This window comes from Narcine bancroftii, chromosome 1 (assembly GCF_036971445.1).
Source record: "Narcine bancroftii isolate sNarBan1 chromosome 1, sNarBan1.hap1, whole genome shotgun sequence".
Taxonomy (NCBI): domain Eukaryota; kingdom Metazoa; phylum Chordata; class Chondrichthyes; order Torpediniformes; family Narcinidae; genus Narcine; species Narcine bancroftii.
The window spans coordinates 361,993,520-362,065,608 of NC_091469.1; the positions used below are offsets into that span (position 1 = coordinate 361,993,520).

The 72,089-nt window shown below is 39.6% G+C and overlaps 1 protein-coding gene across 3 annotated transcripts; it reads right to left on the reverse strand.

The window, feature by feature from the left end:
* Positions 1-2,204: 2,204 nt before the first annotated feature.
* Positions 2,205-53,683, reverse strand: LOC138750294 (receptor activity-modifying protein 3-like). 3 transcript variants are annotated; one of them, XM_069912399.1, is made up of 5 exons: positions 53,336-53,683; positions 51,609-51,638; positions 49,301-49,472; positions 6,730-6,814; positions 2,205-4,181 (listed from the first exon to the last, which is right to left on the reverse strand). In XM_069912399.1, exons 1-5 carry the CDS (start codon positions 53,385-53,387, stop codon positions 4,137-4,139), a joined length of 384 nt encoding a protein of 127 aa, XP_069768500.1. In that variant the 5' UTR covers positions 53,388-53,683; the 3' UTR covers positions 2,205-4,136. The 3 variants fall into 3 exon arrangements, with proteins under 3 accessions (XP_069768500.1, XP_069768502.1, XP_069768497.1); XM_069912401.1 differs by having other exon boundaries at positions 2,205-5,248; XM_069912396.1 differs by having other exon boundaries at positions 2,205-6,814.
* Positions 53,684-72,089: the final 18,406 nt, after the last annotated feature.

Sequence of the window (72,089 nt, forward strand, 5' to 3'; positions counted from 1 at the left end):
TTGCAATGATATCAGTATCATAGTATTTATAAGGACATGGAAGTGAGTGTGAAGGATCTACTGGCTTTGGCAGTGAAGCAAAGGAGGTAAATCAGGTTAATTCCAGAGATGAGGGGAGATGGAATTGCCTGGAATAATACTCACTGAATATTTAAAGAACAGTTAGATATATTTTTGCATAATAGGGAATTAAGGGTTATGGGGAAAAGGTAGGTAGGTGGATGACCACCCATGATCTTATTAAGTGGCGGAGTAGGCTCTACAGGCCAGATGGCCTAATCCTGCTCCTATTTCTCGTGTTCTTATAAGAAACTACATCTCAGAACAATGAATTACTTTACTGCTTGAACATGTTTCAACATCAAAACAAACAAAATGTGAACAGTAGGAACGGTATCCTATTTCACAATATACTGATAGCAAGTTGTGCTATGAGGGAAACAAGACAATTGATTACATTGCAGAACTCTTCTCCACGAGAAATGTGGGTACAAGTGCCTATCCTTAGATCCGGAATCATCGGGACCGAACTCCTGCCATTGTTTGGAATCTTCTGGACTTTGGAATCATTTTAAAAGGGCAGTCCCTTTAAGCAAATGCGATGATTCAAAAATCACACAAAACAGGGGACGTGAGGTGTTAAATTAATTTAGATAAATTAACACCATAATATCACCAGCATGTTTTTTTTTAATTTAAAGTAAATACTTCAAAATAAAACTGGCTCAGACATCACAGACATCTCAAACAGTGCAAATGCAGTAAACGCACATTACAGCTCAAGCATTGCATCAGAATGAATTATTTTTAAAGACTTCTTCTAGTGTCGTCTGTTTCATTAAAGAGATTTCTGTCCAAGCAGTCACTCTTTAATTTGATAAACAGCCATGATCTCATGCTCACTGATAAATGAATGTTGTTCTATCCCACCACATTTTAACCAAATCATCAATAGGTATTTTTTCACCTGTCCACGCAATGATTTAGTCCTCATCACGACTCTCTTCAGGCTTATCGGTATGTAACACCATTTCAGCAATTTCCCCATCACTCAAGGAATGCACAACGGGTGCATCATGGTCAATGTTCAGCACTTCTTCGATGCCAGTTGCCTCCAATGTTTTTATATTTTCTGCTGCAACACTTTTGGGATAGACAATGAGATTATCCTCTTCTTGTTACTGACACGAAAATCTTCAAAGTCTTCAACTGTAGGCTCATTTTTAATCGAACATGATCAACGGCCAAAGTCTATGCCAAGCATGTTTTAATGTTGCTTCAGTTCCATCTCTCTATGCATTAGCAAGTGCATAATCTTCAGCTTTTCCACCACAGATTTTAAGGTATTTTATCCCGTAACGCTTCTTAAATTTTTGCAGCCAACCATGTGACCAATATTCACACTTACCCTCAAGGTTCAGTTCTTCGTGGAATTTTTGAGACAGTTTCAGTCAGTGGCATGCGTTCACTTCTTCATTGTCAGACCCACTCAGTAAGCATTCTGCATATTTTGCCCTATGCAAAGTTTTCCTTTTATTCATCAGCTTGTGGTCATCACTCTCTCTGTAAAACTTCAACAATTGTTCTTTCTGTTTCCTCAAATCATAAATGGTGGACAATACCATTCCATAATCTTCCATTAGACAACGCACAGATACACCACTATCAAGCTTCTGTGCAATCGATAATGAAAGACGCTTCCTTTTCTGAATCTCACCGCTACCCATAGGCGATTCTGCAGCTCTCTTTGCTATGTTCATAAACTTCACAGAGGCTTCCGACTGGTAGTGTCAACTGGGAGGGTGGGTGGCGAGGACACTCGACAGGGAGGGCTCTTATAAAGTAACAATCGTGCTAATCAGTGACGGCGCCCGACAGGGAATTGCTCTTATAAAGTGATAATCGCACTAATTATCAATGGCACACGCCATGAAGGGCCACTTATTAGATGATGATACTGCAAATTGTTGACACAGAACACAACGGGATACACGAGAGTTGAGTGAGGGTCACTTTGGGGCATATTTGGAGCCAAACTCCATCCTTGATGAGCAGACGTAATCTACCGGGAAAAAGTGCCAGTGTTTGGAGGTGGCCAGTTTTTGGAATTCTAGATAAAAGGTTAAGCACCTGCATTATTTCTTCTTAAAGACATGAATTACACTTCATAACAGTTTCAAATGAAAAATGCAAAATCTACCACATTTTTCAACAAATCACATTTTATTACAAAATTCCATGTTAAATAATAAAGCTGAATGAAGCCAAAGCTGGATTTTCCCCATTCCATTGATTGACAAATTTAGGCAGTATTTTGAGCTATTGAATATTAAAGATGCACAGCATCTCTTTTTTATCGAACCCAGCTTTTTTGTTAATTGTCAAATGCTGGGCTTATTTTTTTTTTTTTAACCTTTTTTTAAAAACAGAGGGAAATGTGTACATAATTTTCAAGCTTTATTTTTAAACTCTAACATGTTCTTACCTTGAACATGATGTGCACTGATGTACACTCAATCACTAACTAGCAGTTTGTTTTGTGAAATAAGTTGCAATGTGCCTGGAAAATACTGCTTCAATGATAATTGCGAAGAACAGGCATTTTCAAACTCTGCCAGTGATGTTGTTGTGTGCTCATTCTGAGGCAGGGGTAGAATTAAGAGATAAAGCAATGAAATGATCTTCAGCTATTTCATGTTTTCAGGCATATCTGAGCATCCAGTCCACCAGTAATATTTGAGGCTACTACATTCCTTTCCAGTAACTTGTTGGATTCTCATATTTTAATATAATGTAGGCACATAGAATCTACACTGGATCTCTGAGCCATCCTATCAGTACCACTGCCCAACTTATTTCCCTGTAACCTATTCTCTCACACATCTTCATTTACACCCCAGTGATTTGATATATAACCAATATTTCAGGCCTGAGCCCTTCTCTTTCTCCCCAGCCTTTTAATTCAGGTGCCTACCTGCTTTTTACTCAAACCTTGAAGAAGGGCTCATATATTTGGCTATATATTTTTACCTCCCATGGGCACTGTGAGACCTGCTGAGTTCCTCCAGCCTTTCTATGCTTTTATCAAGAAAGTAAGAGCTTGTTGTTGGTAGATTGAACTTGAAATAATTTATCATGTCACAGGAATAAGCTTGTTACAGTATAAACTGATTGAACCAGCAAATAATGAACTCTGATGTAGGTTGTGACCTCAAGTATGTTGTAACTGAATGATTTTTGATGTACCTCATACCTTTCTTCTGGAGGAGGATGACTGAAAATAGTAATCGTCAGTTTGATTACCCATGCCTTTTCATGATCAATGAAAGACCATTTTTTCTGAAAAACATTTTTTTTTTTTTTTAGTTTCCAACCCTCCTGCATCTAGATTGTACACCATTTTGTGTACAATAGACAAGTACCAAAATGGAGAAGCTACAATATTCATCTCTTGCACATTTGGTGAATTATGTCCATTACCACTTGGAAGGATTATGCATATTCTGCCTAATGACCATTTTCACAGCTCTTTTATAGTTAACCAAAAGGAAGGATTGAAATCTTCATGGCCATTCACATCCCAAATGGAACTCCTCTTCCCTTTGGAAATATTGAATCAGATCTGCCTCTGACAATATGTTTTATGTCAAGACCGAAATGTATTTTATCCCATGATGATATTTAGGACTATTGTGATACATTTACACATTCCTGTTTTCAATGAAAAAGAACCTAGAGCACAGCAATGGAGGAACGTATCTCAGCTCCAGCATTCATAGATACATTACAATATTGTTCATGCTGAGGATACAAACTGCTGCCAACAACCATCATCAATTTCTATTGAGCAGGAACTTAATATTGTCATTCAAGAAAAACTGGAAAATTTTCAAGCCTAAGTTCAGCAGTACCGGCAACAAGGTCCAAAAACAGGTGATCTAATTTATGAAGGTGATGAGGTGAGGAGTTAACAAATAAAAGAGAAAGAAGGAATAATTTTGGTCATTGAGAATACACAGAAGCCTCTTTCCAAAGGTGGCTGTTGTCAAAATTTCCTTATCATCGCGAACACAAAACTTTAGCAATAATACCTGCAATATGTTTTACAATTGCCTAGATCAGAAAGTAGCAATGAATTAATATTGTAGTCCAATTTCATTCATCAGCTTGTTCTGTGCAACCTGGATAATTAGATACAGAAGCCAGTCAGTCCATTCTTCATGGTCAGTAAGGATTAAAATCATTATTTCTTTAAAATAAAAAATAAGCTAATTCTGTTCTCAATATTTAAGGATTCCTAATCCAATATGGACTAAAGTATATTTAAATAAAATTATCATGAACATTAAAAATATATTATTCTCAGGTAATATTTTGCTGATCTGATCCGTAAGCATTAATTTTTGAAGGAGAGTGCTTTTTGCCTAATGAAATCATTGGAGTGGAGCAAATAGACTCTGGCCTTTCTTCTTAATAAACCTCTGTGTCCTACTCCAAGTCAGCACAGAAAAGAAATTCAAATAAAACATAAGTAATATATCCTCACAAATGAATGTACAATTTTTCCCCACTATTACAGATACCATTTGTGCTCCAAATTATTTAAAATTTGGGATCAGGACATATGGAACCTCTTAAAAATGCCATTTAAAATTTTGTAAACCAATTCTCTCACTCATTGGGCATGTATTTTTTTGTGACATTAAACTTAGAAGCACCAAAAGTCCTCGTCCAATGTTGAAATCCCGCTGTAATCATGGTGAAAAGTGACGTGCAGCAGAGAATTAAATCAAGTCCTTGATATTTGGAGTTGTGAATATTCCCTGATGTTTCTTGTAGTCTTTATGGAACGGTAGTTCCTCCAGTTGCCCAAACAAGCTCACTGATGAGGTTAGGGTGGGATCAGAGCCAGGCCAAAGTTTTCTTCACTGGGAAAATTCCTACATCCCAGCTGTGTATGAGATCCATCAATGGCAAGTTCTATCCTCTGAATGACACCAGTGCAGCCTGCATTATGAGAAATCTCTCTCTCTTTGGAAAGAATTAATATGCACCTTCCATTCAAAGACAAGTACTCAAGCTGCAGGTACGTCTAATCAGAGCCCAATATATAATGGTGAATTTGACTGCAAAACTTACAAGTGGGTGGAGAAAGAAACATTTTTTTCAGTGGGTGCTAATGACTTCTTATCACAATTGTCTCCAAAGATGTCCACTCTGGCTTGTTCACGGATGTCTTTGTAACTTACTGTAAAGGAGATTTGAGTTAGTCATAAGCCATAAACTAGTAAACATCATCTGCTAGATTGTTGAGTCACATGTTTTTGCATTGTTATTAAATTGTACTCATTAGTCTTTTGGAGTTCAACTTTTTGTTCTTCAGTTATCTAGATCCCATTGATTCCACAGTAGGATCCATTGTTTCATCTCATCTCTGCTGCCACTCAATAATTTTAATAATTGAGATCACTGAACCATGATTTCTGGGCAAAAGTTGATTATAAAATAAAGCCTTTCAAGTTGTGATGGCAATCACTAAACATGTTAACTCAGATGTTTTTCAGACACATGAAGCTTAGGTGTCAGGGACTTGCCAAAAAGACATTTTCACTTTAAGTGGAACACACTAATTTCCGACCATTGTTTGACAAGGTCATCATTTTAAAATATATACAGTGGTATAGGTCATTTAAGACAGAAAATAGGACATCGCTCAGCAACCTTCATTTCTAATTGTATCACAACAATTTTAGCCTGGACAGAAGCTATTGTATTCTAACAGTTGTTCATTTCATGGTAACAGTTATCCAGTTTGTAATGTCTATTTCATAGAAAATTCATAATTGCACCACATTTAATCCTTAATCACTTCTCTTCCACCATGAAATATAACGGCAAGGTTGAGCAGCAATACTTAGTTTTAAGTCCTAATGAAGAGAGCTTCGAAAATGCAGAGTTCTCATCTGTTCCCGGACCACTCCTGTTGAAACTATGGTCGACCCATTTCCTTTCATTCTTCTCCTTTGCAGGAAGCTCTCACAACATCCTTCCTGGTGCTCGTTCCACACCCTGCAACTCCAAGACGTTATCCAAAGGTGGATTTGGAAAGGTTTTCTTCAACAAGTGCTGATATCTTCTTCAGAGAATTGTCTCCAAAAATGTCCCTCCTGTCTTATTGTGATGGGAGTTCTGAGCTTGTTACCAGTGTTGTTCATAACGCTGACTAAACAATGTTGTTGAGTCACTTGAACGTGCAATATGCAAGAAGCATGTACGTTGTCCATGGTGGTTGCAAAAAGCATGTACATTAGTGTACATGGTGGTGGGAGTGTGTTAACCCCTTGTTTTTACAGTAAATCAGACACTATTGATTCCCCAGAAGAATTCATAGTCTTAATATGTATTTGTGCAAGCCAATAATTTTATAGTTCCGTGATCATCACTGGCCCATGTCCTCCTCCAACTACAGTTGATGAATACTGATCTGCACTTTGTCAGTGGAATCGACTTAAATCATATTAACATAAAGTAACTGCAGTGCAATATTTTTCCTGAAATCTACACTAATATATCACTCCTTTTACTGCACCACACCACCACAGCTATCATTATAATTGTTAGACAGGTGGGCACTGTAATGAGGATAAAGAGGATGTCATCAGGGGGGTCCTGAAAAATTTGCATTTCTGAACTACAGTTTGAAAAATATAATTTGTGAATATTAATTACATAGTTTTCCATTTGTGGATTCGGCCAGTAGCAATAAACACTTTCTGCTGAAATCTCAGCGCAGTATGAGAATGAACTGTAATAGCTGGAAAAAAAATAAAAGACAGTTAATTACACACATACTTTGAAAAGTAACATATTGTATGAGTTAACTTCTCTATGTTTGATTATAACTTAATTGAAGCTAAACAACCATGTACACTGAATTGGCAATAATTCGAGTACAGCTAATTATGGGAAGGAATTACAACAGGCAAGATATATATTCCACTCATACAGTAAATGCAATGAACATGTCAATTCAATCTTCTTTAAAAAATTATCATTTATTGTGTTGCTTTCAACTCTCTCTCATTCTCAAAACTTGGGAATTCTTTCTCAACCTTAGAACACTACAGCACAGTGCAGGCCCTTCGGCCCCTGATGTTGTGCTGACACCTAAGCTTCATAAAAAATACTAAACCCTCCCTACCCATAGCTCTTTATTTTTCTTCTATCCATGTGCCTAAGAGTCTCTTAAATGTCCCTAATGTTTCAAGGCATTCCAGGCATCCATGACTCTCTTTGAGCAATAATTACCCCTGATGTCTCCCCTAAATCTCCCTCCCTTAACTTTGTACATGTGTCCTCTAGTGCTTGCTATTCCTGCTCTGAGAAAAAAGGCACCAGCTGTCCATTTCTATAGCCATGATAATATCCCTGACAACTAATGCTACTTCCCCTCACCACCCCCCCCATTCCTTCCCATCCTATTCCTTTTTAAACACCTAAACCACGGTACCTACATCAGCCAATCCTGCCCATCCTCCAGCCAAGTCTCTGTAATAGCCACATCATCATAGTTCTACATACTGATCCATGCTCTAAGTTCATCCCTATTATTCCTAATTCTCCTAGCATTGAATTAGACACATTTCAACCCTCTAATTGACTACATTTATGGTTTGTCCCCTGCCTGTACTTCCTCACTAACTCAGAACACATTGCATCATGCTTTTTACCTTTTACCCTATTCTCTGCAATCATGTTTTATTTCGCACCCCCCTGCCAAACTAGTTTAAACCCTCCCCAATAGCTCTAGTAAACCTACCCGCCAGCATGTTTGTCCCTCTCCAGTTCAGGTGCAGCTCATCATTTTTGTACAGATCAGACCTTCCACAGAAGAGATCCCAATGATCCACCAATCTGAACCCCCACCCACTGCGCCAACTCTTCAGCCACGCATTCATCTGACACAACTTCCTCTACCTACCCTCTCTGGCATATGGCACAAGCATCAATCCCGAGATTACAAACCTTGAGGTCCTACTTCTTAATTTCTTTCCTAACTCCCTATATTAACTCCAGGACCTCATTACTATTCCTATCTATGTCATTGCACCCCACATCAAACACAACATCTGTCTGCTCCCCCTCTCCCTCCAGAATGTTGTGAAGTCGATCAGAATCGTCCCTGACCCTGGCACCTAGGAGGCAACATACCATCAGGGAACCTTGATCTCATTCACAGGAAGACCTATCTGTTTGCCTGTTCATCCTAAAATCTGTAAGTATTTTAGATCTTGGCTTGTCGTTGCCTAACTCCTCTTTACTGGGGCCTAGAAATGTAATTATGTAACATTGTTATTCATCATTAAACAATTAAAAATTTACTTCATCTGTAGCAACATACAATAATGTTTCAGATCATAGCATAATTAGAGAAATTCAGCAAGCACTTCTTGAAATGAGTCATAGTAAATAGGACATTGAACAAAAAACAGTACAACAGGCCCTTCAGCCCACAATGTCTGTGCCAAATATATCAAATTAAACTAAATTGGGCTAAGAATGGTTGATAGTGGTTAGCACAACGTGTTACAGCGACAGTGACCCAGGTTCGAATCCAGAACTATCTGTAAGTTTATATGTTTTCCCCTTGATCTTCTGGGATTCCTCAATTTGCTCCATTTCCCCTACATTCCAAAGACATATGGGTTATCAGGCTAATTGGTCACGTGGATATATTTTGGCAGTGTGGTCTTATGGACCGGAAGGGTCTGTTAGCCTGCTATATCCCCAAATTAATGAGATTATATTTCAGCTGTCTGCATATGATCCATAATCGATCCATTCCTTGCATATTCGTGCCTCTTAAATGCTGTTATCATTCATACAGTCTCCTTCCAATATTCCTTTTTGGAGAGCTGGGGAAGAAATTAGACAAGATGTCTCAAGCCCCTGTCACACTTACATCCCAGTAAATCGGCCGTTCAGTGTCCCGGGATAGGAATGGGGGTTTGGCCTTTCACACTAGACCACTCCTAACTGGGACACTGAATGCTTTCACACTTGCAAAGGTTTATCCCCGGCGTTTGGTCTGTTCTACCTTTAATAGGAAGTGCCTGCAATGCAATTGCCAGTTTCACACTTGCCTGATCTCAACAATGGTGTCTGCAGACGCCAGGGATTGTACTAGGGGTCGAGGTTGGCAATCCCCGGCATGAGATGATGTCATCTGACGCCAGCGTTGAGCAGATTTTGCTTTCATACTTACTACTTTGAAGGCCGATTGCCGTTCAATTCCTGAGATCACTGGCAAGTGTGAAAGGGGCTTCAAGTGCAGACCTGTAACAATTAGTTTTAATACTGCAGATAACATCACTGGCACCTAACCTCACTAGTTTTTTTTTAAATCATTTAACAAACCACAAATTCTGGAAATCTGAAATAACTGAAAATTCTGGAAACACTCAGTAGGTCAGATAGCATCTGAGGAAAAAGAAACAAATGTAACATTTCAGACTACATCAGTTCTGTGGAAGGGATTTTGACCTGAAACATTACCTCTTTCCATTTCCACTGACCCATTGAGTGTTTATAGCACTTTAATTGCATTCACTGTTCCCAACTCCTGATAACCCCACAGGCAACATCATCTACTCCCCAAACCAAATGCTTCCAGTCCCTTCTATTCCTAGAAACTACTTCCTAAATCCTTCCCACTTACTCCCCTCAACACATTATCTACACAGTTTGATTTCCAACCCCTTTAAAACATCACATTATCTCATGATCACTTAATGCATCCAATAACAGTATGCAAACTACATTGAACTGAGTGTTTGAGATTGGATGCAAGACAAGATTTTGTAATGTTTTGTCCAAGAGGATTCTAGGTCTTTGGAAATGTTTTCCTCAATAGGTGATAGGAGGGCATTGAATATTTTTAAAGGAGAGGTAGATCAATTATTGACAAACAGAGTTTGCAAGGTTAGTGGGGTAGGCAGAAATATGAAGTTGAAGTTACAAATCTGATCACCCATGATATTCTTATATGGGTGAGCGGGCTTGAAAGATTGAATGGTCTATTCCTGTTCCTAATTCACATGTGTATGTTTTTGCCACATTGCCATGCAACACTTCAAAGCTTACTTTATCTTCAGAAGAGCTTATTTATTATATATGGCTATCCAAGTAATCAATTCTACACCTCTTCTGACTAAGGTTTCTTCCTTGTTTCCTGCATTTTCCTGGAGCTTTTAATCCAAACATGCTGCTCTGGATACAGACCATAACATTTCTGTTGTGAAGTGCATTCAAAATTAAACTTTATTAAGTTTAAATGCAAATCTCAGTCACTAGTAACACCCTTCCAAAAGATTGTGGGGCATCTATGTATTTGGAATCATCGTTGATTTCTTTTATTTTTGCAGCCTAATACACCAGATAATTAGTATACTCTATAGAGCATGATGTACTCACTGACCCAACTGACCAAATTTGTCCTGCTTCTTGCAGCAGGAGGAGGTGGAGGTGCGGGAATGGTTTCAGTGAAACTTCATAGTGGAGTATGATTTATGCTTGCAAACAGTTTTTCTTAAGTTTCATCAGAAATGAGTTCAAAACAGTCTTTAACTTGAATTTGTAGACGTCTTGCAATCATTATTATGATGAGATGGCATAAAGGAAAATTTTACAAGTATTTTTTTCCTTACTGTATTTCCAGTTTGATTATATAATTAAATAATTCCAGTATATCACTATGTTCAGAATTTCAAATATTCTGCTTCTCAGTACAAAAAACACTCAAGAAATTGGATGATCTGCAGGATTACAACTTAAAAAGATTTAAAACATTATTAACTCAACCTTAGATTTTTATATTATTTAATAAAAATAAAAATGTGATCAATTTCCTTCAAGTCATGTACCCTGGCATATGTTCTGCCAGCTAAATGTTTCCATCTCACTAGAAATGTACAAATGTTATAATAAGCATGAAAGTAAAAAGTTTAAACAGTTGCAGCATTGCTTCAAACTTATACTCCTGTCTCTATTGGGTCTTAGAAGTAATCTCATTCACAGAGAGAGTTCTACCAGCTACAAGATGCAAGCTCAGATGGGAACAATGAAGAGTACAAGTTGAATGAATCTTCTGCTGTGCACATTAAAATCAGCTTCATTCATTATTCTCTGAGCGTGTGTTTTGAATCCAGCCAAAAGGGCTGAATTGTTATCATTTCTCGTTCCTTCAAAAGGATAGCGATAGGTTTAATGAATTTGCACATGTGAGGTAATATAAAATGGTCAATTTTGAAACAAAATGAAGCATTTTAAAACTTTGAATCTTTGCAGAACTCTGAGACGTAGAGAGGATCGGGATGCTCCATATCATAATTGTCAAAAGATACGTATGCAGATTTAATAAATAATTATGAAAGCAAACAGAACATTGTTATTTATTTTTACTTTTAATTTAGACCTACAGCACAATAACAGGCCCTTCTGGCCCATGAGCCCGTGCTACCCAAATACTCCAATTAACCTACAACCCTCCTATGTTTTGAAGGATGGGAGGAAACCAGAACACACAGAGGACACCCACGCAGACCCGGGGTAAACCTACAAGCTCCTCAAAGACAGCGCTGGATTCAAAAGCAAGTCGTTGGTGTTGTAGTAGTGTTGCGCTAAGCACTACGCTAACCATACCACCATGGAACGTGAACAGGCTTCATTTATGTAGGATATTGATTATACCACGTCTGGAATGACTTGTGCAGTATTTAAGGAAGCCTGTTAATATGCTGAAAAAGTTCAGAGAAGGCTTGGAAGATTGGTACCTGGAATGAGTGGTTTGCCTTATGATGAATGATTGAATAGGCTGCATTAAATATGCCCAAGTTCAAAATCGTAAGAAGGGATTATCAAAACATGCAAGATCCTGAGGGGATTTTTCAGGATGGACTTGGAAAGAATATTTCCCCTTGTGGGAGAATCTAAACAAAAGAATCAGTGTTTAAAAATAACGTGTTGCCCATTTAAAACAGGGATGAAGCAAATACTGTTCTTGCATTTATAGACTCATAGAGTTATACAACTGAAAAAACTGAACCTACTTGTCAATGTGAACAAGATGCCTATTTAAGCCAGTCTGATTTGTCTGCATTTGGCACATTACCCTCTAAATGTTTTTTTGTACATATATCTGCCTAGATATCTTGTATTTACATCTGGTTCTATCACTTCACCTGGTAACTTATTCCATATACCCACCAACCTCTGAGTGATAAACCTCCCCTCAGGTCCCCTTTAAATCTTTCCTCTCTCATCTTAAACCTATGCTTTCCAGTTTAACACTCCATTACCCTGGGAAAAAGGCTGTCACCATTAACCTTATCTAGGCTCCTCATTATTTTTGTATGCCTCGATAAGGTCATCCTTCAGCCTTCTATGCTCCAGGGAAAATGTCTCAGACGATCCAGCCTCTTCTTATAACTCAAGCTCTCTAGTCCTGGCAACATGTTGTGAATCCTTCCTGCAACCTATCTCGTTTAATAACATCCCTCCATTAGTGAGGAGATCAAAAGTACACTAAATACTCTGATGTCTGTACAGCTACAATGTGACATCCATGCCTAATGATAAGGCAAGTGTGCCAAATGCCATCCTCACCATCTGTATCACCGCTTTCAGAGAACTACTTACTTGTACCCCTGTTCTACAATACTCTTCATGGACCATGCTGTTTGCTGTGAAAATTCTGCATAGGTTTAACTATGCAACACTTCACAGTTGCCTTAAGTTAAATTATCTTGGCCTTGTTGGCCCACTTTCCCAGTTGACCCAGATCCTGTGGTAATCTTTAATAACTTTTTTCACTGTTCACTCTATGGTAGGATTAATGTAGGGCCGGATTAACATAGTAGTGTTACGGAATAAATAAATAAAAATATGATAAAATATATCTTAACTAAACCTCACAATTGTACCCTTTTATCAGGTCACATTTCACAAACAAACAAGAGCTATGCAAGAGTAGACTTTGTGTCTACAGTTGGCTTTCCAGAGACAATGGGAAGTGCTTGTGAGAGTTTCACAAGTAGGTGCTAATGGACCAGCATGTTTGAACAGTGTCCGGGCTCAAGAACTGAGAAACCTTTTGCTCCTAGACTGGTTGAAGTTTGTGATCCTAAGAGGGGGCCGCGTGGTTTTGCAAACAGAGGGAAAACATCCTTTGTTTGGGAAAGTTTTCTACAGCAGTTTGTGGTGAGGCTGCAAGTTTGCAGACCTACTGCATGACCCCATTTCGAGATGTGTTTTCAGTTCTGAGTTCAGCCTATTCTAAATCTCTGTAGTCAATTGCAGAGGTTGTGGCTGATGGTTGTGTTTCTCCTGGAATAAGGGTAAAAGAAGAACTCCTTGTGGTAACCTGGAAGAAGAGGTTATCTTTTGGAAAAACCCAAGAGAAGGCAAGGTTCTTCAGTTGCTGATTGAAGGAGGTCAGTTTATCTGTCCAACTAATACCTCTCTGAAACCAACAAAGACCTTCCTGAATGGTTACAACTTAAGTTAAAGCACCAGAACCTGATGAAGATTATAAATGTTAAATTCTGTGCACAGTATGGAAAATGTCTGATACCAATGAACTTGGAGAAATGAAAAGTGAATGTTTGGACAGTGAAAAAGAACTTTCCTGAACACCTAAACTTACATACACGTGCACTTAGTGGATTAAGTTAATAGTAAAAGACCCCAACAATGAAGACGCTGTTTACATCCGGTACCGCACGGATGGCAGTCTCTTCAATCTGAGGCGACTGCAAGCTCACACCAAGACACAAGAGAAACTTGTCCGTGAACTACTCTTTGCAGACGATGCCGCTTTAGTTGCCCATTCAGAGCCAGCTCTTCAGCGCTTGACGTCCTGCTTTGCGGAAACTGCCAAAATGTTTGGCCTGGAAGTCAGCCTGAAGAAAACTGAGGTCCTCCATCAGCCAGCTCCCCACCATGACTACCAGCCCCCCCACATCTCCATCGGGCACACAAAACTCAAAACGGTCAACCAGTTTACCTATCTCGGCTGCACCATTTCATCAGATGCAAGGATCGACAATGAGATAGACAACAGACTCGCCAAGGCAAATAGTGCCTTTGGAAGACTACACAAAAGAGTCTGGAAAAACAACCAACTGAAAAACCTCACAAAGATAAGCGTATACAGAGCCGTTGTCATACCCACACTCCTGTTCGGCTCCGAATCATGGGTCCTCTACCGGCATCACCTACGGCTCCTAGAACGCTTCCACCAGCGTTGTCTCCGCTCCATCCTCAACATCCATTGGAGCGCTTTCATCCCTAACGTCGAAGTACTCGAGATGGCAGAGGTCGACAGCATCGAGTCCACGCTGCTTAAGATCCAGCTGCGCTGGATGGGTCACGTCTCCAGAATGGAGGACCATCGCCTTCCCAAGATCGTGTTATATGGCGAGCTCTCCACTGGCCACCGTGACAGAGGTGCACCAAAGAAAAGGTACAAGGACTGCCTAAAGAAATCTCTTGGTGCCTGCCACATTACCACCGCCAGTGGGCTTATATCGCCTCAAACCGTGCATCTTGGCGCCTCACAGTTTGGCGGGCAGCAACCTCCTTTGAAGAAGACCGCAGAGCCCACCTCACTGACAAAAGGCAAAGGAGGAAAAACCCAACACCCAACCCCAACTAACCAATTTTCCCCTGCAGCCGCTGCAACCGTGTCTGCCTGTCCCGCATCGGACTTGTCAGCCACAAACGAGCCTGCAGCTGACGTGGACTTTTACCCCCTCCATAAATCTTCGTCCGCGAAGCCAAGCCAAAGAAGAAAATTAAGTATTGATCTTATTATTGTGCTGTAGCCAGCTGCTATAAGCTATGGGTCTGCACAGAAGAGATTATAACTGTATGTAGGTTAGCTCAAAAAGAAGCTGTTCCCAGAAAGAACGACACGAACCCCAGTTGCACTGAGCTTTATTGGGCTCACAGTCCTGCTTTTATTCTCAAGATGAGGGGCGTGGTCAAAGCCCCCTCAGCGCAGATTGGTGCATTTGTGATCTGCTTTCCTCGATAGGCCAGTTAGGCTTCATTAGTTGTGGCCAATTGGAGGGCAGCACTGTGGGCCTTGTGCAGCCTGCTGGATCATTGCGTTCTTCCTTCATTTTGTGAGGCACCCCGAGGAGGCCGCCACAATGTATTAAGAAAATAAAACCAGCTTTGTTTAAGTAGCCATGGTCTTGATGAATTTCTGTTGCTGCTAGTTTTTGAGTCCTTTGGGCTTATAAACAGTAGGGAAAAGAGCATATGTTACAGGCCCCTGATTTTTCAAGGGCCCCCACATTTATGTACTATGAATTATGAGAAATATTTTCATTTTCATCTTTGTGCAGTGGTTATGAGATACCACACATAGTCTGTTAATAACCCTGATTAAAAGTGATAAATGGGTAAAATCACTAACCTTTAAGAGGGGGGGGGATTGTCCTCGTCTAACCCGACTCCCTTGCTCCTAGCCCCAGCCGTCTGCTCGCCCGTCCTTCACCCCCCCCCCCCCCCCCAAATCTAACTCCTGACACAACAGCAGGGATGCTGTACTGCTGGAGTTTACCAAAACATCGCTCTGGCACCTGATCGAGCCACTTCGAGGCCATCCCGGTAGCTCACACCAACAGCTCAATGAGGGACCAATGGCCATCTTTATTACCCATAATCCCCAAAGCAGCTGGAACTGCTCTGCCAGTGGCAGGAAAACACAGAGCGGATCCAGCTCATGGGGATTATGGGTAACGAAGAAGGCCATTGATTCACATTGAGCCAGCTGTTAGCTGCGACACGCTGCAGTTACATTGTACATGTGCTAGCCAACACTTCATGCGCTGCCATCACACTCTCCCCCCCCACCCCCCACCACTCATGCACCAGGTGGCAATATGTAGTACTGCGCATGCACCAGCCATTACAATTTAGGGCCCCTTTAAAATAAATGTTCCAAGACCTGCAATACCTTAATTTGGCATGGACTCTACCAGTAATTTTGGGGTCACCCCCAAATCTACAACCATGTCACCTACATTTTCATCCCAATTGTTAATCGAAATGACAAATTATGAACTCAGCACAGATCCCGATGGGACACCAGTGCTCACGGGCCTGCAATATGGAAAATAGCACTCTACTACCATCCTCTGTCTCCTATCACCAAGCCAATTTTGTACCCAATTATTCACCTTACCCTTGATCCCATGTGATCTGACCTTGTGGACTTGCCTAACATGTGGGACATTGTCAAAGTCCATTCAGACAAAATCTACTACTCTGATGTGCAGTCCTCTGGGTCATCTCTTCAAAAAACCTCAATCAAATTTGTGAGATGCAACTTCCTATGAGTGCCATGAGCCTTTGGGATACCCTGCAGCAATAGAAGTGGAAGTTGAGTTTAGAATATTTTCAAGGCAAAAGCTAGATAAATTCACAGGAATGGACGTTACTAAATGAAGCAACAAGCACTGGTGGGTGCATGGAATGAACTGCCAGCAATGGTATTGGTGGCAGGTCCAATAGGATCCTTTCAGAGACCATTAGATTGGTATGTGGAACTGAGAAAAAACAGATCATTACAGAGTACTTAAATTTAAGGCAGTTGTTAGAGTAGGTTATCGGGTTGGCACAACTACAGAAGGGTCTGTAGTGTGCTGTAGATTTCAACGTTATGTACTTCATCTGGCACATTTGTAAACAGCCACAGGTTAACATGACCTCAACTCTCCAATACACCCCTGCCAAGATCAATACTTCTTCCTGATGCCAATGCCTGTCATTCAGAATCAAAGTCTGACCCTTCAAAAATCCCCCACCAAAATCATCTCTATGGTCTGTGAGCTCCCACTTTTCTGCTCAACTACTGCCATCACCAAAGCCACTGTGTGCATTTGAGTGCAAGTTAAATTTGCCTTGGGCCTCATGTGTCATACAGTACAACTGTTAGGACACTGTTAGATTCAGATTTCAGTTTTATTGTCAGAGTACATGCATGACATCACATACAACCCTGAGATTCCTTTTTCCTGCAGGCGAGGCAGATTTACCACTAATTGATAGTGCAAAAAAAATTACACAATGTACTCATGTAAACAAATAAAGAATTGTAAATAGATAACAAATGTAATCAAACTGTGCAGTTCAGAAATATTTTTTTTTTAAATCAATAAAGTGCAAAAGTAAGAGCCCTTGAATGAGTCCCTGATTGAGTTTGTTGTTGAGGAGTCTGATGGTGGAGGGGTAGCAGCTTTTCCTGAACCTCCCCATGTTTTGTGGCACTTATACCACTTTCCTGATGGTAGCAGCGAGAACAGAGCATGTGCTGGTTGGTCTTGTTCCTTGATTATTGCTGCTGCTCTCTGACAGTAGTGTTCTCAGTAGTGGGGAGGGTTTTGCCTGTGATGTCTTGGGCTGTGTCCACTACCTTTTTCAGAGCTTTACGCCCAAAGATATTGGTATCCCCATACTAGACTGTGATGCAGCCAATCAGCACACCTTCCACCACACATCTGTAGAAATTTGCCAGTGTTTCTGATGTCATACCAAATCTCTGCATACTCCTGAGGAAATAGAAATGCTGATGTACTTTCTTCATGATGCCATTAGTGTTTTGGGTCCAACAATGATCCTCCAAGATAGTAACTCGCAAGAACTAAATTTGCTCACCCTCTCCACCTTTGATTCCCCCGATGATCACTGGATCAAATGCCCCCAGTTTTCCCTTCATGAAGTCAACAATTGGCTCCTTGGTTTTGGTGACATTGAGTGTGAGTTTTTATTATTTTATTTTATTTTTATGGTCAAACAAGTATCAAGAATTAACCATAATAAATACATAAAATAAAGGGAAAGGAATTACTAATACAGGTTGTCCAAATTTTAAAACAACCCAATCCTTCCTCCCTGCAAAACAAAAACCCCTTGATCCACTATCTAGGTCTAGTAGACAAGGATGTCCACTATCCCCAGTTCTCTTCATATTGGCCTTATAATTTCTGGCACAAACTATTCAACAGGATCCAAATATTAAGGGGTTTAGAGTGGACCAAAATGAACATAACATTAGTCTTTTTTCAGATGATATATCTGACAGAGACTATATTCTCTCCAAAGACTGCACTTGCAATTGGAAGATTATGGGAGGGTCTCTTGGTACAAACTAAATTGGAATCAAAAGTGAGATTATATCTTTAATGGAAGGGGATTATATGAATTGTAAAAGAAATACACAATTTAGATGGCTGATAAATGGGATCAAATATTTGGAGATTAAAGTAGATAATGATTTTTTTTTAAACTTGTATAAATTGAACTACCTGCCCTTGCTTAAGAAAATTAAGTAGATTTAAATAAATGGGTAACTCTTCCAATAACGCAGATGGGAAAAGTGAATTATATCAAAATGAATATATTCTCCCATTTATAATACCCATTTCAGACTTTTCAAATACCATTTCCACGGAAATTCTTTCAAAATTTGAATAAGTTAATTAGGAAGTTTCTTTGGAAAGGTAAGCCAGCTGGAATCTCCATGCAAAAATGAACTTGGAAATATCAAAAGGGAGGTTTACAACTCCAAAATTTTAAATATTACTATTAGGCGTCCCAGATGAAATTTGTCACCTCCTTCTTTTGACAGAAGACACAAGGTTTCTTGGGTGGAAATTGAACTGCACAAAGTCAGAGAGAGAGTAGCAGAAGATCTTATATACAAATGAGATACTAAATTTATTTCTGCTGGAAAGGAGGCACCATTAATAAAGCATATTTTGAATATTTGGCACAAATTGAACAATTTAATTGGATTAAGAAAACAAAAACTCCAAAAATGCTCTTGATTCAAAATAGATTAATTCCTTTAACAATGGATAATTTAATTCAACATGCTTGGTCCCGCAAAGGGACCAGATATGTAGAAGATAGTTTTGTACAAGGGCAATTGATGTAATTTGAGAGCGAGTTTATTATTGGTGCACCATTCAGCCAAGTTTTCAATCTCCCTCATGTATGCTGACTCATCGCCTTCCTTTATATCACCTTCCTTTATACCACCCACTACAGTGGCATTGTCAGCAAATTTTTAGCAGTGTTTTTGTTGTACCAGACCACACAGTCATAAGTGTAAAGTGAGTAGAGCAGGGGGCTAAAGAACACAGCCCTGTGGTGCTCCTGAACTGATGGAGATTATGGAAGAGATATTTTTATCAATCCTCACTGATTGTGGACTGGAGGTGAAGAAATAAAGATCCAATTACACAATGTGGTGTTGACTCCAAGATCTTGGAGTTTGCCGATCAATTTTGAGGGGATGATGGTGTTAAGTGCCAAACTGTATTCAATTGAGCATCCTGATGTATGCATCAGGTGTTCCATGGCTTCATGTAGAGCCAGTGAGATGCCATCTGCCATAGACCTGCTGCTATGATAGGCGAACTGAAACGTATCCATGTCACTGCTTCAACACTAGTCTTTCAAAACACTTCAGTGAGTGCCACTGGTTGATAGTCATTTAGCCAGGTTACAAGAATCTTCTTGAGCACCAGTACAATTGATGCCTATTTGAAACAGGTGGGTACCACACCCTGCCAGATTGAGATGTTGAAGATATCCGTGAATACATTGGAAAGTTGGTCAGCACAGATTTTTAATACTCAGCCAGGCACTTTGTCCGGACTGGATACTTCCTCAGATTCACTCTCCCGAAGGCAGCCTGCAAGTCATCCTCAGATACACAGACAGGAGAGGATCATCAGGGGGCATGGTGGTGTGCATTGGTGGTTCTTACTTGTTCTTGTGGTCAAATCAGGCATCGAAGGTATAGGCATTTAGTTCTTTGGGAGTGAAGTTTTGCCTTCTCCTACTGAATCGGATTTGGTTTTGTGACAGGTTACATCACTTAGGCCCTGCCACAGCTGCTGAATATCCTTTGTTGTTTCCATTTTCATGTGGAAACTCCACCGCTGGGAAATGGATTTCTGTAGGTTATACCTGCTCCTTCTGTAATCATCTCAATCTCCGGATTTAAATGCTTGTGATCTGGCTCTCAGCAGATTCCAGATTTCATTGCTTCGGGTTGGGGAAACCCTGAACAATTTGGAGGGGACACACTCATCCATAGCTGTTTAGATAATGTATATGTAATTATTCAGATCCTCAGCTGACTCCTTGAACACCTCCCAATCTGCTGGCTTGAGGAAGTGCTGTAACCATGTTTCAGCCTCCTGCGACCACCTTCTGCTGTCCTGATCTCTGGAACCTCTCTTTTTAGACACTGTCTGTATGAAGACAGAAGGAGCATAGCAAGATGATCCAGCTTGCCAAGGAAAGAACTGTAGGACTTCCTTGTATTGGAGTAGCAGTGATCTAGTGTGCTGGGACATCTAGTTCCGCAGGCTACATGCTGGTGGTAGTTGGGTAGGGTTTTCTTGAGACAGGCCTAGTTAAAATCTCCAACTAAGATTTGTAGTGCATCAGGGTGGGCAGTTCCTTATTTACTGACCACATTATACAGCTGTGTAAGTGCCTGTTTGTAATTGGCATCAGGAGGTATATAAACTCCAGTGAGGATCACTAATGAGAACTTGTGGTAGATGGAAGAGTCTGCACTTAATCGAGATTTGCAGTAGAGCAGGAATTTGACATAACCACAATGTCCATGCACCAGCCAGTATGAGGAACAAATCAATTTCCAGACCTATATTACTGCAAGCACCCTTTTTAAGCTAATAGTAGAGATGTTACACAAGAAATGCTTCCCTCTATGGAACAGGGCAGTGTCCAAGCCCGGGCCAACAATGAGTAATCCAACTATATGTGCACAAATCCCCCTTTGTCTTGTCAGAATCAGAATCAGGTTCATTGTCAATTACAGGTGTCACAAAGTTTGTTGTTTTGTGGCAGCATTATTCTATGTTACAGGTACAAAAATTGCTATTAATTACATTTCCATAAATATGCTATTAAAGAAATAGATTAGTGCAAAAGAAATTAAGAAGAATGAGGTAGTGTCCGTGGTTCATTGTCCATTTAGAAATCTGATGGTGGAGGGGAAGAAGCTGTTTTTGTTCTGTAGGTGTTTGTCTTCAGGCTCCTCCAACATCTTCCTAATGGTAGCAGTATAAAGAGGACATGGCCTGGGTGGTGATGGTCCTTGAGAATAGAGGCTGCTTTCTTAAAACACCGCCTCTTATAGATATAATGCCCATGATGGTGCTGGCCAAGTTCACAAATCTCTGTAGCTTTTTCCTGTCCTGTGCATTGGCACCTCCATTCCAGGCAGTGTTGCAACCAGTCAGAGTGCTCTGCACGGTACACGTAGAAACTTGCAAGTCTTTGATGACATACCAAATCACCTCGAACTATTAATGAGATACAGCTACTGGTAAGCCTTCTTCATGATTGCATCAACATGAAGGCCCCAGGATAGATCTTCTTTGAAATTTGAAGTTCTTTAGTTTGTCCACTGCTGATCTCTTGATTAAGACTGGTTTGTGTTTTTTCTGGTTTCCTTTTCCTGAAGTCCACAATCAGTTCCTTAGTAAATGATTGTTGTGACACCACTCAACTAGCTGATCCATCTTATTCTGGTACTCTTCCTCATTGCTGTCCATGATTCTGCCAAAAACTATGGTGTCATCTGAAAATTTGTAGATGGCATTTGAGTTGTCCCTAGCCACACAATTAGGGGTGAGAGAGAGTACAGCAGTGGGCTAAGCGCGCATCCTTGAGGTGCACCTGTGTTGATTATCAGTGAGGAGAAGATGGTGTTACCAATCCATTCTGACTGTGGTTTTCCAATGAGGAAGTCAAGGATTAAGCTTCAAAAGGATGTGCAGAGGTTCAGGTTTTGAAACTTACTGACCAGTAATGAGATGATGATGGTGTTGAAAGCTGAACTGTAATCGATGAAAACAAACTGATGTAGGTACTGCTGTTGTTTAAATGATCCAGGGCTGAGTGGAGAGCCAGTGAGATTCCATCAGCAGTGGAACAATTGTGGTGGTAGGCAAATTGCATTGGATCCAGGCATTTATTTTGGTACAAGTTCATTCTGGCCATGACCAACCTCTCGAAGCATTTAATTACAGTAGACGTGAGTGCCACTGGGTGATAGTCGATGCAGCAGCTTACTGCCCTTCTTGATCAATGCCCGCTTTAAAATTTAAATTTAAAACTGGTGGGAACCTCCAACTGCACCGATGAGAGATTGAAAATGTCCATGAATACTTCAGCTAGATGGTTGGCAGAGATTTTCAGTACCCTGCCAAGTACTCCACCAGGGCCTGACATCTTGTGAGTGTTCACGGTCTTGAAAGATGTTCTGACGTTGGCGTCAGAGACAGATATCACAGGGTCACCAGCTTCTGCAGGGATTCTCATCAGTACCATTAAATTCTCCTTTTCAAAGTGAGCATAAAAGGTATTCTGCTCATCATATGTGGACTTCATGTAGAGATTTGGATCACCTGTCTAAAATCCCATCCCTCAGCAACTATGATTTTTCCACAGCTTTTGGATGGGGTGCTCATGTTACAAGCAGGTAGGCACACACTCATCCACACAGGTCTTAATGAAGTCGGTGACAGCCATGATATATTCATTCAAGTTTGAAGACGAGTCCTTGAATATGGTCCAGTCCACCAATTCAAAGCAGTCCTGCAGATGCACCTTTGCCTCCCTCAACTATACCTTCACTGCCTTCACCACTGGTACTGGAGTCCTCAGTCTCTGCTTGTACGCCAGGAGTAGGAGTAAAGCAGATGATCAGACAGAAGTGCGGGCGTGGACTGGCTTGGTAGGCATTCTTGATAGTGATATAGCAGTGGTCGAGTATGTTGGCTCCTCTGGTTGCACAGTTGATGTGTTGGTGATAGTTTAACAAAGACTTCTTCAGGTTGGCCTGGTTGAAATCTCCTACAATGATTGAGAAGGCATCAGGGTGTACTGCATCGTGGTGGCTGATTATAGTGCTCAGCCCATCTAATGCTAGCCTGATGTTAGCCTGGGGTGGAATGTACACTTCTTTGGCTTGGCTTCGCGGACGAAGATTTATGGAGGGGGTAAAAGTCCACGTCAGCTGCAGGCTCGATTGTGGCTGACAAGTCCGATGCGGGACAGATCTTGGGAACACGATCTTGGGAAGGCGATGGTCCTCCATTCTGGAGATGTGACCCACCCAGTGCAGCTGGATCTTCAGCAGCGTGGACTCGATGCTGTCGGCCTCTGCCATCTCGAGTACTTCGATGTTAGGGATGAAGTCGCTCCAATGAATGTTGAGGATGGAGCGGAGACAACGCTGGTGGAAGCGTTCTAGGAGCCGTAGGTGATGCCGGTAGAGGACCCATGATTCGGAGCCGAACAGGAGTGTGGGTATGACAACGGCTCTGTATACGCTTATCTTCTTTCTTCTTTGGCTTGGCTTCGCGGACGAAGATTTATGGAGGGGGTAAATGTCCACATCAGCTGCAGGCTCGTTTGTGGCTGACAAGTCCGATGCGGGACAGGCAGACACGGTTGCAGCGGTTGCAGGGGAAAATTGGTTGGTTGGTGTTGGGTTTTTCCTCCTTTGCCTTTTGTCAGTGAGGTGGGCTCTGCGGTCTTCTTCAAAGGAGGTTGCTGCCCGCCAAACTGTGAGGCGCCAAGATGCACGGTTTGAGGCGATATCAGCCCACTGGCAGCCTGCCACGCTTATCTACAACTAGGATTAATGGCGGAGAACTCTCTCAGCAGATAGAATTGATGATACTTGATCGCCAAATGTTCCAGGTCAGGAGCACAGGACTCAGACATAACACTCATGTTATAAACTGATAATGAAGAAAACACCACTACCTTTGCCTTTACCTGAAGCCAGTGTCTTGCCCGTGTGGTGGAAGATGAAACACTTGTAGTACTGTGTCCAGAATGCTCTTATTCAGCCAAGTGTCAATGAACCACGTAATTCAGCAATTCCTGATGTCCCTCTACTGCTATAATCTGCTGTAATTTTCTAAAGATAGTACTTTTGCCAGGAAGATGATAGGGAGCGGAAACCTGAAGGCCTGCCGCCTTACTTTAACCTGTAGCCCACCCCCCCCAACCCCGAGTCTACATGTTTGTCTCTTCTTTAAGGGGTGTGTGCACCCTAACCCTAACCCAAATCACCCACAGTCCATCAAAGTTTGACAATCCTTATAATCGCTAAGTCTTCCAATACAATGTTAATTACAGGTGTATCAGTTTCTGTGGCTGTGGGTTCAAGCTGTAGTCATTCTCAATGGGAATATCTGATGATTCCCATCTCATAAAGAAGTTCAGATCACCAGCCATGATCGTTGGTGGAAGAAGGAGAAAACAAGAGAAAAAGACAAGTGTGTAAGGGAGATGTGAAATAACAATGAGCAGGGGGAAAATATCTGGATCTCAGGAATTAGATATGGGTGTTAGGATAGCTGAGAGCAAGTTCAGAGCTAGGATGGGATATTTATTGGGTGGGCCCAAGGGAGATCACTAGCAATGGGCATGTGCAGAACTTCAGGAGGTTTTGACTGTAGCCCATTCCATGTGCCAGACCTCTCAGCCTTGGGTCTATTCACATTGCTTCACTCTGAAGAGGTTTTCACTTTGTTGTCCCATGTGAGTGGCTGGATTTAGCTGCTGAGACACCCAAATGTGGATTGTATGCCACTGCATGTTAATAAAATGCATTTATGTGGCAAAATATACTAAAGCATCCAGTTGTTTTCAGTAATTAAAATCTTGGCATATGCAAGCATTATTCAGCATGATGGAATTTATAGGCCAGTTACATTTGAATATCAAAAATGTAATTTCATTATGAAAGATTGCCAAAAATATTGTACATCTTCCATTTCTCAGTCATACAAAATGGTAATTTTAACTACCTCTCTTTATCAGTACTGCTTCATGATAGGCTGATAATAAGCTCATTTGGAGTTCAAAAGCTCAATTGTCAATTGTGGAAAGTTTCACCTCATCAATAACAGAAAAAGCTGTGTATAGATCGGACAATTCTAAATCTTGGTCAAAAAAATTGTTTTGCATTATGTCTGTTTATGGTGGAAAATTAAGTAACTCAGCAGTGGGATGGAAAGTATCCAGTCTACATGCCCTGAGTATGTTGTGGATGACTGGACAGCTATGCAAAACTGGCAATAGTACCTTCAGGACAGTAATGAGAAGCATATTGTCAATCAAAGGATCCTTCGGCAGAATTACTCTGGTCACAATTCGTCCCAGGCTTTCCTCTGTCAGGATTCTTCACTAACTCTCAGTCAAAATTTTTAAAAGCACTCTGAAATCAGAAAAAAGGGGATGTTCCGCTGGATTTCTTTACAGTGATTGGCTCTCCAAATGGCAGCAAAACCTCATTCACGAGTCACCATCAAACTACCAGCACAATGCGAGGGGTATAACATTGACTTTGCTTTTGCATTGATGAAATTGTGGAAGATTTGGCTGGTAATGGCTACTCTTGCCCATTATAATAAATTCTTATGGCTCAAACAATGGTGTGGGGCATAGTGGTGCAATTTGTAACTTTGCTGCCTCACAAGTGCTGAAAACTCAGTTTAAACCTGACCTGCAGTTTATTTGGAGTTTGCATTTCTTCCCAGAAAAGTGAGGGCAGTAGGTCAAATGGCATCATGTGTTGATGAATGGGAGAATCTGGAGGGTGATTGATGGGAATGTGGGGAGAAAAGTTAACAGGAAGTCATTACTGGGAAGGGAATGGGATTGTCTGTGAGCTGGAATGGACTCAGTTAGCTGAAGGTTAACCTTCAATGCCGTAGTTATAATGATTTTATTGTCAAACATATTGTACAATATATATGCCTGAAATTCTTACTGAACAGATACTTATAAATAAAATGTATAAGAGTAATAAACTAATTGAATTAAATTAAAAGAGAGGGTGGAAGAAACTACAGAAGAAGCATTTGACCAAATTTCCTGTCGAAGCATCATAAAGGAAGTCTAAAGCAGTGGTGGCTTTGTTTATAACCAAAAGCAGGTTTGTTATCTACTTCTGGTATTATAACAGCAGCAAACCCATGAAAACCTCCCAAACACAATGTCACCTCTTTGCAAGCAAATAAACATGCCAGATTGTCTATTTTTTAAATTTAATTTTAATGATGCAGCATGGGAGAAGGCCTTTCCAGCCCATGAAACGTGTGCTGGCCAATTATACACAATTAAACTTTCCAACCCATGTGCGTTTGGATGAAACAGGAGCACCCAGAGAAAACCCATACAGGTCATGGAGAGAACGCACAGACTGCTTACAGGTGATGGTGGTTTCAAACTCGAGTCGCTTGCACTGTAATAGCATTGCACTAACTGCCAGGCCGCACACCTAAAACCTACCGTTCCCCTCCCCCTTTGGTTGTTTTGAACCAGGAAAGCCAGTATGAGTAAGACTAAAATTGTAAAAGCATGTGGCCAACGTGCAAGTTTTGTGCAGAAGGAAATCGCTGTTCTATTTTTAGAGAAGACATCCTGGTGCAGGATAAACTAATCAGAACATGAGAAACTCTCCTCCTTTCAGACATTTGTTAATAGGTCACAGAGCAGATCTTTTTTGAGGAGGGCATTGTTTTTACTTGAGCAACATTGAGAGCACGATGTCACTGATGCCTCGTACAAGTGGCTATTCTTTGTTCTCGTCTACTGAGCTAAATGTTGGATGAAAATTTGATTAGGAAGGTGATTATGGGCAAGCTCATTCCTGGCCTTGCTTAAAATTCACTGCCAGAGATTGCTGAGCACAACTTAATGGAAAAACATCAGAAACAGGAACATTATCAAGATTCTAATTTTGTTTCCTTGGAATAAAATTCTGATATTAATAGTTGTAGGCCCACTCCTGTCTGTGCTAAGATGCATCCACTCATCATAACTAATAAATGAACCTGAAAGGTTATGAGCCAATCCAATGTGCATTTCCTCATGCTACCATGAGGAAATTTACAATATACTTCTAATTTCAATATTTCTGTATTTTTGAGGCCACAATTGACACAAGGATTCAGTTTTGTTGATACCACGTCCTCTATTTCATTCCAGGGCTGGATAATAGGCATTCACAGTTTTTGAACTTTGGAAGCAAAGGTCTTAGAATCACAGAAAACAATGGCACAGGCTTTTTTAACAAATAATCCATATAATCTCTTCCTCCTTCCTCCCCCCAACTTTGAACCTTTACACCATCAACTAAAACAAACGTAACTCTTGCCCTTCCCCACTTTAGGTCTTTTGACTTTCAGAGGAGTGGCCTGGTTATACTCAGAGTTGAACTCTTTATAAATTTTAGCATTGAGGAGAAAATCATTGAGCCTTGATTATTCCCTACGGTCAAAGCCTCTTGGAATTCAGCCTGTGAGCACAGAGGAGTATTGTGAATGAATTCTTAGACTCTTGTGAATTCTGCCACAACCAAAAATGACAATGCCCTTCCATGCTCCCCTCCAAATGCCAGAAAAGAAAAAGATGAACATTCTTCAAGGAAGCAATGTATCCACGCGAAGTGGTGGCAGAAAGGTTATATTACCAGAGAAGTAACCTGGAATAACAATATAGGAGAGTTAGTTCAAATCCCAGCATGGCATGGTAGCTGTGGAATTAAAATTCATTTGATGATCTAGAATTTAAAAATAGCATCCTTCTCAGTAACCACGTGCATAAAACCACTGGATTATCATAATATATATATATTTATTAACAAGTCACCAACATCGAAGTACTCGAGATGGCAGAGGCCGACAGCATCGAATCCACGCTGTTGAAGATCCTCCAGAATGGAATACCATCGCCTTCCCAAGATCGTGTTATATGGCGAGCTCTCCACTGGCCACCGAGACAGAGGTGCACCAAAGAAGAGGTACAAGGACTGCCTAAAGAAATCTCTTGGTGCCTGCCACATTGACCACCGCCAGTGGGCTGATATTGCCTCAAACCGTGCATCTTGGCGCCTCACAGTTCAGCGGGCAGCAACCTCCTTTGAAGAAGACCGCAGAGCCCACCTCACTGACAAAAGACAAAGGAGGAAAAACCCAACACCCAACCCCAACCAACCAATTTTCCCTTGCAACCACTGCAACCGTGTCTGCCTGATCCGCATCGGACTGGTCAGCCACAAACGAGCCTGCAGCTGACGTGGACATTACCCCTCCATTAATCTTCGTCTGTGAAGCCAAGCCAAAGAAGAAAGAAGAGAAGAAAGATTTATTAACAAATACCCTTTGGGTTCTGGGGGATAAAACTGTCTTTATGCCTGGTCTGGCCTGTGTATGGCTCCAGAACCACAGCTATGTCATTGACTCTTAATTGTCTCTGAAATAGTCTCGCAAGATTCCCAGTTGCATCATACAGTATCTACTGTGTTGACAAAACAAAAAAAGTTAAATCCAAAAAGACCACTCAGCATCAACCTAAGCACTGAATTCAGCAACTGTCAAGTTGATCCCAGCACACTCAATCTTGCAAAGCGTTCTTCATAGATATTGAGCAATAGTGTCTGAATTGGGAGAGTTGCTCCACATGTTAGTCAAGCAAGTAACCTTACAAGGTCCTTCTCGCAGACTCACAACTTACAGATTCCTCCATCACACTCTCAATGCAAGTCTTGTTCCACCAGCAGGACAAACACACCAGAACTTAGCTTGACTGATAAAAAAAATGATTAAAAAAAAAAGGGTGATTTTTGAGATGCAAAAGTGGCTTATCTTTCTTAGTCTTGGAAGTGATACATGTTGTTTGATCATTGTTGCATGTTGTATAAAATATTAGCTATGCCATACTTAGAGTATTGTGCTCAGTTTATAGAACCATAAAACACTACAGCACAGAAACTGGCCCTTTGGCCCATCTAGTCCATGCCAAACTCTTTATTCTGCTTAGTCCCATTCTTTTGTTCATACGCAGGAAAGATATGATTATGTCAGAAATAGTACAAAATAAATTCATAACAGTCTTCCCTGGATTGGGGAGATGGAGTGTGGCTTGAGTTGTAAGAGGAAGATTGGATCGACTGGGTCTATTTTTTTTGGAGCAAAGGAGCTGGGAGGTGACATGATACAGGCACATAAAATATAAGGCTAGATAAAGTTTGTAGCCAAAGTTTGTTCCCTATGGGGGCTGGAGGTGTATAGTGATTGGATGTCCGTGGTGAAAATCAGGCAGTCAAGTTCATAAAACTGGAAGTTATTGGTCGTGAATGGCTTGTGAAGTATTACAGATGTAGGTGTGGAGGGACTGGACCAGCAGGGACAAAACAGAGTTGAGATAAGCAGGTATCAGTTTGGTGAGGCAGGAGCCCAATGGGTCTACTGGAACAATTAGAGGAGCAATATGTATTCTGTCTGAGCACCCTCCAATCAGATGGCATTAACAATGACTTCTTCAGTTTCTGTTAGCACCCTCCCCCATCTCCCTCTTCCCTATTTCTATTTCTTCTTTCCTCTACCTCTGTGTCTTTCTCTCTCCTATCCTTCACAGTGCCACCACCTTTCCAATCAATCCTCAATTTTCTTCTCCTGTCCTTCTATCCATGTCCAATTATTACCTTTTGTCTGTTGGTCTGTGCTCCTCCCCTGCCATTTCTTCCCTTCTCCTCCAGCCTTTTTATTCAGGTGTCTGTCTACTTTTTGCTCATACCTTAAAGAAGGGCTCAGGCCCGAAACATTTCCTTATCTCCTGTGATCTGCTGAGTTCCTCCAGCAATTTTGTATATTCATTACAATCACAGTGTCTGCAAACTTTTGTATCTCAGTCATAAAGGTCACATGTGAGACAAATGTGTTGTCCTTTTCAAAGTTCAAGGCAATATATCTAAAAGAATTATCTTACCACACATCTACTTCTAAATCAAGTTTAGTCTGAGAACATGAAATTTGCCCATTGCATTGCTATTTAAGGGTTTTTGGAGTCTGTCCATTACTCATTCACAAAATTTCCTTACTAGTTATGGCATAATATGAAAAAAACCAAGTCATGCTGAATAATCATGCTACATCAGAGAAACTAGACACAGACTGGGAAATCATTTTATTGAGCACCTTCACTCTGTCCATAGCAATGGCGGGGATCTTCCAGGGCCAACCATTTTAATTCCATGCCAACATAACTGTCCATGGCTACATACACTGCCAAACTGAGGCCATCTGCAAATTACAGGTGCAACACCTAATATTCTGTCTGGACACTGACAAAACAGATGGCATTAACATCAACTTCTCTGCTATCCATTATGCATTCTTCTATCTCCCCCTCTTCCCCATCCTTCTGACTCCTTTCATCCAGTTCCCCACCTCCTCCCTTCTCCATTCAGAGCTCTCCCCTTCTTCTATCACTTCTCAACTTTTATCTCTTGTGCCCTCCCTCCAAAATCAACCTATACTCTCTTACCAGTTACCCTGTGCAGGCCCAAAAGATATCTTTATATTTCTTTACAGTTGTGTATCTTTACCTTTGCTACATAAAGAATGCTGTGGGGCTTGCCAAGTTTCTCTGGCATTTTTACATAAACTATGATCAGAGCGTCTGCAAACTTTCTTGTTTAACTGAACAATTGTAGTAATTCAACTTTTATCAACAATTCTGTTCTCTCACTCAATGTTTCAATAACTGTGTCCCAACTACTTGTTTTGATCCTCTATAGTTTTATGACCAAAACAATATTAATGACCAATATTTACACAAATATGTAATAAAATACTTGAAAAGATTAATTGTTCCATCAATCCTTCCCAGTCCCAACATGTTAACTTCCACAAATATCACTCCCATTTCCTGGTTTCTATATATTACCCTGGAAATTGTTAGAGACAAAAATGGGCTTCTTGAGACAAATCTGAGAAATACATCTCAAGCCCATTAAAGACAAGTCTGTATGGGAGCAATGACAATTGTGCAGATGCATGAACAGCAAATAAAGGATTCTTGTCCCTTGCAGGAGTGCAATGCAGCCAGAGCTCACCAGAGCTCAGCTCTAGCACCTCACGGGGCTGCTCCAGGCAACTCCTTGTTGCCGTTTTTGGTGAGCTCCAGCACCTAAAAAATTAGCACTGCACCTAAAAAATTAGCACTGAACCCTGGTCCCCTGTGATTCTCAAGGCACTGTAACTCCAGTTCAGCAAATACCTCTGTCACAAACAAAAAGCACCAAATTAGAATATTCCTCAAATATGTTAATGCCAGATTATTATCTTTTTCCCCCATGAGAGGTCCCCAATCTTGACAGGAACTATCACCACTGAATTCCATCAATATGGGTTAGTGAATTTCCTATTTTAGGGGCTTCGTTTCCCTTTGCACTCACTAAATTGAATAAACAAATGACGAAATCCGATAATTAAAAATTCAATACGGATATGTTTTCAATTTTGTAATTTTTTTTTATTTAACAAATTTATCTTGTCAAGTCGTATTCTATCTGATTTTTTTTCTTTCAACCATCTAGAATTGATCAAGCTTTTATTTTATGGAATATGAAGGGAATGCTATAGTATGTTTTTGTGATTTATTTATGGATAACTGTTTCATTCTTCTGAGCAGTTCTCTGATAAATATAATTTGCCTAGATTATATTTTTTCAGATATCTACAGATTAGGAACTTTTTAACTGTAACTTTATATACTTTTCTGATACCACATCAGACTGAAGTTACTGATAAAATTTTATGCTTAAACCCTTCTAAGAGACCTACTTCAAAATTAAAGGAAAATTCCATCTTCCACAATTCTTTCTCACCACCATACACCTCTTGACCCCCAACCATTTTCTCACCATAAATCATGAGGTATCAGGTCCTGACATTGACCTAAACTCCCAATGAATCCACTACCTGCTGGTTTCAGCTTCCATATATCTGATGCTGTGCCAAGTCCTATCTCCTCTTGCTAAAGAGTGTAATCTCACATTAATGATTTTATAATGTTAAGTGCAGTATTCATTCTAAAATGATAATCTTAAATCAGCTAGTTCATAGCAAATATTCAACAGACCTGAACCTCATCTGAGTTTTTGGATTATCAACAGACTTCCATCTCAGGGTTCACCAAAACAACCAAGCATTGAGACCAAAAGTATATTTATACCCATCAAAATTTAATTTGTCTCTAATGATAACAAATTATTCTAAAATGGCAAGAACTGTGAAGAACTCACAATTTTAGTCCATATTAGAAATGTTTGTTCAATGTTCAGAATTTCACAAAATGCTTCTTAAAAATTAGAATCAGTATTATAGCATTTTACCATGAACAATACTTCAAATATTTTTTGCTGTTACCATAGTAAATGTACATTACGTAGTTCCTTATTATCGAATCCAAGATAGATATTGTTTTTAGATATTTACATTCTATATAAGCTGTGTGCTTATTGAAGTGAACTTCTGAAGCTCAGAGGCATTGAAATCAATGGAAACAAAATATCAGATACAGCATTCAATATTTTTCTGAACTCCAGGCAGAGAATTTTCAATTTGTCTTTCTTTGGCTTGGCTTTGCGGACGAAGATTTATGGAGGGGGTAAATGTCCACGTCAGCTGCAGGCTTGTTTGTGGCTGACAAGTCCGATGCGGGACAGGCAGACACGGTTGCAGTGGTTGCAGGGGAAAATTGGTGGGTTGGGGGTTGGGTGTTGGGTTTTTCCTCCTTGGTCTTTTGTCAGTGAGGTGGGCTCTGCGGTCTTCTTCAAAGGAGGTTGCTGCCCACCAAACTGTGAGGCGCCAAGATGCACGGTTTGAGGCGATATAAGCCCACTGGCGGTGGTCAATGTGGCAGGCACCAAGAGATTTCTTTAGGCAGTCCTTGTACCTCTTCTTTGGTGCACCTCTGTCACGGTGGCCAGTGGAGGGCTCGCCATAGAACACGATCTTGGGAAGGCGATGGTCCTCCATTCTGGAGACGTGACCCACCCAGCGCAGCTGGATCTTCAGCAGCGTGGACTCGATGCTGTCGGCCTCTGCCATCTCGAGTACTTCGATGTTAGGGATGAAGTCGCTCCAATGAATGTTGAGGATGGAGCAGAGACAACGCTGGTGGAAGCGTTCTAGGAGCCGTAGGTGATGCCGGTAGAGGACCCATGATTTGGAGCCTTACTAAACAGAAGGCATAAATGAACATAGGGATAGTCATGGATCACCAATTAATTTAGATAGACAGTACGGTAGTAGGCCCTTTCAGCCTACAAGCCAGTGTCACCCAATTACACCTAAATGACCTACATTACCCTTCCCCGTAGGTTTTGGAGAGTTGGAGGAAACCAGAGCCCCCAGGGAAAGCCCACGCAGACATGGGAAAAATGTGCAAACTCCTTACAGGCAGCATGGGATTTGAACTCCAAGTCCTGATCGGTGGCTCTGTAATGGCGTTGCACTAACTGCTACACAAACCGTGCCGCAATCAATCATTCATCACAGCTCATTACACATACTAGTGAATGCTCAGGAGATATCAGCACTGTATTTGGGGTCTGGGAGCATCTGAGCAGAAAGCCCAGGACCTCGCAGGTAAAAACCTTCCCACCATCGAGAATATATACAGGGAATGCTGCTGTCAGAGACCAACAGCTTCATGAAGGAACCACCTTCACAGAGCATATGCTCTGTTCTCACTGCTACCATCAGGAAAGAAGTATAGGTGCCACAAGACTCATTACCACCAGGTTCGAGAACAGCTGCCACCCCTCCACCATTACATTCCTCAACAACAACCTCAATCAGGGACTCGTCTAAGGACTTAACTTTATTGATTTTTTTTCTCTGTATTGCACAGTCAGTATGTTTACATTCCTTTATTTGTTTATGTGTGTATGTTGAATCAGTGTTTTTTTTTTGCACTGCCAATAAGTGGTAGTTCAGCCTCACTCACAGGAAAAAAAATCTCAGTATGTCGTCATGTAGGTACTTTGATAATAATCTGAAATCTGAATCAGAAATAAGTATGAATTTAAAAAAGCACGAGAGAAATCTGCAATTTAAACATTCTAAAAGTTCAGATAAGTTCCTACCTTAATTATTTTTTTCATTGTTTGAAAGATGTAAATATTAAAGGCAGAATTAGTAGCATTAAATATGCTTTGTAGCAATGTCATCACTTTGTGCTCTCCCTCCAAAATTGATACCATTGAAATGACACTCAAATAAATTTTGGCATTACATTGCAATGTGCTGACATAGCAATGTCGCACATTCAGTGCTATCAGTCACAGAAAAATTACTTGACAATTCATATGTTATGAAATACTCTACTTACATTGGTTATAAGCAAACAGCAACAAAAATAATCCAAGATCATCAGGCAACAAATCTAATTGACAGGATTGTATCAAATTTCATGACTTGTTCACGACAATAAATCCTGATTCTGACATGTCCACAATACTAACCAGAACCAGAATTAGAGTTTATTGTCATCAACATGTCACAAAATTAATTGTTTTGTGGTAGCATTACAATGCAAATATTGCTATAAATTACATTTCAAAAATAAATAAATGGTGCAAGAAAAATAGAAGAAAATAAAGTTGTATCTGTGGTTCACTACTCATTCAGAAATTTGATGGGAGAGGAGAAGAGCTGACCATGACCACTAGGTCTTCATCTTCAGGCTCTTGTACCTTTTTTTCTGATGGTAGTAGTGTAAATAAGGCATGAATTGGGTTGTGGTGGTCCTTGAAGATAGAGGCTGTTGTCTTAAGATATTGCCCCTTGTAAATGTCCTCAAAGGAGTGAAGACTGGTGCCTGCGATGTTGCTGCCCAAGTTAACTCTCTGGATAATTTTCCTGTCCTGTGCATTGGCACTCTGTACCAGAGAGTGATGAAACCATGCAGAATGCTCTTCATGGTACACCTGTAGAAATTTTCGAGGGTCTTCGTCAAATAACATGCTAAATCTTCTCAAACTCCTGGTAAGCCTGTTTCGTGATTGCATTGACATGGAGGCCACAGGACAGCTTCTCAGAGATGGTGACACTCAGAAATTTGAAGTTCTTGACCTTCTCTGCTGCCAACCCCTTAATGAAGACTGGTTCGCGTTCTCTTAATTTCATACTGAAGTCCACAATCAACTCCTTGGCTTTGCTAAAGTTGAGTGCAAGGTTGTTATGGTAGTATCACTCAACCAGCTGATCTATCTCCCTCATTGCTATCTGCGAATCTGCCAACAACCGTGATGTCATTCGCAAATTTGTACATGGCACTTTAATTGTGCCTAGCCACACAGTTATGGGTGTAGAGTCAGGAGAGTAGTGAGCTAAGCATGCATCCTTGATGTGCAATTGTGTTGATTATCAGTGAGGAGGATATGTTTTATTCCAGTTCATAATAACTTCCATTTGCAGAGGGATTGCAGAAGCCCAAGTTTTGGACATTGTTGGCCTGCATGAGGGAATGATGGTACTGAAGTCAAAGCATTGGTCAATGAAGAGTAGCAGGATGTATGTGTTGCTATTATTTTGGTGATCCAGGCATAAGTGGAGAGCCACTGATATTACATCAGCTGTGGAGCAATTGTGATGTACGTGAATTCCATTGGGTCCAGATCTTTAATTCGGTGTATGTTAACTCTGGCCATGTCCAACCTTTTAAAACATTTCATCACAGTAGATGTGAGTGCTACTGGGCAGTAGTCACTCTGCTCTTCTTGGGTACCAGGATGATTGATGCGCTTTTTAAAGCAGGTGAGAACCTCTAACTGCCACAATGAGAGGATGAAAACAATACAGTTGATAGACTGCTTGTACAAAGAATGAATACTCATGAAATAAGTCTTCATCTGTGACAGTGGCCAAAGTAAACTACTGTAGAACAATAGTAGGGTTGTTGTGATCTTAAATCCTGACTTTCACAGTCAGTTCTTGACATTTTTGCATTTAGTAGATAAGATGCAAATACCTGTTCTATTCAGTTTTTAAGAAATTGCACACTACAATTTTAATTTACAGAAAGCAATAATGAAATATAGTATGACCACAAGAAAAATAAAATTGCTTTTAGGTACTTTAATTAATAAATTTTGAAACTGAAATAGTATAACCAATAAATATTGCCTGTAATATTTTACTCACACTGACTACATCACAGAATTTTAGTTCAATTTAGGCATCTTGCTTGTTGCAGACATCATGGGCCAAAATGTTTGTTCCTATGTTGCACTGTTCTATGTTCTATTTTTTAATTGCCTTACAAAAGTAAAATTCCAAAAACAGGCTTCTTGAAAATGATCCTGTGAGTTCCTAAAAGGCATTTAAAAAATATATTTAACTGATTTGATAATTGACTTCTAAACGACAGTATTTAAAATCATAGCTTTCTTGGCTGCCACTTGAGGACAATAGGAATGCAGAATAGATGGATTCTCAGAATTCTCTGTGCACCAGAAATTACTGAAGAAGCACATCTCATATTGAGCATCATCTGTTGAAATTTTCTTAATATCACCTCCCTTTTGCTTGTAAGCAGAAAGATGCTCCTAAAGCAAAGGAATAACAATCAGATGCATTTGACACAACATCATGTCTGCTTGATGGAATGGATATAAATGTGTGAAAGCAGAAGCCATCAACCAGTTAAGGGGTGGAACTGAAAGTCAGTGACCTGAAATGTTTCAAATGGACTAACATCAGATGATAAGCATTGCAACTCCCCAATTTTTGATTTACAGTTTGTGACTTTGCCATATTACTTCCTTTAGTTTTGAAAAGTGCTAACAATCTCAACAAGACATTTTTAGAAATACTGTGAAAAACAAAGCCTATGACTATACTTTGTGAAGAAATATTTGAGATATTGTGTGAGGTTTTGTTCTCTTTACCCAAGGAAGTATTTGTCATAGAGGGAGGTTAACAGAGGTTTACAGTCTAATTCCTGGGATGGCCGAACTGTCAAGTGAGATTCGTTAGACTTAGCTTGCTATACTGAAAGGGCCAAATGATCTAATCCAGTTCCTATTTTCCATGTTTCTATATTTTCTAAGCTCCTTACTGAAGAGTTGAATCTTCTGACAATATAATATAAAATAAATCATCCTTAACCTATCGACTCTCTGCAGGGAGGGAAGTAATAATTTATCCCAATCAGCTATTTTTTTCTTTTTAAAATATTAGTTTTGATATAAAACAAATAAAGATAATTTTATAAAATGATATGGATAATTATATAGAATTAGTGAAACATTCAATATAACAAAAACATACATAAGTTGTAAATCATATCCATAATTTGTATTCCAAGCACTGTATAAAAAAAAACTAATAACAGAGAAGAAGAGAAAAAAATAAAAAGTGGAAAAGGAGAATAACTCAAACCCCTGCCTAACAACGTTGCCAGATGCTATATGTGATTAATATTAAAAGAAAAATGAAGGTTAAAAAATGGAAAGATACAAGTCAGACAATTTAATTACCACAAGATGAAATTATAAAGAAAGTGAGTCGACCCCATAACCTCTGAAATCTTATATCTGAATTATTAATTGAATAATGAATCTTTTCCATATTCTTTGTCATGTATCCACTGATTATGAGTTCATGAGACAGCATCCTTCCATTTAAGTAAAATCGCTTGCCTCATCAAATGAGGGGCAAAAGAGATAGCATGACTCTGAACCAAAGACAGAGAAGAATCATTCTCTTCCACTGTGCCAAAGAGGGCCACCAAGGGACTTGTTATTAAATCTATGTTTAAAATTTTTGACAAAGTATGGAAAACCCTCACTCAAGATTTTTCTAGATGAGGACAAGTCCAGAACATATGAATTAATGACACTTCTCTGCTCTTTCATCTGTTACAGCAAGAACTCATATTTGAATAGAAACAAGATAATTTAGCTTTAGATCTGTGAGCTCTGAGTACCACTTTAAATTGTAATAAGAAATGGTGAGCACATAATGAAGAGCTATTAACCAACTTAAGAATTGTATCCCAATCCATATCTGTTATAGTCAAATTTAAATCCCGTTTCGGTCAATCAGCTTCTGGCCATGTTGTCTTAATAGCATGCCTTTTCCCTGCCCTACATTCCCAACTCATCCATCATCAGTGGAAAATGATATATGAGAAAAGGCATTTTTCAAATATTAAATGGGGTCCTTGAGTGTAGCTCCAATAGCATTTGAGATGGTTTTAAGAAAGTAAGTTTTAGAATCTTATCTGAAAGAGAATTGTTTTTCCAGAGAATTTTACAGTCACTTCAACCGGTGGTAAATTCAGAAAGTTAGATATAGAGTCAAGGAGAGATACAGCAGAGAAACAGGCCCTTTGGCCCAATTTGCCCATGCCAACCATCAACAACAAGCATCCATTTTTACACTAATCCTACCCCAACACATTTTATTCTAAACATTCCCATCAACCTTCCCCTTCCCTTCCAGATTCTACCCATCAACTACAAAATAGGGGCAATTTACAGTGATCTATTAATGTTTTAAGGAACATCGCAAGAAACTGAATGTGTGGTCACAAGAAGAATGTACAAACTTCACACAGTACAAGAAATGGACCTAGGTTACTCAAGCTGTGAGGCAACAGTAGTATTAGCAGTGCCATTGTGCCATCCCTGAGTGCTTTCTGTTCAGCTCCAGGCACCAGATCGAAGTGAGAATTGACAACTGTTTATTTGATCTATTCATCACAAAATGAATTACAAGCCCTAAAAGGCAGGATCATTCCTATGACTACAGACAACAAACTTAATATTAAAACAATGGACTTAATTTTAGAACATAAAATAATAATGAAAAATAATCTATAATCAGAATTATTGGTACAATTAGATATTGGGAAGTATTGAAGAATATTAGATTTGCACTGTTTAAGAAGACAACTAAAGCAAGTAAGCTCTCTACATCCTAAATTAATTACTTCTAAAAAGGAAATATAAATTTTAAATATAACAAAGCTGATAAAGATCAAATAATATATTAGCAAAATGCTGTAAAGGCCAGGAAACTTATACTTAGTGAGTCAGGCAGAATCTCTGTGGAGAGAGAAACAGAATAAGCTTTTCAGGTCAATAATAACTATCTCGGTCTTCACAGATGCTGCTTATCCAACTCAGAATTTCCAGAAATATTAGCCAAAAATGATCTCTTCCACTTTGTTGATCATGTTAGCGATTGTAGGTACTTTTTTTTTTAATTAAAAGGCAAAGGAAAGTACAAACTATTTTTAGTCTTTCTAAATGGTGTTCTTTTTTTTGTAAATGTTGAATTTGCAAACAAAAAAGCTCATAATTATCAGCTCTACATGTGGCTACAGCAATAATAATGATTAAATTTGTAACTTTTTTTTAAAAATTAGACATACAGCGCGGTAAAGGGCCATTTCGGTCCACGAGTTCAGGCCGACCAATATACAACCAATTAACCCCCGGTACATTTCGAACGGTGGTAGGAAACTGGGGAAAACCCACACAGACACGAGAGAACATACAAACTCCTTGCAGGCGGTGCGGGACTCGAACCCCGGTCCCGATTGCTGGTGCTGTAAAGGCGTTGCGGTGACCACTACGCCAACTGTGCCTCCCGACTCGGATTTAAACTATCATGGAAAGCAAGCGCTAAATTTAAAATAGTACCAGGTTCTCAAATTAAATCTATTTGAATGCAATTTGCAGAAAATAAACCTTTAAGTTCTGTGTTTGAAATCACACTCTACTAAATTGGCAGGAAAAATAGAAATTCATCTGCGTTAAAATGTCACTGTGCCTGACGAATTTACTTTTTCCTTAAATTTAATTTTTTTTAATGTAACTCTGTTGAGTCAAATTAAAACTTAAATGCTCAACCTGCACATTGATACTTTCCATTTCATGGTTTATTAGAATAATTAGACAAAAAGCTTTAAACCTTCAGAGAAATTCCCTTTCTGATCTGTTAAAATATGACTTCCAATTCCTCTTTCACTTTTTATACAATACACAATTACACTATTTCCCAAAAAAGGCACATAATTGGATTTTTTTTCCTGAGTATGCAAATAGCTTAATTAATTTTTAATCAGGTAGAATCATTTTAAAAATAATTAATATTCATGTGGAAGGAAAAATGCTGAAAACATCAAATTGATCTAAGATGTTGTAAGGGGTGATGGTATTAAGGTGCTTAACACCAATTCTGTCTGCAATTGTGGTTAATGTTAAAGTAAAGCATCCTTATAATATTCTTAGGTTACAAACATAATGCAAACTCCTTCATCAACCACATCAAGGAGATTTACCCTAGTAAGCATGAAGGTGGATACAAATCAAAGCATTTTTGAAGAGTACTGATATTTTAAACCTATCTTTGACTAATTTATATCCTCTCCCCAACATTGCCAAAAATACATGACATAATCCAGTAATTAGAAAAAGTTTGAAAACCACTGTTTTAATCGTACCTAATTGACTCGTTATGTGCCTGGTTTCATAATGAAAAAGAAAATGTCATTTTTCAAGCAAAATATTTCCTTAATAATTGGGTCTAGAGCAGTGGTTCTCAACCGATTTTTCCCCACTCACATACCACCTTAAGTAATCCCTTACTAATCACAGGACAGATTACTTAAAGTGGTACGTGAGTGGAAAGAAAAAGTTTGAAAACCACTGACCTAATATTTTATCACTTTTAGCCAAAGGAAACTACCAGCCAGGGCATCTAATGAAACCTCCAATTTCTTAGCTGAATGCCAAGCCCTAATGAACTGGAAGACAGATACCTACATATCTTATCTTCTGCTCTGCTAATGAACTTAATGATGTAATGACAGAGAGAGGAGTAAGGTGCTCATTGCATCTGATTACTCAGTTTTACTGTAGAACAGATTTGTGTACAAATGGATTGGAGAGGCCACAGGCTCTTTATAACTACTTTATTTTAAAGAATTTTTATATTTGTCAGCATTTTATTGCATTTATGACTTACAGTTTTAACTTTTTTAATTATTTGCAAAGTGTTTAAAAGTCCCAAAATATTAGAACAGTGGATCTCAGCCATTTTCTTTCAACTCACATACCACTTTAAGTATTCCCTATGCCATTAGTGCTCTGTGATTAGTAAGGGATTGCTTAAGGTGGTATGTAAGTGGAAAGAAAAAGTTTGAAAACCACTGCTTTAATCGTACCTAATTGACACATTATGTACAAGGTTTCATAACTCCAAAGGAAATGGGCCAATGGCAATTTTTCTCAAGCAAAATATTTCAGTAACAATTGGGTCTAGAGCAGTGATTCTCAACCTTCCCTTCCCACCCACATATCACCCTAAGCAATCCCTTACTAATCACAGAGCACTTATGGCATAAGGAGTACTTAAAGTGGTATGTGAGTGGAAAGAAAAAGGTTGAGAACCACTGTATTAGAACATTCTGCAGATATGTGACCTGAGGCCAACTTATTGATAACTTTTGCCTGTGGCCCATGACAGTGGAGGATCGGATTGTTTTGCTTTCCAAAAGCTAAATAGCTATGTCTAAGAGGGCCGAGGCGATGGACATTGTGTCCATGCATCAAGCTGGGTCCCATATGATCCAGTTAATTCCTAGATGTTGAACTTTGCTAAAGAGTTATTTAAAATGACTAAAAGAAGAAATAAAATTTATGTTAGAGTAGCAAAGGTTACCCATCTTGGGAAGGAAAATTAAAAAAAAGGGAAGTATAAAACAGGTCAGTTAGTGAGTCATCTGGAGCAGATGGAAATGTCTAATGTTGTTGACGGAAGCAAGGGTGGAGTGGTAGGTGAAGCAGGGAAATCTCGAGCAATCTTCCTGGCATGTTGATTTATTATCACACAAGTAGAGGGTTACAGTTTTATATTCCTACTGGAAAAGGAAAGAAGGATTGGTCCAGTCTAGTGAAATATCAGAGAACTTCATCAAGGGTAATATAATTCTCAATCAGGGCTAGTAACAGACAACCTGGTCTGATGTTTTCAAGGCCATGCCCAATTAATTAATTTAAAATATTTTTGTGAATAAAAGAAATAGGCTTGTAAAAGTACTGCCATAGGTATTTTATATGGACTTTCATCACACAATTGATAAAGCAATACATAACAGATTTAACGATAATTAGAAGCATGTGCTGTTAAAGTAATACTGGTAATTTTTCCAGTCAATTGGCAAAAGAATAGAAAACAGCAATGGATGAATTTGTGTCTGGGAGAAGTTCTAAGGATCTGTATGAAAGCAATCATTTTTCCCATTATATATAAATAAACTCCAATTCAATGCAAAGAGTACAATTTTGAAGTTGGCAAATGAATCAAAACTTGGGTGTGCAATGGGTTGAAAATAACAATTTCTTCTAAGTGCCATTGTATTGCTAATTTTTTTAAAATTTAGCCCATTTGATTGCATTGGCTGCCCTCTTACCTGTGCATTGCATTAGCCTGCACCAGTTTACTTCCAGTACCAACTACATACATAGTAGTAAGTCAGATGACAGCAGACCTCAAGAGGATAAACCAGAATGGTAACATGGTCATATTTATAACATATGTGTTTCAATGCAAATTAGTGTGAACTGATAGAATGTAGGAGGAATACGGAGGAAGAATATGGAAATAATCCGAAGTGTTCTGTGTTCAAGATGAAAAAGCACTACAAATATTGAACTTGGTGAGACAAGTTGATAAAGCAGTTATCAAAGTAAAAACACAGAAATGCTAAAATAACTCAGCAGTTCTCGCAGCATCTATACAAGGTTACTGATGTTTCAGGCCTGAAAATCTATAGCCTGCAGAGTCCATAATATGCCAATTAGCATACTACGGACTCTGCAAGATCTGATGAGTACCTCCAACATTTCTGGTTTTTTTTAACTACAATCAGAGCATCTGCAGGCTTTTGTGATTCACTCAAAGCAGTTAACCTTTTGTAAATCAGTCCATTTTGTAAATTAGGATTCGTTTCCTTTTTTAATAACACTTAAAAATTCTTCAGTTTTGGATTCGGTTTCTCTTGGATTAAAAAAGTTAACATTATAATTTAGCAATTCTTGTTTCTTGCAATACACCAGAGCACACTGGAAAACAAAAATGTGGTCTCCTGCACTGTTATAAAATAATTTGTCCCTTTTAATAAATCCAAGATACCAGAACTAATCTACAGTAATCCAACAAGTTAAATCTTATACTAAAATAAATTAATCATCCATAATCCAAAAGTTCTATTTATTTTACTGCTTTGAAACTGACCACATCACTGTCCTTAAAAGGGATTGGCAACACTATTGTATCCAACTTCCTACTTTTGTTATAGTATTTGAACACTTTCTTGGCACAGAATGTATTGCATTTGAATTGGGAACATTCATTTTGGGGAAAATAAAATGCAAGGATCCAGTTTATAAATAGTTTGCCTATCAATGGTCAAAATATTTTAAAAAATAAAATCAATGAAAGCAAAATCTAAGATGGACAGTGTTACTACACAGAACTACTAAACAGTTTATTCAGAGAGTTCACTTCCGAATATTAATAATTCAGAATCAGATGTCAAAAACTTGATTTCTATGAGGAATTTATGAACCACTGAAAGGGAGGAAATTCACTCATTGTGTGCTATTATGTTGCTTTAGAAGAGATTGGCACAGGTATTAAAATTAGATTTTATTTTCAATGCAATGCTATAATGATATAGCTGCTATTAAATTCCAAAATTGAAAAAAAAGGAAGAATATAACCTGCTCAGGGTCTGCAAATGTGCATCAAAAATGAGGTACCACCGAGTATACAAAATTGTCAGTTACTCATGGAAACAATATGCCATGTAAATGAGGGTGAAATAGAATTCCAATATGCTGATTACATCACAATACTAAGGAACTGTTTTGAAGCAATTTTCTTCTTCTGCCTCAGTGAAATAAAAATTTTGTAATTTTCCTTTGAAATCTCAGGGAGGAAGAGATTATACTTCCGTCTGGATAAACAGACAACTAAGGTGGGAGAAATTTCTTTGCTTAACACTAATTATCAAGGCAAAAATTGGAGGGTACCAAATATACCCATTATTTAGTTCAAGGATATCAGATATATTTAAGATACAAAATAGATTGGGACAAGGGATGTATTTGGGACAATTTGAAACACCTCAGTCATTCTTCACACCACTTTTTTCCTTTGAATCCCATTCCAAAATCTCCCAAATTCCTGACCCCTTCCCACTCAAAATGTAATTGCAGTCCCTGTGCAATGTCATATTTCACCATGGTCGTAACCATAACTTTGGATAAAAGTGTTGTGTTGTTTAATGCTATTTCTGCAATATACTCAATATGGTATAGTTATCATTCAAGACTAAGATGGATGTTAATCATAAAGAGAGCTTTTGGCATGTTGGACTTCATAGGTCAAAGTACTGGAATATTATGGTGAATTTGTACAAGTTATTGATGACGTCAAATTTGGAGTATTATGTGCAATTTTTGGTCACCGAACTACAGAAAAAAATATCAACAAGATTGAAAAAGACCACAGAAGATTTAAAAGAATGTTGCAGGGACTTAAGATGCTGAGTTATGGGGAAAAGTTAAATAGGTTAAGATTTTATTCCCTGGAGCAACAGAGAATGAAGATTTGATAGAGGTGTTCAAAATTATGAGGGGTATAGATAGAGTAAATGCAAGCAGTCTTTTCCCATTAAACTTAAGTGAGACAAGGACTGGAGGACATGAGTTAATGGCAAAAAGAGAAATGTTTCAAGGAAACATGGCAGAACTTCTTCAGGCATAGGGTGGAACAAGCATATGGTGAATGCAGGCTCGATTTCAACATTTATGAAAAACTTGGATAGGTTTATGGATATGGATAGGTTTATGGATAGGTTTATGTATGAAGAGTTATAGTCTGGTGGATGTCACTGTGTCTATGCAGAATAATAGTTTGGCTCAGACTAGATGCTCTATGTTTCTATGGAATCACCATATAATAATGAGAAAATGCTTTAACCCAATACAACTTAACAATACTCCAAACCCATGCATCTACCATCTCAAAAATCAAAGTAGCTGCAACCTGCTCCACTAAATACAGTAACTATATTTAGATTAATTAATTCATTAAAAAATTGCAATCAAATACAATATAACAGAGGGTAGAAAATGAGCAGCACCAAAGAAATGGTGTAAAGTGAAAAATATTCATCAAAAAGATGCCAGAATCAAATGCCTATATTTATCATGTGAATGGCAGTTCTTAATAATAAATATGCCTAAAAATAGAAGCATTTATCTTGAGTTGTTAGCAAAAGAATTCAAATAGTATATATTCTTGCATTGTCTGCAATATTTTTCAACAAGGAGATGACATATGTGCCAATTCAATCATAAAATATATTAAGGATTATTATTTTTCTCACAAGTATCATGAAATAGAATAATAATGGGAACTATAAAAGGCCTAAGTAGATCAAAACATTTTTAAGAGTTTTGATACGAGCTCAAAGAGCAATGATCATCCTCTTTTAGTCATTCGTGGTAATACCTTAAAGTAAACTGGACAACAAAGATTTTGCTTCCTGAATACTTTTGGGTGTATTTTATGGATTTTGGGCTGCTGATCTCAAAATTGTCCTATCATGTAACCTATTTTTGTGATTTCCTGTCATATTTTAATTCTACATAAAGCATGCAAAACTATGAAATGCAACATGTCATTGAAAATTCATCGTCACCACAGAAAAGTGATACAAGGCCAACTGGAATCCATCAATGCTGGCCGACTATTGTTGGACACTATTGTTGGTCACTGACAAGAGAGGTATCAGATGCTGAGTACAAATCAAAATCAGCAACAAAACACTTTTAGGTCAGCTGAACTAACGCAATGTGTCAGGATCATTATATGATTAAACATGATAAATCCAATCAAAGTTAATTTAATGTTTCTCCAACTTTCTACTTGATACAGTAAATCTGAAATTATCTTTGTGTTCAATTTGAATTTGTCTATCATAATCACCTTTTTTTCAGGAAGCAAACCTATTGAAAAAAAATTGTTGTCCAGTGTCAGAGGTATGAATTACTCCTGTATATTTCCTTGATATTATAGAACATAGAACATTACAGCACCATAATGTGCCAACCTATATATACTTATCAAAAAAAAAGCCCTCCGTACCTCATAACCCTCTATTTTTGCATCTATATGCCTGTCTAAGTCTCTGAAATGCCCCTATTGTTGAAGCCTCCACCATCACCCCAACAATGCATTCCAAGCACCCACAACTCTCTGGGTAAAAAAAAACTCCCTGGTATCTCCCTTAAACTTTCTTTTCCTTACCTTGTACAGATGTCCTTTGGTGTTTGTTACTCTCACCAAGGAAAAAAAAAATGCTTCATGTCCACCCTATCTATGCCTCTCATAATCTTGTAGACCTCTATTAAGTCATCTCTCATCCTTCTTTGGTCCAAAGGAAAAAAAAACCTTTAGTTCTGCTAAACTTGCCTCATAAGACTCATTTTCGAATCCAGGCAACATCCTGGTAAATCTCCTCTGCACCCTCTCCATAGCTTCCATATCCTTTCTCCGATGAGATGATCGGAACTGAACACAATATTTTAAGAGTAGTCTCACCAGAAATTTATAGAGCTGCAACATCAGCTCATGTCTTTTGAACTCAATCCCCCAACTAATGAAGCCCAGCATTCCATAGGCTTTCTTAATTATCACATCAACCTGTACAGCAACCTTGAGAGATCTATAGATTTGGACCCCAAGGTCTCTCCCTTAAAGTAGAAAGTTATAATGTTTTTAAAATGTTAACAATGCAGCATGATAGGAAGCCTCTTTGGTCCGTGAAACCCGAGCTGCCCAATTACACCAAATTAAGCTACCAACTCTGTACGTTTTTGGAGGGTGGAAGTAAACCAGAGCATCCAGTGAAAACCCACAGAGTCATGGGGAGAATATACAAACTCCTTACAGACTGTTGCAGATTCGAACCCAGGTTTGTACTAACTGCAATGCTAATTGTCCCTACGAGTAAATCTGGACATAAATGTGCCTCAATAAATTATGTCCAACCACTTATGCCCAAAAATATCAACCATCAATTCCCAAAAGTCATTCTACATACCATAAACAAACTAAATTTAACAAAATAAAGAGCAAATTCTTCATACAGAAAGTGTTTGCAATGAGGGTCACTGCCACATGAAGTGGTTGTATACACTTCTTTATAAGCATTTCCTGAAGTAACTAATGAGTTAATGTGGAAACTGCAGACCATTCCAGAGATAGATTAGGTGGGTCATTTCTGAGGTGGTACACTCCTTTGGCCTCTGTTTTTCTGTGAAAATTTTTGTTCTGAAAGCTTCTTTTCCACCTTAAGTGATCATGGGCCACAGACTCCCAGGTATTAGTGGAGATGCTGGATATTTCTATAGAGGATTTGAATCTTTTCCTAAAGAAGACCCACACAGACACAGAGAGAACGTACTAACTCCTTACAGACTGCACGGGATTCGAACCCAATCCCGGCCCTGATCACTGGCACTGTAAAGGCGTTGCACTAACCGCTATGCCAATCGTGCTGCCCTCATTGCCTTGAGATGCTTATTTTAGGTAGTCCAGGACTTTATATAAATGCTGCATGATCAGGAAGGATGAATTGTATATTTCCATGTTCCATGTTTCCGGTTTTATAAAATTTGCTGATAAAATTGCCAACAAGAACTCCTGTTCAGGAAGCAACGTATGTGATTTGAATTTCATCAAGCTTTCAACTTAGCAAAGCACATCCCACCTAAGCATTTTCTATGGTTATGAGAGTTTTGTACTGAAACCACATGCCCTAAATATACTACTTACAAACATAAATAAATGTACAAGTTCACAATTTAGAAAAACTATGACTTGTGATAGACTCCAGCGCTCCTTGAAAAACATAGCTATGCATTTCATTGGACCTCTTCATGCTAAATATATAGAGTCACATAGTAATACAGCACAGAAGCAGGCCCTTTGGCCCAGGAGATCCACCCTGTCAGCCCAAACTTCCCTCACACTTCTTTACCATAGCTTGCCAAGGACATTTCTTGTTCAGAAAAAGAAAATCAATTACCTACATTGACATAACATCTTTCAAGTTTTCTTGAGATCTCAATTTAAAGGGCGGAACAGTTGGCATAGCGTTTAGCACAATGCTTTTGCAGCGTCAGCGATCAGGACCAGGGTTTGAGTCCTGCGTTCTCTGTAAAGAATTCCTACGTTCTCCCCATGTCTGCATGAGTTTTCCCCAGGCTCAGGTTTTGTCCTTCCATTTAAAATGTACCAGGAGGGTGTAGGTTAATTGGGTGTAAATTGGGCAGCACAGACTCATGGACCGAAATGGCCTGTTATGGTGCTGTATGCCTAAATTTAATTTTAAATTTAAAATAGTTTTGATCTGTTGTCACTGCTGTAATTTAAGAAATTCAGTATAAACTGCATCTGAACTTTAAGCAAAAACAAGATTTCTGTGTGGTTTTCAGTGGATCCTAAATAAGAAATATTTCAGTCCAAATGGCAGAGTTTAAACATTGCAAAATACACAAATCTCTGTTGTATTTTACAGATAGTCTCAGTTTGCAGAACAGATTGTCAAGTTTTACGTTTGTCTCTGCAAGATGCATTTCCTGGATGCCTAAATCTGCTGAAATGTGCAACATTAAAAGAATGATAATAGGACATATCTTCTCAATGAAAAGGCAATAAACAGAGAGAGTAGAGGCCATTGGAGTGAAAGCATCTTTTGAATAAAAAAATCAAAATATATTATTTTAAATGAAAATTGTAATGTATTTTTCAGAGACATTGCAAAAGTAATTCACAAAATACTCCAGCATCCAGGTTGTTAATTAGGATAAAAATCTCTTTAGAATTGCTCACTGGAAAAACCTCTGTCTGGATTACATTTTGCATTAATTATTTCTGAGTTCAGCACTTTCATTTTATCCTGATCTTTTCGTCATTATTTCTTGACTTCGTACAAATGAACTACAAACCAATAGCAGCCTCTTACAAAGTAAATGAAGAGATGCAGTTCCTTTATAAAGCAGTTCAAGTTTCTGAAATCTATTCTCTGTTCTAGAAGTTAATTTCAAGAAAATTATACACCATTTAATTATATCAAAAGACTTGCAAATTGATTAACAGCATTAAAATTATGAAAAAGTCACATCAAATATTAAAAAATCATGTACATGCAACATTTATGAATCTGGCTTTACAAGCTTGAAAATGGCAAATCAGAAAGGTATTTAAAATGATCTTACTTGGCAATGAGTGTGAAGTTGCACCAGTCACTGGAATTCATTTCATTGAGGTGGCTTTCAAACAGATATCCACACCAGTATACTTTTTCAAGCATAGCAGTCTCATTACAGATCCTTTTGTCATCTGACTGGTTTGATTGTAATTGATTATGCAAATTTGCAAAGTCCTCAGCTGATAGAAAACAAGAATTTTTTTCAATTAAAGCATTTAAAATGTTTTATTTAACTTTTTTTTCCAGATAAATGAAATATTTTGAATACAAGAATGTGCATTGTGTTCTAATTACCACTAATAATGTTACATTTCCTGCAACTTCCAACCCTTACACAATCCAATTCCAATCCAAATGACATTGTCTTAATTCTCATTTAATTTTACTTTTAAAATAAATTCAGTGTATTTTAGTAGGAAAAGTTGTAAACCTAGATTTTGTTTCTCTTGGTTCAGCATGCCTTTTTGTATCATTAATAAAGTTATTGAATCTGTGAAAAAGTTCAATTGTTGGGAACTCAACTTCAAAAATAAAGAAGGGTTTTGTAATATTTTCAAACACTTTCCCTTTTTTACATCATGCTCATCAAAATAATTACAGGTGGTCTGGATTTAATTTTAGTAAAGTGAGTACATTTTCTGTCGTGAATTTTCAGCAGGTATTTTGCTCTCCATGTTTAATTTTGCACACAAACAACATGCTTCTGAACATGATCTTACATTGGAATGCAAAGGTGATTGACTGAAGATGTAAATTGTTAAATTTGAAATGTAAGTATTCAACCAGTTGCTGGATAAGATGGTTTCCAGAACTATCCATTAAATTCAGGCTTTGGTGTGTGGGAGTCAATCTTGTGAACACTGAGCAACTCATTATAAATATTAATGTTATATACAGATGTAGTCCTGATGTATGTATATAATGCCAAGCCACAAACAACCTCGAGGAATTAATCAAATTATAACATTTGCATTGTTAAAAAGTCTAAGACTTCTATTAAAAATCATTATTCTTATTATAACATATATCACATATTGAATACAATTCTACTCATGTGATGGAATGTGTCCTTTCTCTAGATGTTGTAAAAGCTTTTAACCAGGTTGAATGGAAATATTTATTTGTTATGTTAAATAAATTTAATTTTGGTCCGATTTTATTAACTGGATCGAAATATATTTATGTCCTATGGCTTCAATCCATTCTAATTTACAACACTCGAAAATGTTTAGGCTATTTAGGGGAACATGGCAAGGATGTCCATTAAGTCCTTTACTATTTGATATAATACTAGATCAATTAGCGGCAGCCCTTCGAAAATCTGTAGAACTTAAAGGATTAATTAGAAATGGAATTGAACATAAAGTATCTCTGTGCAGATGACTTATTTCAAATCTGGAGGTTTCTAAATGAAATATATTAACTATATTCGTTCAGATTGGATAATTTTTAGGATACAAAATAAATTTACCCAAGAGTGAACTTTTGCCTTTAAAAGGATCTCTTTCTATGTATTTTAAATTTCTGTTTAAAATAGTTCATGATCAGTTTCAATATTTAGGAATTACTTTTACAAAAAGTTACAAGATCTAATGAAAGAACATTTTATAGCATTACTTAACTGGATTAAAATATTATTATCGGGACGGTCACCACTTTCAATTACATTGATTGGACACATTAATTTGATTACAATGAATTCAGTTAGTAAAACTCATCTTCAGAAAACTATTAGGAATGGGGGAATGTCACTTCCAAATTTTAGATTTTATTACTGGGTGATTAATATACACAGTTTACTTTTATTTTTTTAATTTGATAAATTAGCAAGTCACCCTTCTTGGGCAGAAATGGGACTGAATTTTTCGAAGAAATCGTCTATGTTGGCAATTTCAGTTTCTGCTTTACCTTTTTCATTTTCTAAATTGACACATCTTTCTATTTTTCTTGTAACCTTAATTAGAGAGTGGGGTAGATTAGTTTTAGTTTTAGTTTTTTTTTCTTGCCAATAAGTGGATTTGTTGCTTTAATTATAATTAACCTGTATAAATCCCTTTTTTAAAGATATTATTAAGATATATTATGATTTGTTGTAATAGTAATTAATTGATTTATATTTATAATTACTTTAATAGATAATTACAATTATTATTAAGTGATGGAATATAATACATTATTTTTTGTCTTACTTTTTAATATTTTGTGTATAAGGATGGTGATATTAAACTCAATAAAAATATTTTTAAAAGAAAGAAAAAAGTCTAAAACTGTGTTAAGTGTTGGACATCAAAATCAACCTTTGTTTTTCCTCTTACCTGCAAGACCAGGTGTCAATAAACCATTACCTACAAAACACAGAATAAAAACATTAGAATATAACAACAATACCACTTTACTAGAGCACAATTATTAAAACAAAACAAACAAATTATATAATTTATGCCATGCAAGCATTATTGGAGGAATCTTTTGGATTGGCATCATGGTTTGTGGTGTTTGCCTCAGTCATGGCGACCATCCTGGCACCCCATCAGCACAAGAAGGAGGGCTGGTTAAAGCCATTGAAACCAAGTCAGGAAGGACATAATAGAAAATTATCATAGGGCAAGGTCCCATATGGGAGGTTAGTTCAGAAGGTTAAGACACTAGGTATCCATGGAGAGGTTGTAAAAACTGGTTTCAAAAATAGCTGTGTGGAAGAAAACAGAGAATGGTAATGGATGGTGGCTTCTTAGACTGGAGGTCTGTGATTAGTGGTGTGCCTCAGGGATCTGTGTTGGAACCACTGTTGTTTGTTGTCTATATCAATGATCTGGATGTTAATGTGGTAAATTGGATCAGCAAATTTGCTGATGGCACAAAGATAAGAGGTGTTGTGACAGCAAGGAAGATTTTCAAAGCTTGTAGAGGGATCTGGACCAACTGGGAAAATGGGTAAAAATGGTGGATAGAGTTTAATGCAGACAAGTGTGAGGTGATGCATTTTGGAAGAGCAAACCAAGATAGGACATATACAGTAAATAGCAGGGCACTGAGGAGCTTGGAGGAGCAAAGAGATCTGGAAATACAGATACTTTGTTCCCTGAAGGTGATGTCGGAGGTGGACAGGATTGTAAAGAAAGCTTTTGGCATCTTAGCCTTTATAAATCAAAGTATTGAGTATAGAAGTTGAGATGTTATGTTGAAATTGCTTAAGACATTGGTGAGGTCAAATTTAGAATAATATGCAGTTCTGGTTGCCTAAGAATATCAATAAAATTGAAAGAGTGCTGAGAAGATTTACTAGTATGTTGTCGGGTCTTCAGGAGATGAGCTACAGGGAAAGATTAAACAAGTTAGAACTTTATTCCTTGGAGTGAAGAAGAATGAAGGGAGATTTGATAGAGGTTTACAAGATTATGAAAGGTTTAGACATGTAAGTATGCTTTTTCCAGTTAGGTTGGGGGAGATAAATATGAAAGGTCATAGTTTTAAGCTGAATGGGGAAAGGTTTGGGGGAAAATAAGGAGTGGTGGGAGTGTGGAATGGGCTGCCAGCTGAATGCAGGCTTGATCTTGTGTTTTAGGAATAGATTGGATAGATCCATGGATGGGAGGGGTTACAGAATGCGAGCAGGTCAGTGGGACTAGCCCTAGAAGGGGCGAATGGCCTGTTTTCCTGTGCTGTAGCGCTCGATGGAATGTTTTATTTTTACAAATGGTCCAAGAAAGAATAAGTGAATTTTATGTTTCTCTCAAAGAGAGTGCGCACATTGGAAAAGGGAGGAATGAACCGCATTTACTGAAGTGAGAGCAAGAAAAAGCCAAACCTGGAATGTCCAAAATTTACTGCTCAACACAATGTTGAGCCTCTTCCTAGTGCGATTGTGTCTTGTTGTGGGACACCACAGGTATTTCAGTCGGTCGGAAGGAAGGGGATGTTGAGGGAGGCAAGGGTTAAGATCGGCGGTGCCCGGTGCTCAGTTGGATGGCAGCCTCCGGGGTGCTGGCACGATGTTTCTCCTGTCAAAATGGGGATATGAATAGAAAGGTCTCCACCTTACCCCAGAACGCGAAAGCCAGGAGCTGCACAAGAAGCACGGCATCTTTGTCCATCACGATGAGGCGGCTGCATTGAGCAGGGAGCTGGTCTGGTGTTCTTTCAATACGCTCTCCCTCTCCTCTCCCCCACCCCTCGGTCCACCTCCCACTCCCGCTTGCGCTCCGGGAAGTTTGCCCCGAGTTCCAACACCCGAGTTTTCGCTCTGCTGCCAGGACGCGGTGACTTCCCCCACACTCGGGCTCTGGGCCGGGAGGTTATTTTTGTTAATTTGAAAATACAGTAAAAAAAAACCCCAAGTCACACTCCGTGGCGTTTCTATTTTGCGCTCGCTGTCAGCCCTCGATGTCTGAGTTTCCTCTCTCTACCCCCCTCCCCCGCGACTCTCTCTTCTCCAATCGATCTGCCTGGCGCATGATCACATGGCCACTGTCAAAATAAAGCGAGCCGTCCAGCCACAGCTCTGCTCCCCCGTTCATCGCCGGTGCAGGGCTCGGATCTTAGCCCGGGCACGAATGCCTTGGCAGGTTGCATCAGCTCAAACGACACTTGGCTCTCCCCAGCATTGGCACAGTAGAAATGGTTTCCACATTAGCTGCTGATTGATTGCAAAAAGTACCCGTGAAGAAGGTGACAAAACGGTGTCTCTCAACTTGCATTGTTACAACCCCAGGTCCCTTTCCATTTCCACCCTCGCAGTGGCTGCGATGGCAACGGGACATCGAGAGCAGAGCAGCAATTCCCTTCTCAGCTTTGAGACGGACGGTTCGCCCCACTGGGTCCCGAGCAGGAAGAGTTGCTGGGATTTGGATTAACCTCGCATCGCCGTGCGCTTTCTCCTTTGTTTCGACGCCAAAGCCACGGAAAACGATCTGAGCTTTGAACGATCTTCCATGGGAGAAGCAGGCGCAGCTCACGAAGCGGCTTCCACCAAATTGGCGGTTATTCTTTTAAAGTATTTGGGAGCCTTTCAATAGCCTTGGGCAAGATTGTGGGTTTGGGAAACGGAAGAGTGACCATCCCATCTGGGACAACATTAACGAAGAGCTGTCCTTAAACCTTGGTTCACGATCAATTCGTTCTTACAGCCCCACATTAAATATCCAAGAACGTCAAAGGGTGCCAGCAAGTCTGCATCGTCCCGTGTTTTCACCCATGTAGGTCCGGCTAAACACAGAAATCTCCGGCGGAGACTCCTCTCCTCTTGCCAGAGGGGTTTGATCCCGTCTGTTTGTCCCTTCATATCAACACAACTTGAATTTTCTGCAATTAATCACCGAACGAATAAATATATATTTTTAAAAAACTATCAATATAACCAAGTAATTAACATCAAGTGCTTTCTTTGAAGCTAGCACGTCGATTTACCAGTACTTTAGGTCAGGTTCGAGCGCTGGAAATCGATTCACGATACTTTTTTTTCTCAGATTTAAAGATCTTGAAGCATATTCTCCTGATGGTGGAGTCTTTGTCTTTAGGATAGTCCCACTACAAACTACGATAGATGTCACCTTTGCGGGTAACCACAACGTTCAGTACGCTGGGAGCTGCAGCCTGATTTTTCACCATCTGCTCCACAGGTTGATAAAGAGGTTAAGTGTGTGCAGTTTTGGACTAATTAACAGTGGGTTCATGTTCAAGGGTCAGCTATATTAGATCTATATTAGACCCCGCGTGGAATGCTGTATTCAGTTCTGATCACCTCGCTACAGGAAAGATGGGAATACAGAAAAGGTTTACAAGGATGAAACCTGGATTGGAAATTGTGCCTTATGCGGATAGGCTGAGAGAATTTGGTCTTTTCTCCTTGGAGTGACAGAGGATGAGGGGTGATCAGATAGAGTTGCACAAGATAACAAGAGGCATTGAGTGTATGGATGGCCAGAGGTTTTTTCCCCCCAGGGCTGAAATGGTTGACATGAAGGAGCATAGCTTTAAGGTGCTTGGATGTAAGGGAATGTAATTCTCCCCATCCCCCCACACACACAGAGTGGTGGGTGCATAGAATGCACTGCTGGCAACGGTGGTGAAGACAGATACAATAGGATCTCTTAAAAGACAATTAAATAGGTACATGGAACTGAGAAAAATGGATGACTATGTTGCTGGGAAATTCTAAGCAGTTGTTTGTGTAGGTTATTAGGCTGGCACAACATTGTGGCCCAAATGGGTGTTGTAGATTTCTATGTTCTAATCTAGTACCTGTACACTTCCAACCCCCATAAAGGCCCCAAGGCTCTCCTGGAAAGTAGACCTAACCCGCCCATCTTCATCACCACCCTCTTTCACCTGGCAGAACTGTACTTAACCTTAATAATTTCTCCTTTGACATCCCACTTTCTCCCAATCAAAGGTGCAGCTATGGGTGATCGTATGGGTCCCAGCTCTTTTTGTCAAATATGTTGGGCAATCTTTGCTGCAATCTCCAGAGGCAAAGTTCCACAGTTCTTTCTCTGTTACAATCACAACTGCATTGGTCTGCTTCCTGTATCCATCATGAGTTTGTCAACTTTGCTGCCAACTTCCACAGCCTTCAAATCTCCCTCTCAGTAACTTTCCCTCTTTCTTGATCTCTCTGCCACCATCTCAGGACTCAAATTATTGACAGACATCTTCCAGTTAATGACTACACCTCTTCCCACCATGTCTTTTGTAAGGATTCTATTCCTTTATTTCAATTCCTGCATCTCCACCACATCTGCTCCATTCCAGGACATCTGAGATGTCCCCCTTCACAAAACATAGCTTCTCCTTCAATGCCATTAACAATCATTAATCCCTTCCCATGATTTGCCCCTCTGGTAACTACCTCTGTGACTGCAAGAAGTGCTACACTTGCACCTCCTCCCTCACCACCATTCAGGGCCTAAATAATCCTTCTAAGTGAAGCAACATTTTACCTGTGAATCTGTTGGGATAATTTATTGCATCCAGTGGTCCCAACATGGCCTTTACTTTTTGTGTACAGCATGTCATAATCTTTCACACTATTAAACTAGTTAATCAACTTTCACCCGGCACAAATAAACGAACTGGAAAAGTACCTCAATGAGAGTAGAATACGTGGGCTGGGAATCATGCATGTTGATAGGATAAAAGACAGGAAGCTTAATTGAGTTTCCAAATATTAAAATAATCTGGAGGGGGAGGGTTTAAAATATTAATGGATGCCTAAAATGAGTTTAATTTTTCCAGGGAAAAAATCTGTACAAGAAATTCTATATATCACATATTTCTTCCATTATCTGAGAAAAGTAAATCAGTGCCACCAGTCCTCAACAAAGTAATTTCTTAGAGAATCATTACGATTTTCTATATAGAACATTATGCATATTATTTGTCCAACAAATCTTCCAACATTGTTTTGTGATAAAAAAATTTAAAATAATACTTTTTATTGTATGAATGTTATTTGAAATTAAATTAAATGTTATTTACTATTTTTTCAAGATCTTGGAGTCACTGGCAATGTCAGCATTTATTGCCCACCCTTAATTGTCCTTGAGAAGGTGATGATGATCTGGTTTAGAACAGGACAGAACTGTTATACCTTCGTAAATCTACTCCACATTGGTTTAACCCTTCCCTCTCTCACAGCCCATAACCCTCCATTTTCCTGATATTCATGTCTCTGTTAGTTTTTTTTTAAGACTCTATTGTGCCAGCCTCCTCCACTAACTCTGATAATGCATACCAGTCACCCAAAAATCTACCTCAAACATCTCTAAACCTTCCTCCACTCACTTTAAACAGATGTCCTTGGTATAGCCCATTAAAGCCCTGGGAAAAAAAGGTGCTGATTGTCTGCCCTATCATGAACTACTATAGTTCAAACAACATCAGAAAAAAAGCACAGCAGACCAGATAACATCAGTAGAGAGAGAAAAACAATTAACAGAGAGTGTTCATTTTAAATCTCCAAAACATATGGGTCATGATATGTTATGGTTCAGTAAGAAATCAACATTTCTATTCAAAATCCAACTTGTCTCATCCCCTCCTGCCCATAATTGTGATGAGAGACTTGTGGGAAGCACATCAGGAGAACAACTTTGTCAGGAGGCCCCATATGTCTGCCTCAACATTTACATTTTCATCTAATTTTAAATGGGTTTTACTGCTTTCAGAGATCCTACAAGTGAAAGGAGATGAGAAGGATAAATAACAGTATCGGACAGCTGAGAGGGGCAAAATAATTTAATTCATGCTTTATAAGCCACCTTGTAAACCATATCTTGCCTTCAATCTTTCCAAATGAACTTACCCCTAAAATTTCCCAATTACCACCCCCACCTCACTCACTGATCACAGGCCCATTACTTTCCTCATGACCTATTGAGTCTCCCTCTATAATCTTCACTTCCACATTCTCTTCTCTCCCACTTCATATCACACAACCCTCACGATCCCTGTTCCAACACAACCTCTCTGCTCACCACAATTTATTTGCTCTTCTCTGCAAACCCCCCCCTCCCCCACCATGATTTTGTCACTCCTGCACAGGATCTCTCTGTTCTACTCAGAAGCTCACCATTTCCCCTTGATCTAAATGCTTAACACAACCCCCACCAAGATATCTTTGCTCTCCCCATAATATCTGCCATCTACCCCTTCCTATCCATCCAGAGAAGTCCTATCTCCTCTGCTTCCCACTACTCCACACTAGATGCATCAATTCCATGACCACAGTCTTTCATGAAATGAAATCTTCCCACTGCACTTTGAGCTGCTCTCCAACTCTTTGATCATATTATACATGATCACCTCTGTGCCCTTCCCAGCTTATTTCCCACTTTATACACTCCTTCCTTCTCATCTTAAAAAAGAATTAAGACCTGAAACTTTGACCTGCTCATGGATGTGTTTTGACCTATTGAATTCCTCCTGCAATTCTTTGCCGACTCAGAATTCCTCCCCAGCTGGATTTTCTCCTGTGTTTAGGAGAACTGAAATCTAAACTTCCACAGGTTTCAGGGAAAGTATTCTGGCTCCTCTGACAATCTCAATTCACACCTGGATAAATATCGCAGCCAATATTTTGCATTGATGATATCTAAAAGTCATCTGCTCTCTCTACTGTTGCCATCTGACTTGTTGCATCATTCCAACATATTGGAGAATGCTGGTGTTAATATCCATAATCTGAAAGAATCCCTAATCCAATATCATGAAGAAAGTGACTCTTCAAGAAATACTAGCATATGTTAACTATCAGATTGAATAAATACATTACTTATTGAAAATTAATATTATAGTGCATCACTTCTGGGATATCTTCTGGCTTTCCATCATGATTGATCTAAAAACTGGAATTTATCCATAATCAGAATATTTCTTGGGCCCAATAAATTCAGCCTGGCGATGTCTTATTGCTTTATGTTTTAATAGTAGAATCTCATTAAATTCACTGTTTCTCTTCAGTTAGGTAGGAAAAAAAGCAAAATGTAAATGAGTTTCCAGCCACACAGAAATAAAATTAATTTGCTGGTGCATTCTTCTTGCTGCATCGTGCAGATGTGTTCATGTGTTTTCTCCAACTGACTAGAAGCTTTGAGGCAGTTAGTGGTCAAAGTTACTTTGGTAGCTGCTAACAGTATTGACTATCTTTGCCAGCATACACCTGTTTGATCTTTTTCTCTTACCTTTGTAAATGGAAAATGGAATAATAATTCAAATGGAAATAGAAGCAAATTACAATTACTTTTCAGATCAGTCACATTTGTTATACACTTAAAGGAAAATAATTCAGTTATAAAGCTCAGAAAATTAGTTGATGCTCCTTAACACAAATAATGTCAATAACCTATTTATCGTTGCTTTGGTAATAAAGAGATCTGGATTACTTTAAAATATTTCTAGATACAAGGATTTCCATTCTCTTACTGTTAATATTTAAACAAACATTTGAAAGTTATTCAATAGAAATAAAACAGGATGTGTCTAGATTATGTGGAAAATGCAAGGTAATGAGTTGATTCATCAAGAGAATTAATGAGTTTATTTTTATTTTTGCTGTTTTCAATGTGTTTTTCGTGCGAGTGCTAATTGTTGATGACTATTTTTAAACACAGTAATTGGGAAACAGACTTTAAATAAGATAATCAGAATGAATTCGGCCAAAAATGTGTTTGTACAGTTAACACAAAGTTTAAAAATAGTGCAGAACAGAAATACTGCCATATGGTCAGAAATCAGGAAGTCATAGAAATTTGGGTTTTCTTTTGATAGAACATCATCTTAACCAAAATAGTTCATTTCTTATTATTTACTCATTAATATTATTTTATGGATTACCATTTATTTTTCTATTTCAACTCTAGAAATCAAATTTGTTATCAAACTAAAATAAAATAAGAGTTAATGTTTAGTATCAATTGTCCTTGTTTCTCTTTATTAAAGATTTCATCTCGTGAGCTGATCTCTAGAGGTAACATTCCTCTTTAATTAATTTGTATTATCATTTCATTTACCATGACTAAATTCCACCTTGAACAAAAACAATTTACTTTTTCATTTTCAGGATATGGGTATTACTGACAAAAATAGCATTCATTACTCTTTTCTAATTTCCCCATGAGAAAATAATAATGAACTAATGCACTCTTTCTGGTGAAGGTACTCTGCTGCTGGGACAGCATTCCAGGAGTGATATCCTGTGGAGAGGAACTTGCAGGTTGTTGTGTCCCCATTTACTGGCTGTCCTTGTTTTCTTGGTGGCAGAGGTCACAAGGTTAGGTGGAGCTGAGGGTTAGCCTTGGCAAGTAAATGAATTATATTTCATAGATCTCATGCTTTGCACCCACTGTGTATCAGTGGTGGGACTGAATATTTAGGAAGTTAAAAGGATGCCAGTCAAGCAGTTTCCTTTATCTTGCATGTTGTTAAGCTTCTTGAGTGTTGTGGGACCAGCATTTATCCTGGTAAGTGGAGAGTATTTCTTCATGCTGCTAACTTATGCCATGCACATCAAAGAATTCCCCACAGAATACCTAGTCCCTGAACTGCTCTTGTCGCCTCAGTATTAATATGGTTGGTCCAAATGAGTTTCTAGTCAGTGGTGACCCCAGAAGATTATTGATTTACCCAGAGCAATGTTATTGAATGTCAAGGCCAGATGGGTTAGGCAAACAGTTTTTGGGAAGGGTCATTGCCTGAAATATTGTGGCATGAATGTTACATGCAATTTATCAGTTTATCCTGGATGTTGTTGAGGTCTTTCTGTATGCAGACATGAGGACTTCATTTGCTGAAGAGCTGTAAATGGAATGCAAATATTAGCAAATATCTCCACGTTTGACTTTAGAGAACATAGATCATATGCTGGAAGAAAGATCATTGATAAAACAACTGAAGATGGTTGGGCTTAGGATACTTTCCAAGGGAACCTCTGCAAAGATAACCCGGAGGAAATACATTGTAAAGGCACTCCCCGACATACATCCATGTTCTGTTCTGGATGACTGATCATATCTCAGAAAGGACGCGTGTTGGAATTGCCTTGATAGTCAGCATCCCGGGGTCTGTAGGCTGGGCACGGCCAACTTGATTCCTGTACACATGTGCAAGTCTTCAGTAGGTGTTTGCGCGGTGGGTTCGCATATTGGAATTCAGTTGGCGCATGTGCAAGAGTTAAGAGCCCTAACAATATTGAATTCGTGTTCTTAACTCTCGCACGTGCACCAAAACTACACAAACCGACTGTGCAAGTGCCACCCAAAGACCTGCACAAGCGCACAGGAATCAAGATGGCCATGCCCAGCCTATAGACTCCAGGATCTGACTAACAAGGTAAGTATGGACATTTTGGCTCTTACATGCCCTATATCCCTGCAATAGTTCGTCAAGTACAACATAATCGGCATAAATTTTGTATTTTTCTTCATTTTAAAAAAATTCAGTCATATGTGCGGATGGACGTAAGTTGCACAGGTTGCAGTGTATTCAAAAATGTTCCATACGGACCTGGAGGAGTCACCACTCACTGACTTGGCATTAGTGGCTGATTAATTCAAGATCTGTGACTGACCACATCATAATGTCTAACAAAACAGCTTAGATTACATGCTTTAAAATGGTTCTCTGTTAAAAAAAATTGTTGCAAAATATTCCCACTTATATCTGTCAGGATATACGCTAATATGGTCTAACTGAACAGGAGAATGAAAAGTTAAGTAAGTATGCACAAGAATCAGTAAGCCTATATATTTCTGTAAGTTTTGAACCCTTTGAAAGCAAAGGAAATAAGAATATAAACAACCACGGGAAACATATATGGAGTAAAGCATAACAATCAAAAACGTTCCATAGATGAGAAATAGTCCATTTTAATTTACATACAGGATTTAGCAACCAGCCAGCACAGGAGATTCCATTTCCTGGTATTGATTCAGGACAAAGGAGAATCTACATAAGGGTTAAATATTTATCTTTGGACTGACCTTGCTCAGTAATTCCATGTATTTGTTTTTTGAAGGGTGCACAAATGGGGCTGAAGTTATTTGACTGGAAGTTGAACTTCTTAATGTTAGAATGCCATCTAGTGATGCTTTTTGATTTAAAAAAAAGTATTGTGGAAGTCTAATTTTCTGATCTCAATGAAAAGAAGATTTTGCACTCACTATTCACAAGAATACTTGTGTCTGCAGTTCAAGTGACGAGATGTGCTGAATTTCTGCTGTAAACCCCCCTCCTCTTGACTTCCCTAGTACGTAGCAATGGGAGATACCACAGTTGAGCTGTAGTGAGAGGAAATTCCATAATAAGGGGGACAAATTAGAGATTTTGTGGAACGGATTGAGAACCCAGATGGTATGTTGCCTCCCTGTTGCCAGGGTCCAAGTTACGTCAGATCAAATACGTGGCATTCACAGGAGGGAGTCTAAGTAGTCGGATGCTATGGTCCATGTAGGGACCAATAACGTGGGTAGGAAGGGTAAGGAGGTCTTGCAAGGAGAGTTCAGTGAGTTAGGTGCTGTAAAAGGACAGGATCTCCAGGGTTGTAATCTCAAGAATGCTGTCCTTGCCATGTGCTAATGATGTTAGAAATAGGAGGACAATGAAGCTTTCTTTCTTTTCTTTGGCTTGGCTTCGCGGACGAAGATTTATGGAGGGGGTAAAAAGTCCACGTCAGCTGCAGGCTCGTTTGTGGCTGACAAGTCCGATGCGGGACAGGCAGACACGATTGCAGCGGTTGCAGGGGAAAATTGGTTGGTTGGGGTTGGGTGTTGGGTTTTTCCTCCTTTGCCTTTTGTCAGTGAGGTGGGCTCTGCGGTCTTCTTCAAAGGAGGTTGCTGCCCGCCAAACTGTGAGGCGCCAAGATGCACGGTTTGAGGCGTTATCAGCCCACTGGCGGTGGTCAATGTGGCAGGCACCAAGAGATTTCTTTAGGCAGTCCTTGTACCTTTTCTTTGGTGCACCTCTGTCACGGTGGCCAGTGGAGAGCTCGCCATATAACACGATCTTGGGAAGGCGATGGTCCTCCATTCTGGAGACGTGACCCATCCAGCGCAGCTGGATCTTCAGCAGCGTGGACTCGATGCTGTCGACCTCTGCCATCTCGAGTACTTCGACGTTAGGGATGTAAGCGCTCCAATGGATGTTGAGGATGGAGCGGAGACAACGCTGGTGGAAGCGTTCTAGGAGCCGTAGTTTGTGCCGGTAGAGGACCCATGATTCGGAGCCGAACAGGAGTGTGGGTATGACAACGGCTCTGTATACGCTTATCTTTGTGAGGTTTTTCAGTTGGTTGTTTTTCCAGACTCTTTTGTGTAGTCTTCCAAAGGCGCTATTTGCCTTGGCGAGTCTGTTGTCTATCTCATTGTCGATCCTTGCATCTGATGAAATGGTGCAGCCGAGATAGGTAAACTGGTTGACCGTTTTGAGTTTTGTGTGCCCGATGGAGATGTGGGGGGGCTGGTAGTCATGGTGGGGAGCTGGCTGATGGAGGACCTCAGTTTTCTTCAGGCTGACTTCCAGGCCAAACATTTTGGCAGTTTCCGCAAAGCAGGACGTCAAGCGCTGAAGAGCTGGCTCTGAATGGGCAACTAAAGCGGCATCGTCTGCAAAGAGTAGTTCACGGACAAGTTTCTCTTGTGTCTTGGTGTGAGCTTGCAGGCGCCTCAGATTGAAGAGACTGCCATCCGTGCGGTACCGGATGTAAACAGCGTCTTCATTGTTGGGGTCTTTCATGGCTTGGTTCAGCATCATGCTGAAGAAGATTGAAAAGAGGGTTGGTGCGAGAACACAGCCTTGCTTCACGCCATTGTTAATGGAGAAGGGTTCAGAGAGCTTAACACATAGCTAAAGACATGGTGCAGGAGGAAGGGCTTAAGATTCTGGATCATTGGGCTCTCTTGCAGGGAAGGTGGGACCTGTTGATCTCTTCTGACAGGACGGTTTGCAACTGAACTAGAAGGGGATTAATATCCTTATGGGAAGGTTTGCTAGTGCTGCTCATGGATGGGGTTTAAACTAAATTTGCTGGGAAATGGGAACCAGAGTGCCAGAGCAGATAGAAGAGTGGAGGAGGAAAATGATGATGTGAAAATTGCATTTAATGTTAGAAGTCAACAGGTTTGTACATAAAGGAAATATTCTCAGGTGCATCTATTTCAATGCATGGAGTATTGTGGGAAAGGCAGACGAGCTTAGACCATGAATTGACTTGTGGAATTATGGCATTCACAATAGATCGGGATTGGGGGGTGGGGGAACGATGAAGATGGAAGGAGTGGCATTCCTCATCAGGAAAAATATCAAAGCTGTGCTCAGGAAGTTGTTTTAGTCAGCAAGAATTGAAGGAGCAAATAAGTAGAGAGAAAGCAGACAGCTGCATGAAACATATGGTTGTGATAGTAGGAGATTTTAACTTTCCATATATTTACTGGGACTCTCATATTGTAAAAGGGCTGGATGGCTTCAAGTTTGTCAAATGTGTTCAGGAAAGTTTTCTAAATCAATATATAGAGGTACCCCTCATCATCTTGTAAACCTCCATCAAATCTCCCCTCATTCTTCTATGCACCAAGGAATAAAGTTCCAACCTGTTTAATCTTTCTCTGTAACTCAACTCTTGACGACCTGACAACATCCTAGTAAATGTTCTCTGCACTTTCAATCTTACTGATATCTTCCTGTAGTTAGGTGACCAGAACTGCATACAATACTCCGAATCTGGGCTCAACAATGTCTTATACAACGTCATCATAACATTCCAACTTGATTTATGAAGACGAAGATGCCACAAGCTTTTACAACCCTGAATACCTGTGACGTGACTTTCAGGGAATTATGTATCTGTATTCCAGATCCCTTTGTTCCTCTGCACTTCTCAGTGTCCTTCCATTTATTATGTATGCCCTATCTTGGTTAGACCTTCCAAAATGCAAAACCTCACACTTGCTTGCATTAAATTCCCTCTGCCATTTTTCTACTTGCTCCAGATCCCTCTGCAAGCTTCAAAAGCCTTCCTCGCTGTCCACAACACCTCCAATCTTAGTGTCATCAGCGAAGCTGCTGATCCAATTTCCCACATTATCATCCTGATCATTGATATAGACAACAAACAACAATGGTCTCAGCCCTGATCCCTGAGGCACACCACTAGTCATAGGCCTCCAGTCTGAGAAGCAACCATCCACAACCACTCTCTGTTTTCTCCCATTCAGTCAATTTTGAATCCAGTTTACAACCTCTCCATACCTAGACACCTATTGTCCGAAACTTCTGAACTAACTTCCCTTGTGGTACCTTGTCAAAGGCCTTACTAAAGTCCATGTAGACAAAATCCACAGCCTCTCCTTCATCTACTTTCTTAGTAACCTCCTCAAAAAACTCTAAGATTTGTTATTGAGGACTACCATGCTCAAAGCCATGCTGACTATCCTTAATCAGCCCTTGGCTGTCCAAATACTTGTATATCCAATCTCTCAGAACACCCTCCAATAATTTTCCCACTACTAACGTCAGGCTCACCTGTCTGTAATTTCCTGGTTTACCTTTGGAGCCTTTTTTAAACAACAGAACAACATGAGCTACCCTCCAATCCTCTGGCAACTCACCCATGGCTATTTTAAATATTTCTGCCAGGGCCCCTGCAATTTTTAAACTAGTCTCCCTCAAGGTCTGAGGGAATATCATGTCAGGCCTGGGGGATTTTTCTACCTTTATTCACTGTAAGGCCGCAAGCACCTCCTCCTTTTTAATCTTGACATGTCCATTCTACTATTGCTTGTTTCCCTTCCTTCCTTATACATCATGTACATCATGCCAGTTTCCTGAGTAAATACTAATGCAACAAAACTGTTTAAGATCTCCCCCACCGCATGAGGTTGCACACATAGTTGATCACTCTGATCTTCTAGGGGACCAATTTTGTCCCTTACTATCCATTTACTTTTAATATACTTGAAGAAACCCTTCGGGTTTACCTTCACATTATCTGCCAAAACAGCATCATGTCTTTTTTTTTAAACCTTCCTGATTTCCCTCTTAAGTATTTTCTTACATTTTCTATACTCTTCTAGTACCTCATTTGCTCCTTGTTGCCTATACCTGCTGTACACCTCTGTCTTCCTCTTTACCAGATTGCTAATATCCTTTGAAAACCAAGGTTCCCTATGCCTGTTAATTTTGCCTTTAATCCTGACAGGAACATAACAGGTATAGGCTGAGTATATTCTTTGGTGATGCTCTGCCAGGCTTCGACTGCAGCCATCTTCAGCTCCTACTTGTATTGGGGGCTTCTCTTTAACATATGGAAGGCATGCTCAATTGGATTTAGATCAAGTGACTGATTTGGCCATTCAAGAATTTTTCAGTTTTTTGCTTTGAAAATCTCCTTTTGCTTTAGCAGTACATTTGGGATTGTTGTCTTGCTGTAGGATGAAATGTCATCCAATGAGTTTGGAGACATTTGCTCACACTTAAGTGGACAAGATGTTTCTATACACTTCAGAATTAATTTTGCTACTGCCATCAGGAGTTATATCAATGCAGATAAGTGTGCCAGTATCTATGGCAGCCATACATGACCAGGCCATAATCCCCTGCTACCATGTTTCATAGATGAGGTCTTATGCTTTAGATCTTGGCCATTTCATTTGCTTCTCCGCATTTTGCTCTTGCCATCAATCTGATATAGGATCATTTTTGGTCTCATCTGTCCACGAGACCTTCTATACAAGAATTTTACAGGCTCTTCTAAATACCGTATATTTTGGTGTACATGTCGAGTCACGAAACCCTAAAATTTCTCAAAAGATGGGGGGGGGGGGGGTTGATCTATACGCTGGATATACTTTTGAGACCTTACATTCACTGAAAAAAAAGATTGATGTCAATTCAGCATATAAGTCGATGCTAGAAGCACCTCCCAACCACCAATGCCACCATTCCCCGACATTTCTCCACTGATTGGTGCCACCGTAACCACTCATACCTGGGACTGAGGTCACCGTTGCTGCTCCTGTCTGGTAGTCCAAGGTTCCTGCTCCTACCGGGAGCATATGTCGGTGCTCCAGCTCCGTGGACTGTCACCACTGCCACCTGGTAGGCTGAGGTTTCTGCTACAGCTGGAAACATGATGTCGTCATTCCAGCTCTGTGGGCCATTGCTGCTCCTGCTGGTAAGCCAAGATTTTCTTTTCAATACTTACTTAATTGATAGTTTTGTTACTTGTGATAGGGGTGTTTTAAAAATTTTTGGGTTGTTCATGGAAGGCATGGACAGCCCGAAAAATAAGGGTCAACTTATACGCCAGATATAACAAAAAAATCATTAAAATTTGGCTGAACAGTGGGGGTCGAAATACACAATACTTCATGTCAAACTGTAATCTGCTTATCCTGTTTCTGTGGCTAACTAGTGGTTAGCCCCTGTATTGCAGTGCATGATGTCTTATGTGGACAGTAGAATCCACACCTGCCTCCTGAAGAGAGTTTCTGATCTGTTGGGCAGGCTTTTGGGGATTTTTCTTCATTATGATGAGACTTTTTCTGTCATCAACAGTGGGTCTTCCTTGGACTACCAATCCCTCTGCGATTACTGGCCTTACCAGAATGCTCTTTCTTCTTAACAGTTGATTTTGGTAATTCTCAAGTTTAGGCAATGTCTCTTTCAAACTGTTTCATTCTTCTTTTTCAGCCTCATAATGGCTTCTTTGACTTTCATTGGCACAACTCTGGTCCTCGTGTTGAAAAATGACAACTACAGACTCCAAAGGTGATCCAAAGGTTAGAATTAAGCTTGGCTCTCTTATGCCTGCACCAAAGAAGCAATTAAACATACCTGAGTAATCTTAAACTCCTGTGAAGCTAAATGTCCCAAACATTCTGATGCCCTGCAATGAGGGAACTATATATACAAAGTGCTGTAATTTATATATAGTCAAACCAAAATGTATACAAATAAGCTTGAAAAAAATATGGAAATATGCACTTTAATCACATGTGAATTGTTTGATTACAATTTTAAAACTGTTGAGCATAGGCACAAATAAAGGAAAAAAATATCTTTGTCCCAAACATTATGACTGACCAAAATAGTTTGTTTTGTGGGCAATTACAAAACTAGGTTATATCAAAAAAAAGTGCGTGATGGGAAAATTTCAATGTGATTTTTGTGATCAGCAGGCCAAAATCTATAAAAATATATCCAAAAGTGTTCAGGAAGCAAAATCTTTTCAGTCCAGTGTTATTTGTCTCATAAGCCGCTTTCAGGTGCATTTTCCACCGAGAATGTGCCTGCAGAAGCGGATCCAGACCTGTGAAATGGTCGTTCAGGTGGCAGCGCTGAAAGCGCAGCGCTGGCCACCTAAAAGGAACAGCTGCATGGAAGGCGCCTTGGAGCACACTCCACCTCCTGTCCTTTCAGGATGTCAGGGTTGGGGAGGCTGGTGCGGCTGGGGCGGCCGGCACAGGCTGTCAGCGCTGGGGTGGCTGGAGCGGGCTGTCAGGGTTGGAGAGGCCGGCGCGGGCTGTCAGCGCTGGGGCAGCCGGCGCTGACCTGCCCCAGCATCCAGCGCCGGCTGCCCAAACCCTGACAGCCCACACCGGCTGCACCAGCATCCCACACCTGCCACCCCAGTGCTGACAGCCCGCGCCGGCCACCCCTGCCATGACTTCCCACACCGGGGGGCAGGGGCAGCAGGGAGGAAGGCTGTCAGGCGCTCGCCAGCTGATTGTCATCCCCTTAGCAGCTGCTTTCAGGCAGCTGCATTCAGGTGCCTAGGGGGACTTCAGAGCTCTGGCTATTATCCTTCCTGGAGGATGATTACAAAGTGCACCTCGCAGGCGTCTCCTGCGCTTTCAGGTGGATACCCTACAGCCACATATGGGCATAATATGCAGCTTTACATCGGGGTATTTTGGCCTCTTGAAAGTGCCTTTAGTTATTCTCCCATTCAACATTATCAGAATCGACTTAAATTACTGCATTTCTGCATTCTGAAACATTTTTTGCACCATAAGGGCCTTTTATCTCAAATCCAAATTGTATCTTTATGCAATTACTGGAAATTTCAATCCCATTCATACACATAAAAGCACTCAGGCAAGCATAATGCGCAATCCAAACATATGCATCACATGTCTTGACATCACATGCACAATTTTTTTTTGCATGTTGAAGACCTACAACCAACAACCTTTCCCAACTGCCACCCCTTCATTGTTGGTATCTTTTCATTCCTTTCTTGTATGTCAATCATAATCAAATACTGAACCAATCACACTCTAATAACTACATATTTGCATTAGCCACTGCACACCCCTCCCCCAAGCACTGTTTTAAACTTCCTTTACTAAACACAGAATTTCTAGCCAGACTCCTTAGCTTTCTGGCTTAGATTTGTCCTTTGATTTCATCTTAATTACTCCTGCCCCATTATATTTATAAAAATTCCTGTCCTTTCTCAGCCCATTTTGCTTATATTGACCTAAATCACTACTCCGCTCTGCAGGTTACATATTTCTCCATTTCTTCAAAAGTTTCAGTTTTATCTATAGCACAACCTATTTGGACACACCTGGATTTTGTACACAGGTCCGGTTTCCCTCGGATATGAAAGACAAGCCCATGGGAATACATCAAAGTTTCATCAGATCACTTCCAAGTATACCAGGATTAAAACGTGAGTGAACAGAGTGGACCTAAACTCACTTGTGATTAAAGAATGAGAGAAAATCTCATTGAAACACACAAAATCTTTGTGAGACTTTGTGGCCTTGACAGACAGGATATTGCTTCATCTTGATAAAGTGAGAAGAACAAGGAATCACTGTCTCAGAATATATTTGGCTATTAATGCTGGAGATGAAAAGGAATTTTTTTATTCTTAACTATTTATTCATATATAAGATCATCCATAATGCCAGCACTTTACTTGCATCTCAACCAATTGGATTGGCTTGAAATGAATCTTGACAACTGAATCCTCTAATTCCCTCTCTAAAATCTTCTCCAACACAGGGGAGAAGCACAACTGCAGGATTCCAGATCATGGTTCCAATAAACTCCCTAACCCTCTCCCACCCCCCAGTGTTCCTTTTCACTCTGTCCTCTTGACTCTAGATGGCAGCACTGCAACACAAGACATCCTGTTAACTGAATGACCAAGGGATAGAAATTGTCAAAATCTCAAATCCATTCACCCCTAATAAAAATGCTAGACCATGATAAGATTCATAATTCACATGATATTTACATTTGTACTCTGCTTGAATTATGTTAATTTGTTTTAATTCATTTTTGATATCTTGGTTTTGGTGACGTCCATAATTTATTGCAAACCTCTTTTAGCTCAAGATAGCCTTTTCTGAAACCACTACAGTCCTTCAAGCCCTTCTACAGTATTGCCTCAAGACTGTTGAGTAAGTGCTCCAGGATTTAGACTCAGCAACACTAAAGGAATAGTGATATATTTCCAAGTTTACATGATGTGCAACTTGGAATGGGAACTGCAGATAGCACTGTTTCTATACTTTTGCATCCAATGGCCTTGTTCCCCCTCATGGTATGGATCATAGCTTTGCCATGTACTTTTTAGAACATTACAGTACAGGCCCTTTGGCCTATTTTTCTTTCATCCATGAGCATATCTAAGAGGCTCTTAAATGCCCCTATTGTTCCAGTCTCTATCATCTCCCCTGGCAATGCATTCCATGCACCCACAACTCTCTGTGTAAAACATTTACCCCTGATGTCTCTCCTAAACTTACCTCCATTCAGTTTGTACAGATGTCTTCTGGTGTTTGCTACTCCTGCCTTAGGAAAAAGGTGCTGGCTTATCTATGCCTTTCATAATCTTGTACACCTCTATTAAACCACATTTCATCTTTCTTCACCCCAAGTGGATAAGCCCGAGCTCTGCTAACCTTGCCTCATAAGACATATTTTCTAATCCAGGTAACATCCTGGTAAATCTTCTCTGCACCCTCTCCATAGCTTCCACATTCTTCCTGTAATGAAGTGACCAGAACTGAACACATTATTCTTAGTGTGGTCTCGCCAGAGACTTGTAAACCTGTAACATTACCTCATGATTTCTGAACTCAATCCTCCAACTAATGTGGCCCAGCATACAATTAATCTTCTTAGCTATCTATCAACCTGCAAGGCAACCTTGAGAGATCTATCGAGTTAGATCCCAAGATCACTCGCCACTGCTAAATATCCTACCATTAACCATATACTCTGCCTTCAAGTTACCTTCCAAAATGCATCACCTCATGCTTATCCGGATTGAACTCTCACTGCCACTTTTCCACCCAAAACTGTATCCTGTCTAAATCCTGTAGTAACCTATGACATCCTTCAACACTCTCCACACCTCCAACCTTCATATTCCCTGCTAACTTACTGACCCATCCCTCAGAATAGATTGCAAAACTCCAATTAGTCACTGACCTCCAGGCAAAATACATTCTGTCCACTACTACTCTCTGCTTTCTACAGGCAACCCCATCCTAAATCCACAGAGCCAATGTTCCATGGATCTTATGTTTCATGATTTGCTGAACAAGTCTCTGTAGTGCAAATAAAAGATCACAAACTGGAGGGAGAACAAACACTTGTATTAGCTTATAACTATGGGTAAGGTTTCACAGTAGTCTTCAGAAGGGTTCTGGGTTTAGGCAGGAAACCAGAGTTATATGTGAGCAGATGGGGATGGTGCCAGCCATCAGCACAACACACTACTAGTGAATCCCAGTTCACTGCATTCACATGGATTTAGAAAAAACGTTGAAAAATATAGTTATTTACAAATTTACAGATTTAAGCGGTCCAGGGGTCTGGAGATCCTGAAGGATCGCCTTAGCACCTGGGTCCTTGGACTCCTTGGGTCTCCGGTCCCCTTGTGAGGGAGGAGAGGCGGGCTGAGTCTCTGGCTCAGCAGTGGAGGGGGATGCACTTTCCTCCTGAACCGGATCTCGGGCGGTGAGAATGAGCTCCATGGCTCGCAGGGCACTTGAGGCAATGGACCCTCTGTTCCAGTGCGTGCCAGGTCCCTGATGGAGACGGTGTCCTCTCTGCCATCCAGGTACTCCACATAGGCGTATATGGGATTGTCGTGGAGCAGTTTCCACCAGTGGGTCGGTCTTGCTTCTCCTCACGTGCTTCCTGAGAAGGACTGGACCAGGAGTGGTGAATCACATTGGGAGTGTAGTTCCCGATGCCAACCTTCTTTCATAATTGAATAGGAGCTCGTGAGTAGTAGCATTGTTCGTAGTACATAGAAGCAACCAGATGGAATGGAGCGC

Coding starts and splice junctions, on each gene's coding strand:
- LOC138750294 (XM_069912396.1), bottom strand. CDS start 53,387: ATGGACAAAGATGCCGTGCTTCTTGTGCAGCTCCTGGCTTTCGCGTTC. Junction 49,473..51,608: donor ATTGACACCTGGTCTTGCAG/GTAAGAGGAAAA, acceptor GTTTTCTATCAG/CTGAGGACTTTGCAAATTTG. Junction 6,815..49,300: donor AACTTCACACTCATTGCCAA/GTAAGATCATTT, acceptor TTTTTTTTCCAG/CTATTACAGTTCATTCTCAT.